Consider the following 72,089-nt stretch of genomic DNA (forward strand, 5'->3'; position numbering starts at 1 on the left):
TTATTAAAACCAGAGCTTGACTATCATTATTGTACATCTGCGACCTTCCTCTGATGCCTCATCTTCCTACACTTTCACCCATGCCTATTGTTTAAATTTTGTTCCACAAGATGTAGTATAAGCTTTTTGCTTTCACCAGATACAATACAAATAAACACAAAAGCAACAAAAAAACCCCAAATATCCAAGCCATGCATTTCATAAGTTTAACTTATCTGATGATTTTGAGTGTCACAAAACTATGAAATTATGCACTGCCAACATTTCATCCCTGAAACAGTTCTTCCTCCTTTACTCCTGACAATTGATACCTCCAGCCAAAAGCAGTTCCATGAGAGCCTACATCAAATATTTATGCCAACTTCCATATTATTCTGTTATTACTGCTAAAATTCTAGTATGTATAATTTTTTCTCTGCCATCCCTGTTAGGAATTTGATCTTCAGTCATCAAGTCATTACTGAATAATCCCAGCCCTCTCAGCATGTTTCTGGTTAAAACTACCCTGTTAGATCTCATTCCCTTAGAGAAGCTGAAGCACCTCCTTTTCTACTTCCTACCAAAGTTGCTTGACTAACAGCCACAGTTTGGAGCCAGATGGTGGAAAGAGAGTGGCCTTAGCCCGCTGTTTTCTCTTAACAGTTATGCTGTTCTCTTAGCAGCCACTTGTTCTCACTGGCCTCATTTTTTGGCATATGGTGGTATACTATCTTGCTTTTTGAATTCCTATGAAAGTGTCTTGAGTCTTTATATTTAAATATAAAACTTTTCTTTCTCCTATTAATGTTAACTCATCTTCAAGTGCACAACAGTCCACAAAATAAAAGCTGTTGTCTCTCAACCTCTTCTTTTTCCCACTCCAAAGTTGCCTGAATTTATAGAGCATGAAGTTTGGTCTTAATGTGTTCATGGCAAATGTCTCCTATGGCTCCTCTGGGTTTGAAAGTCTCTCTACAGCTGCTGTTGGGAACTGGAGAATCTGCGTTGCCTTGCACCCAGAGCTGCCACCATGTGTTCTCCTTCAGAGCCCAATAAGATATGAGGCTGGCAAAAATCATTCTTTGTATCATTTGGTGATACACAATAGATTGTGATACTTATGTGGAATTATTTGTTGGAACTGTAGTCCAGTCTTAGAAGAGGACTACAATATAAAGAGAACAAAGTTTAAAGTTCCAGCTAATTTTTACTTTTTTTTTCACTACATAAGAGAAGACATTTCAAGGCCTGAGTTTGCACTAGGGACTCTGTCCATAGTTTCCTTGCCTTTTTCCTGCCTTCAAGAGTGTGCATTTACTCATATCTAGTTTACATGTAAATCTCTAGGTGAAATTATTGCAGAAGGAAACAATGTACAAGTTGAAGGCTAAGTTGAAAAAGGAAAGGATGACTTTGGTAAGTGATCTATAGCAGAGAGACAAAAGTGAAATTTGAATTTAAACTTTGTTATGGATATTTCACAGAAGAGGTGATATATATGCTTAAGTGGTTGGTGATCAAATTCTATGCTCTGGTCTTAAGGTGATGGTGGCAAGAAGGCAGCTGACACCTGGGGAAAGAATGGTTTAGTGAATATGATCAAGGGAAAATAGACCTTGCTCAGACCAGCACTGACACAAGGCCTCCAAAAGACATCCTTTCAGTCCAGAGGAAATATCTTTGCTAAAGATATCAAGTCCTTCTTGTAAGAAGTTTACAAGTATTTAGGCAAAACTACTTGAATGCCACCCCTATTGTCAAGAGGTTTATATGTTTATAAAAACAGATGGCCTTAAATTTCTGCAGTTAACAGAAAACAAAATAATTACACAAAGAACATGGGAAAAGTATTATGAATTAAAAGGTATATAGTGAAAAAAAAAAGGTAGATAGTAGGGCTCTTATGCAGGGATTGCATAGACTGGAAATAGGTTGTAAGTTAGGTAATAAGTGACAAAAGCAGAGTTTCTCTAATCTCAGCAAGATGTTAGTGTGACTAATTTAATCTTTTCAGATTGACCTCGGTTGCCATAACCTAAATGGTTATGCTGTGATCCATTTTGGTCAGTTAAATGAGAAAGCCAAAGTCATCCCATCAACTGTGTCAAGATGGAGAAATATAATCAGATAAGGTTTATTATAAATATACTTGGAGAGAAATTTGAAAACAAGAAGATATTTTGGGCACAGAGGCTGTAACTTGAATAAATCAACAAAAGAAGGTACAGTGGATCATCTTTGGAGTATTTGTTCTACTCAGGGTGATTCTCATTTGACCTCAGATACCAAATGGGGGAACCCCAAATCATGTTTGTATTTTTTGAGCACTTGATCACATTAATTGGGCCAAGAGTTCGAGATTTGAATAAAACAAGAAAATTGGTGTTCATTTTCAAGAAAACTGAACTTAGTACTAAAAATATCTGTCCCTTTACATTGTTTCTTTAGTGATGTAAAAACGTGGTACCGTTGCATGACCATCTTCTGCTTGCCAGGTGGGCTGAATAGCAGAAAAAGTTCACCGATAAAGAGTGAGCCAGAATCATAGAAAGCAGTGGAGATGAGAGATTAGTACTAATCCAAGTGCCTGACACCTATGCATTTTGAGGTTTCATTCTTCTTCTGGTAACCGACCGCTTTCCTTCCTTTTTGTTTCCTGAAGAACAACTAAGTTTACTTCTTGTAACAAGAAGTCCTAACATAGATGAAGCAAATGAATTAGATGGTTAAAGGGGGTAGGCCAGGAATCAGTAGAAAAAAGTGCATAATATATTCCAAGCTATAGGTTCCATATTTATTTCTCATTTACTTGCGAAATGACTCTTTCTTAAAATGCCACAGCAGTGTGGTTCTACCTTTATAACTATATTGGATATATGCAAATATCGGATTGAGAAAATCAAAGCTCTCTCTCTCTATATATATAGATAGATATGGCAAAGACACATTTTACTTAGCATTTCACACTCTGTAGTGTGATACAATTAGACTTTGCAAACAACAGCAAATAAATGATTTGGCAAGGAATCCACATTCTCATGTGTTGGAGGATTAGCCTCAGAGTCAGCTCTGGCTCCCGTCCTCCTCCTCATCTACTGCTCCATTAGTATGATCACTGCATGGAGTTTCTGAAGACTAAAACCTTTTGATTGCTTTTCTTTGCAGCAGGTTACCTCTTGCTGTACTTTTAGTACTCTCTCTTGCTTGCACCAACAAACAGTGTGCAGAACATCAAATAGATGGTTTACAGGCACTCAGTGATAAACAAACTCCCTAATCAGGATGAAAAGTAAAAATTTCACAGAAGTTATAGGAAAAGCTTCAGCTATAGAATTTAACAGACTTGGATTCAATGTTTACCAGCGATGTGACACTGTGGGAGTTTATGTAACCTTTCCGATCCTCAGCTGTCTCATCTGTAAGTGGGGATAATAATGTTCACATGATAGGGCTGTTAGGATTATGAGTTGGCATGTGTTAAGTGTAGGACAGGGACTCTGTCACATCAGACACAAGTACAATGAATACTATTATTGCTCGTTAGAGGGAAATCCCTTAAACCCTGATTCTGAACTTAGTCACGTTATTGACGAGTCAAATCCACTTGTATTCCTTATGTATGCAGAAGCTTTCAAATGGTGAAAAGCAGAAGATGGTCATGCAAATTTCCAGCTACAGAGCTCCACTCAGGTAATAACTCAGCTAAAGAGACTTTTTTCTCTTGAATGAATTATGCTTCTGCTGTGCTAAATTTTCTCAAGGCAGTCAACCATAAAAATTATATTATATATTTCTCTTGTGTAACTTGTGTGAAAGTAGAGTTTGTCAAAACTGGCTGCTCAGCATTTAATGAGACCCTCCACTGCATTTGATCCAGAGGTCAAGCTGTATATAAAAGAGGGTAAACAGGAAGGTTGCAGAGGGAAGTTAAAAGTAACAAAATAAGGCGATAAATAATAAGGGGAGACTTTTTAAAAATTTTAAATGAAGAAATTAGTGGAGAAAGTCAACAAATTGTCACCACCTTATTTTATAAATGAAAGGTGAATTTGCTTTTGCGTGCCAAGACCTAAAATTAGGGAACTTCATTTTCATTGAAGACCTTAATACTCACTGGTGAAATATGAAGCAGATGTCTCCCTGACCTCTACCTAACTGAACAGGAATGTCAGAGGGAGGTGAGTCATCAATCTCCAGGTTGTCTTAGAGAAGGTCCTGAGGATTTTCAAGAAATGATTCCATTATATATAGACTGTGAAAGAAGATTATAAAAATTGGGAAAAAATACTACAGCATCCCTGCCTTTTGTAAATCTAGATTTAGAGCCTATGGGTTTCACTATTGAAAACATAATAAGGAAGTTACGCTCCTTGTCACTAATCTATTGCAATGTTAAATGGGATTATATCCTAACATTTATTAAAAGGTAATTCAAGATTCTGAGCTCATCTTATTTTCCAGCCACCTTGCTTTGGGGGCCAAATGCTTATCCACAGTCCCTCCAATGCTTGCTCTGAGATAGAGTTGTGGTGCATACCAGAATGTTTCTGAGTGGGTTGCTGCCTCCTGCAATCACTGTAACTCGTAAATACCAGTAGCACAGAACATGCTGCACTGCACTGGGGTGACCATCTGCTTGTCTATCTCACCTATTAAACAATGAGAAATTATGCTTCTCAGTGCTTGTTTTGTCCTGAGCACCCAGAACCATCTTCAGTCCTACTCTTTAGCACATTAACCAACCATCACCCACCTGGGTTGTTGCGACAGACTCCTGAAGTGTTGTCTCACCCTTATCTCACCCTCTTCACACCAAACAATCTTTATAATCAGCGATAAATGGTGTCACTTTTTTGCACACATTTCTCTAATGGTTACCTGTTGTTCAGAGAAAACAAAATCAAACCTTGCACTGAACATTCATATAAGTTTGTTAATAAGAATGATATTATATTCCAATTTTTGCATTTCTTTTAACTACATTCCAGTAATGTGAGGCCTATACCCCTCACTGTGAGTATCTTTCACAGTTTTGGAGCACATACTGGTTTGTTGAATAACTAATAGCACAACAATAAATCAATGACAATGAAAAATCCGTGGGATAGCTTGGGACTATAGTCCTGAAGCAGTGTTCTTCAGCATGGCCAGAGAAATCACCATGTCCACCTTACTTGTTAAAATCAAGTTCCTAATCCCCAGCTCATAATCAAGCCCCAAATAAAGGTCTCTGTGATGTACCATGATATTGCCAACTTTAACATACTCCATGGTGATATTCATGTTCCATATGGTCTGAGAACCACAGCCTCATGCCATAAGATAAATACTCAGTGTGAGAGGCAGGCTGCACGAGTGGAAGCCTATGATGTTGAACTTCAGTAGCACCTAAAGGCCCTACATGCAGTATTCTGAAGGCTAGTAAGAAACACTGAAACGCTCTATGAAAGCTTTGTCACAGTTATATATGATCTGTGTACTGAGTGGCATTGTAAAATTCATTTCTTACTGTGGGTTGTAGTAAAAAATACTTGAAATCCCTTGCTCTAGTGAAATAAAAAAGATAAAACAATATAATATTAATATCTGCATATAGATATTTATTCATAACAACTTGATTTTAATATCTATATGCAGATATTTATGCATGCTTCTGAAAAGGGTGAACACAGAAAAATTCAGATAGGTCAATATGCAGCTACATCTCTTTTGTACTAAGTCAAGACCTGGGGAGTCGTACATATTCTCTCAATGCTGAATCACATGAAGCTGTGGACCAAGGTCATGTCCCACATAAATTAGATCTCTCAGTGTGTACTATTTCCCATCTGCTAAATCTTCAGCTTCAACAAATCAGTATAGTGAAGGAAGGTGGAGTAGTAGGGTGACCAACCTCATTTTTCCCCTATTATAGCACTGAAACTCTTGTGTTCTGGAAACCTCCTTAGTTCTAAGTTCTTAGTTCTAAGGCAAACCAGGATGGTTGATCACCTTATGTGTTGTGCAGTACATTTTTACTTAAAATTACAAATCAGTTGCACCCAAAGTTGCTTTGCTCTAAATGAGAGATGCTAAAGCTTTGCCCAATCAACCCAACCTCATCATTTCTAGCTCTGTCTAAGGACTCTATGAGGCCTTGTGATTGCATCATAGCCTTCTTGCCTTGCTTACCTTATTCATTAGATTTCATTGAATATGATAATTTCTCTGATCTTTGATTTCCTCATCTGGAGTACGGAAATAATATTTTTTGTAGGTTGGTCATTATATCCAAATTTCTCCCACTTGAGGCCAATCTGATTTCCAGACTTCGTATACAACAGTATGCATCATAGACTGAAATTCCTTTCGTGCTTTTCTATGGAAAGAAATTACAAAGGACAATCACACCTGCTGAGTCACTTGCCTTGCATGGATAGATTTATACAATAGTATTTAAAGGCTGAAATTTAAGTAGCAAATGTAATAGAATTAAAATGTCAAAAACAATCCTAGTAGATGCCTGAATTTTAATGTGTGCATGCTGCGAAGTCACCAACAGAAAGATCAGCGATCTTTGTATCATACAATTATGGAAATTAAAGATTACTGGCCAAGCAAACTTTTGGGCAAATCATAGACTAGTAAAGTGCCCTATATCACTCATAAGGTTGAGCATTCGTGGTTTTGGTGATGATATGTGTTTGTTACTCCTCAGGGTTGGGCTCCCATGGGGCAAATTGTCATTTTACTTCTACTACTCCTTCAAAAATGCATCTATTTTTAGTTGGTATCACAAACTTACACTTTGAAATATCATTGGAAATAAAGATTTAGCAATAAGTTTAAATGCAAGAAAAATTCCAGGGACTTCCCTGGCGGTCCAGTGGTTAAGAATCCACCCCCAATGCAGGGGACACAAGTTCGATCCCTGGTTGGGGAACTAAGATTCCACATGCCGCGGGGCAACTAAGCCTGCCCGCCACAACTACTGAGCCCGTGCGCGCTACAGCCTGCGTGCCACAGCTAGAGAGAAGCCTGCACGCCGCAGTGAAGAGCCCGAGTGCTGCAACTGAAACCCGACGCAGCCAAATAAATAAATAAATATTAAAAGAAAGAGAGAAAAATTCCAAATTCTTAGTGATCACAAGTTAAAAAAAAAATCTTAACTGAAATGGTCTAATTCCAGAGTATACACCATTATCTTTCCATAAATAAATATCATTTTATTAACCTCAATGTTGTATATAAGTCCATATCAAGCTTATGTTCTCCCCAAATTCTTTTTACACACATGAAGATTTGCTTTAGATTAACGTGTTTTAAGACAACCTTCTCAGAAATCTATAATACAGAAGGGTGGTTTGTCTTGACTCTTCAAGGTGGAATGCGAGAATTGTGAGGAAAATATTCACTGTGGGATTAGAAACCATTTTAATCATCCTCTTCTCAGGAACATCTGGCTGAAGCTCAGACACTTTAGGCTTACTTTTAAAATGGGAATTGATTCCTGGAGAGAAACCAACTCCATCCACAATAAAATCCAGTGCTTTGTGGATGAATTCAATTAGTCTCCTTGAATACAAGGAGAAAAAGATAAACCCGTGGTTATGTATAAGGTCCTACAGTCTCATAGAATTTTGCCTACTGCAATCAAATGGTTTAATAGCCTTCCCAATTAAATAAACTGTCAGCTGCAGGAACATGCTAGAGCTTGTTTAAAACCGTTCCCAGTGATGTAATCTTGGATCAGATAAATGTTACTTACGGGTGTTCTAGTTGTGTGGCACTTGTAATTCATGCATGCCTATGTATCATCTTTCAACTCTATTCTCAGTGTTTAATCTGAAAATGACTTTCTGCAGCTCTCCAGTATTCCATCAGGATCTGGACAAAGAACCGTTAATCTGTGTCAATTTGCAGACAGTCACCTGTGTTACTTTGTTCCCTGCTTTCTCTCTCTAATAGTTGCTTAGACAGTGAGTCCTGCAGTAATGAGATTTTCCTAGACAACCTGTCTTGCTGGCAAGTCCCAAGGGGTTAGGGGTAGGGAGGAGAGTACAATATTTTGGGTCTTCAGTGTAGGTCACCCTGATGAATTTCAAAAAGTGATCTCACAAAAGCAAAACTTAATTAAGAATTAACGGCCATTCACTTTGTCTTTTTCTTTAAAAAAAAAAATTACATCTGGGCTTAGAAATGAGAGCAGCATGCCATTTCCTTGAAAAAGAATAAAGATCTGTACAGGGGTGAGTAAATTATCATGGTGGTAGGGTATACTAAAGGGAATATAATAGCGTTAGTGGAGAAAGCAAACATGTAGGCAGGGTGATAAATGAGTGGTTTTTACAGTGAATCACATTTGGCTTTTGACACTGACCAAAATTCATTCTTCAAATAGTTCAAGTTTTATTCATCAGTTACCTCTTCCTTTCCTTTTCATAGGCTTCCCTGAGCCCTCCTGTGCAACCTCCCGCACCACACACACCCACACACACACACACACACACACACACACACACACACACTTCCATACACAAGGGACACACAGGATGACTTGAGATCAAATAACAGCACATAGAATGAAGACTAAAAACCACAGAGCTGTCTTGACATTTTATTAGAAAAAATATTTTACGTATAATTTTAGAGCTTCTCTTTTGTTTTTTTTAACATCTTTATTGGAGAAAAATTGCTTTACAGTGGTGTGTTAGTTTCTGCTTTATAACAAAGTGAATCAGTTATACATATACATATGTCCCCATATCTCCTCCCTCTTGTGTCTCCCTCCCTCCCACCCTCCCTATCCCATCCCTCTAGGTGGTCACGAAGCACCAACCTGATCTTCCTGTGCTATGCAGCTGCTTCCCACTAGCTATCTATTTTACATTTGGTAGTGTATATATGTCCATGCCACTCTCTCACTTTGTCCCAGCTTACCCTTCCCCTCCCCGTTTCCTCAAGTCCATTCTCTAGTAGGTCTGTGTCTTTATTCCTGTCCTGCCCCTAGGTTCTTCAGAACCTTTAAAAAAATTTTTTTTAGATTCCATATATATGTGTTAAAATACAGTATTTGTTTTTCTCTTTCTGAATTACTTCAATCTGTATGACTGACTCTAGGTCCATCCACCTCAGTACAAATAACTCAATTTCGTTTCTTTTTATGGCTGAGTAATATTCCATTGTATATATGTGCCACATCTTCTTTATCCATTCATCTGTCGATGGATACTTAGGGTGCTTCCATGTCTTGGCTACTGTAAATAGAGCTGCAATGAACATTGTGGTACATGACTCTTTTTGAATTATGGTTTTCTCAGGGTATATGCCCAGTAGTGGGACTGCTGGGTCGTATGGTAGTTCTATTTTTAGTTTTTTAAGGAACCTCCATACTGTTCTCCACAGTGGCTGTATTAATTTACATTCCCACCAACAGTGCAAGAGGGTTCCCTTTTCTCCAAACCCTCTCCAGCATTTATTGTTTGTAGATTTTTTGATGATGGCCATTCTGACTGGTGTGAGATGATACATCATTGTAGTTTTGATTTGCATTTCTCTAATGATTAATGTTGAGCATTCCTTCATGTGTTTGTTGGCAATCTGTATATCTTCTTTGGAGAAATGTCTATTTAGGTCTTCTGCCCATTTTTGGATTGGGTTTTTTTTTTGATATTGAGCTGCATGAGCTGCTTGTAAATTTTGGAGATTAATCCTTGGTCAGTTGCTTCCTTTGCAAATATTTTCTCCCATTCTGAGGGTTGTCTTTTCGTCTTCTCTATGGTTTCCTTTGTGGTGCAAAAGCTTTGAAGTTTCATTAGGTCCCATTTGTTTATTTTTGTTTTTATTTCCATTTCTCTAAGAAGTGGACAAAAAGGATCTTGCTGTGATTTATGTCATAGAGTGTTCTGCCTATGTTTTCCTCTAAGAGTTTTATAGCGTCTGGCCTTACATTTAGGTCTTTAATCCATTTTGAGTTTATTTTTGTGTATGGTGTTAGGGAGTGTTCTAATTTCATTTTTTACATGTAGTTGTCCAGTTTTCCCAACACCACGTACTGAAGAGGCTGTCTTTTTTCCATTGTATATCCTTGCATCCTTTGTCATAGATTAGTTGACCAAAGGTGCGTGGGTTTATCTCTGGGCTTTCTATCTTCTTCCATTGATCTATGTTTCTGTTTTTGTGCCACTACCATATTGTCTTGATAACTGTAGCTTCGTAGTTTAGTCTGAAAACAGGGAACCTGATTCCTCCAGCTCCATTTCTCTTTCACAAGATTGCTTTGGCTATTCGGGGTCTTTTGTGTTTCCATACAAATTGTGAAATTTTTTGTTCTAGTTCTGTGAAAAATGCCATTGGTAGTTTGATAGGGATTGCATTGAATCTGTAGATTGCTTCGGGTAGTAGAGTCATTTTCATAGTGTTGGTTCTTCCAATCCAAGAACATGGTATATCTCTCTAACTATTTCTATCCTCTTTAATTTCTTTCATCAGTATCTTATAGTTTTCTGCATACAGGTCTTTTGTCTCCTTAGGTAGGTTTATTCCTAGGTATGTTATTCTTTTTGTTACAATGGTAAATGGGAGTGTTTCCTTAATTTCTCGTTCAGATTTTTCATCATTAGTGTATAGGAATGCAAGAGATTTCTGTGCATTAATTTTGTATCCTGCTACTTTACCAAATTCACTGATTAGCTCCAGTGGTTTTCTGGTAGCATCTTTAGGATTCTCTATGTATAGTATCATGCCATCTGCAAACAGTGACAGCTTTCTTTCTTTTCCAATTTGGATTCCTTTAATTTCTTTGGATTCCTTATTTATTTCTTCTCTGATTGCTGTGGCTAAAACTTCCAAAACTATGTTGAATAATAGTGGTGAGAGTGGACAACCTTGTCTTGTTCCTGATCTTAGTGGAAATGGTTTCAGTTTTTCACCACTGAGGACGATGTTGCCTGTGGGTTTGTCATATGTGGCCTTTATTATGTTGAGGAAAGTTCCCTCTATGCCTACTTTCTGGAGGGTTTTTATCATAAATGGGTGTTGAGTTTTGTCGAAAGATTTTTCTGCATCTATTGAGATGATCATAGGGTTTTTCTCCTTCAATTTGTTAATATGGTGTGTCACATTGATTGATTTGCATATATTGAAGAATCCTTGCATTCCTGGGATAAACCCCACTTGATCATGGCGTATGATCCTTTTAATGTGCTGCTGGATTCTGTTTGCTAGTATTTTGTTGAGGATTTTTGCATCTATTTTTGTCGGTGATATTGGTCTGTAGTTTTCTTTTTTGTAACATCTTTGTCTGGTTTTGGTATCAGGGTGATGGTGGCCTCATAGAATAAGCTGGGGAGTGTTCCTCCCTCTGCTATATTTTGGAAGATTTTGAGAAGGATTGGTGTTAACTCTTTTGTAAATGTCTGATAGAATTCACCTGTGAAGCCATCTGTTACTGGGCTTTTGATTGTTGGAAGATTTTTTTTTTAATTAATTAATTAATTAATTAATTTTTGGCTGTGTTGGGTCTTCGTTTCCGTGCAAGGGCTTTCTCTAGTTGCAGCAAGCAGGGGTCACTCTTCATCATGGTGTGTGGGCCTCTCACTGTCGCAGCCTCTCTTGTTGCAGTGCACAAGCTCCAGATGTGCAGGCTCAGTAGTTGTGGCTCATGGGCCTAGTTGCTCCGCGGCATGTGGGATCTTCCCAGACCAGGGCTCGAACCCGTGTCCTCTGCATTGGCAGGCAGATTCTCAACCACTGCGCCACCAGGGAAGCCCTGTTGGAAGATTTGTAATCACAGTCTCAATTTCAGTGCTTGTGATTGGTCTGTTTGTATTTTCTATTTCTTCCTGGTTCAGTCTCAGAAGGTTGTGCTTTTCTAAGAATTTGTCCATTTCTTCCAGGTTGTCCATTTTCTTGGCATATATTTGCTTGTAGTAATCTCTCATGATCCTTCGTATTTCTGCAGTGTCAGTTTTAACTTCTCCTTTTTCATTTCTGATTCTATTGATTTGAGTCTTCTCCCTTTTTTTCTTGATGAGTCTGGACAATGGTTTATCAATTTTGTTTATCTTCTCAAAGAACCAGCTTTTAGTTTTATTGATCTTTGCTATTGTTTCCTTGATTTCTTTTTTCATTTATTTCTGAACTGATCTTTATGATTTCTTTTCTTCTGCTAACTTGGGTTTTTTTTTTTTTGTTCTTCTTTCTCTAACTGCTTTAGGTGTAAGGTTAGGTTGTTTACTTCAGATGTTTCTTGTTTCTGGAGGTAGGGTTGTATTGCTCTAAACTTCCCTCTTAGAACTGCTTTTGCTGCATCCCATAGGTTTTGGGTCATCGTGTTTTCATTGTCCTTTGTTTCTAGGTATTTTTTGATTTCCTCTTTGATTTCTTCAGTGATCTCTTGGTTATTAAGTAGTGTATTGTTTAGCCTCCATGTGTTTGTATTTTTTACAGGTATTTTCCTGTACTTGATATCTAGTCTCATAGCATTGTGGTTAGAAAAGATACTTGATACGATTTCAATTTTCTTAAATTTACCAAGGCTTGATTTGTGACTCAAGATATGATCTATCCTGGAGAATGTTCCATGAGCACTTGAGCAGAAAGTGTATTGTGTTGCTTTTGGAGGGAATGTCCTATAAATATCAATTAAGTCCATCTTGTTTAATGTAAAGCTTCTGTTTCCTTATTTATTTTCATTTTGGATGATTTGTCTATGGGTGAAATTGGAGTGTTAAAGTTCCCTACTGTGATTGTGTTACTGTCGATTTCCCCTTTATGGCTGTTAGCATTTGGATTATGTATTGAGCTGCTCCTATTTTGGGTGCATAAATATTTACAATTGTTATATCTTCTTCTTGGATTGATCCCTTGATCATTATGTAGTGTCCTTCTTTTTCTCTTGTAATAGTCTTTGCTTTAAAGTCTATTTTGTCTGATATAAGAATGCTACTCCAGCTTTCTTTTGATTTCCATTTGCATGGAATATCTTTTTCCATCTCCTCACTTTCAGTCTGTATGTGTGCCTAGGTCTGAAGTGGGTCTCTTGTAGACAGGGTATATATGGGTCCTGTTTTCGCATCCTTTCAGCCAGTCTGTGTCTTTTGGTGGGAGCATTTAGTCCATTTACATTTAAGGTAATTATTGATATGTATGTTCCTATTACCATTTTCATAATTGTATTGGGTTTGTTACTGTATATCTTTCCCTTCTGTTGTGTTTCCTGCCTAGGGAAGTTCCTTTAGCATTTGTTGTAAAGCTGGTTTGGTGGTGCTGAATTCTCTTAGCTTTTGCTTGTCTATAAAGGTTTTAATTTCTTCATTGAATCTGAATGAGATCCTTGCTGGGTAGAGTAATCTTGGTTGCAGATTTTTCCCTTTCATCACTTTAAATATGTCCTGCCACTCCCTTCTGGCTTGCAGAGTTTCTGCTGAAAGTTCAACTATTAACCTTATGGGGATTCGCTTGTATGTTATCTGTTGGTTTTCCCTTGCTGCTTTTAATATTTTTTATGTGTATTTAATTTTTGATGGTTTGATTAATACGTTTCTAGGCACGTTTCTCCTTGGATTTATCCTGTATGGGACTCTCTGTGCTTCCTGGACTTGATTAACTATTTCCTTTCCTGTATTAGGGAAGTTTTCAACTATAATCTCTTCAAATATCTTCTCAGTCCCTTTCTTTTTCTATTCTTCTTCTGGGACCCCTAGAATTCGAATGTTGGTGCGTTTAATGTTGTCCCAGAGGTGTCTGAGACTGTCCTCAATTTTTTTCATTCTTTTTTCTTTATTCTGCTCTGCAGTAGTTATTTCCACTATTTTTTCTTCCAGGTCACTTATCCGTTTTTCTGCCTCAGTTATTCTGCTACTGATTCCTTCTAGAGAATTTTTAATTTCATTTATTGTGTTGTTCATCATTGTTTGTTTGCTCTTTAGTTCTTCTAGGTCCATGTTAAATGTTTCTTGTATCTTCTCCATTCTATTTCCAAGATTTTGGATCACTTTTACTATCATTATTCTGAATTCTTTTCAGGTAGACTGCTTATTTCCTCTTCATTTGTTTGGTCTGGTGGGTTTTTACCTTGGTCCTTCATCTGCTGTGAGTTTCTCTGTCTTCTCATTTTGCTTAACTTACTGTGTTTGGGGTCTCCTTTTCGTAGGCTGCAGGTTCGTAGTTCATTGTTTTTGGTGTCTGCCCCCAATGGCTAAGGTTGGTTCAGTGGGTTGTGTAGGCTTCCCGGTGGAGGGGACTAGTGCCTGTGTTCTGGTGGATGAGGCTGGATCTTGTCTTTCTGGTGGGCAGGTCCGTGTCTGGTGGTGTGTTTTGGGGTGTCTGTGGCCTTATTATGATTTTAGGCAGCCTCTCTGCTAATGGGTGGGATTGTGTTCTTGTCTTGCTAATTGTTTTCCATAGAGTGTCCAGCACTGTAGCTTGCTGGTCGTTGAGTGGAGCAGGGTTTTGGCGTTCAGATGGAGATCTCTGGGAGATTTTCACCGTTTGATATTACATCAAGCTGGGAGGTCTCTGGTGGAACAATATCCTGAACTCCATTCTCCCACCTCAGAAGCATAGGCCTGACGCCTGGCTGGAGCACCAAGACATTGTCATCCACATGGCTCAGAATAAAAGGGAGAAAAAAAGAAAGAAAGAAAGAAGAGAGTAACCAAACCAAAAAACAAATCCACCAATGATAACAAGTGCTAAAAAGTATACTAAAAAAAAAAAAAAAAGGGCAGACAGAACCCTAGGGCAAATGGTAAAAGCAAAGCTATACAGAGAAAATCACACACAGAAGCATACACATACACACTCACAAAAAGAGAAGGAAAAAACATATATATATCATTGCTCCCAAAGTCCACCTCCTCAATTTGGGATGATTCGTTGTCTATTCAGGTATTCCACAGATGCAGGCACATCAAGTTGTTTGTGGAGATTTAGTCCGCTGCTCCTGAGGCTGCTGGGAGAGACTTCCCTTTCTCTTCTTTGTTTGTTCAGCTCCCGGTGTTCAGCTTTGGATTTGGACCCACCTCTGCCTGTAGGTCGCCTGAGGGCGTCTGTTCCCCGCCCAGACAGAACGGGGTTAAAGGAGCAGCTGCTTCGGGGGCTCTGGCTCACTCAGGCCGCGGGGAGGGAGGGGTACGGAGGAGGCGGGGCGAGCCTGCGGCGGCAGAGGCCGACGTGATGTTGCAGCAGCCTGAGGCGCGCCGTGCGTTCTCCCGGGGAAGTTGTCCCTGGATCACGGGACCCTGGCAGTGGCGGGCTGCACAGGCTCCCGGGAGGGGAGGTGTGGAGAGTGAGCTGTGCTTGCACACAGGCTTCTTGGTGGCGGCAGCAGCAGCCTGAGCGTCTCATGCCCGTCTCTGGAGCTCGTTTAGGCGGCGCTCTGAATCCCCTCTCCTCGCGCACCAGGAAACAAAGAGGCAAGAAAAAGTCTCTTGCCTCTTCGGCAGCTGCAGACTTTTCCCGGACTCCCTCCCGGCTAGCTGTGGTGCACTAGCCCCTTCAGGCTGTGTTCATGCCGCCGACCCCAGTCCTCTCCCTGCGATACGACCTCCGAAGCCCGAGCCTCAGCTCCCAGCCCCGCCCGCCCCGGCGGGGGAGCAGACAAACCTCTCGGGCTGCTGAGTGCTGCTCGGCGCCGAGCCTCTGTGCGGGAGTCTCTCTGCTTTGCCCTCCGCACCCCTGTTGCTGCGCTCTCCTCCGTGGCTCCGAAGCTTCCCCCCTCCGCCACCCGCAGTCTCCGCCCGCGAAGGGCCTTCCTAGTGTGTGGAAACCTTTCCTCCTTCACAGCTCCTTCCCACTGGTGTAGGTCCCGTCCCTATTCTTTTGTCTCTGTTTTTTTTTTTTTTCTTTTGCCCTACCCAGGTACAAGTTGGGAGTTTCTTGCCTTTTGGGAGGTCTGAGGTCTTCCGCCAGCGTTCAGTAGGTATTCTGTAGGAGTTGTTCCACATGTAGATGTATTTCTGATGTATTTGTGGGGAGGAAGGTGATCTCCGCGTCTCACTCTTCCGCCATCTTGAAACTCCTCCTACAGCTTCTCTTTTAATTAATTCTCATAGTATTCAAGAGAACACTATATTGTCTTGAAGGTAAAAAAAAAATAAATAGAGAAAGAAAATGCAATCTACATTTTATTCTAAGTACCTTATTTTATGCACACATTTGTGTGTTCTGTTGTAATACTGGCTTCTCATTCATAGGACCTTCAAAGTTTCACCTTCAGAATCACTAGCCCAATACAAATTGGCACAGAAAGAAGTGATAGTTGCTCTGTGTGACTCAAGTGGAAAAATATACATTATTTCTTTCTAATCTGCTGAAGCACATTTGACCTGATTCCCATGTCGATTTTCATTTTGACAAGATAGATGGGAAGGGAAAGCACAATTGTATAGATTTGCACAGTCATTCCCATTTTCAAGGCATGAGTGAAGAAATCTTTCCTGGTTGATGACTTAAAGTGTCCTGTCACTCTGTTCTTAGGTATTAAAGTATTTGGAAATCAGGATGCTGTAATATGTCACAGCAATATCCGTTAACTCACTGGGCTGAGCAGTACTTTGAAGTGTTAAGGGCAAAGAATTCTAATTCAACTGCCACCGATTTGTTACATCCACCAATGAGTCAAGGCACACTAACACTGGGGGGTTAATTTTAAAAACTACCTTCAGGCTCAGGAGGAGATGAGCTCTTATCATAGGAGGGATGGATTTGTCCAGATCCCTTGCCACTCTCTTCACTAACTGCAGCCAATGCATGTGCTGACAAGCAAGCTGCTGTTAGAACTGAAAGAGAAATCTGGGACTGGGAAAGGTTTTTTTCTTTATGAAGTCACATTTCTTATGTCTTGATGTCTTATGTGATATGATTATTCAGTTATCAGGGAAACTCTGACAACCAAAAGAAGGGAGTGGAGTTTTTAAAACTATTTTTTACAAATCCTCACTTTATTCAGGCTAAGAAATATAAAATTACCTTTAAAAAGCCTACAGACTATGATCCAGTGTATTTTGAAATTGAAAAAAAAAAATCAAGAGTAATGTTTTACATTTGGGAAGAAACATCCCATTGTTTTTTTCTGAATTCAAAATCTACATTTCTTGGGTGATGGATACTGCACAATTAGTGGATTTTATTCTCCACAATGTCTAACTTCACTGTTGGATTTTTAACATTGTCATGTGTCATAGATTTGGGATCACAGGACTCCCTTAGATCTTTTATCTAATAACCACAGACTACAGCTATAAATCTTACTGGCCATCTTTCTATACACTATTGGTGAAAAAAGTGGAGGGAAAGAGGATGACTGGTTATGTGAAAATCTGTCATGACTTTAAAAGTCACTTCCAAATTATCACTCTCAAACTGGAATTGATCCAACACATTTTATTTACACTCTTATTATGTATAAGAAACTATAGCAAAACTTATGGAGGACTCAAACAATTGATAAGACACTATGCTTACCATCATAAAGTTGACAAAGTTGTAGGAAGCAACTTGATTAGACTTGATTCTATAGGCAACAGGTTGTCATTAAAGACTTGGTACCTGCAGGAATGATTTCATAAAGTAGGTAGACTTTGTTTGCCATGAAATGGGTGCCTTTGGAAGCATGTTAACTCTCATTAATGGCCCACTGGGGCGATATGTGACGTGCCAAACATTTTTAGGCTGTATAACAAGATTCCTGGATGATTAGACAAGTACTGAAGTTACACTCAAGTACTTTTGGAATAAGTTATTCATTGGAGTTTTTAAAAGTAATTTTAGCTCTTGTGCAATAATCACATGAAATATTTTTGGATCAGTTTTCATTTGGAAACCACCCACTTGGTTAATTGTAGGTAAGAGGGTGAAAAGCCTCAACAACTTATTGAAAATGTCAGCTATTTTGGTCTATATCCCTGTGGGTTAATATGAAAAATGTTTATCAAAATTTTTATTGGTACTTTTTCAGTCATGACTTTCATATTTATTGTTTTAGGAGCAACAGGTGTTATGTTATTGCATATACTCCAAGATTTATTTGTGAATATTCTCCATAGATTCACAGTATAAAATAATTAGAGGAAATAATAATAAGAAATCCTCTGGACTTGGTGTCAAAAAGATCACGTCCTGGTGGTAGGACTTATAGTTATCAGCCATGTGACTTGGACAAGTCTCAGATTCTTTGGGCTTTATTTTCTTCACCTGTCAACTAGAAATGATAATATATAATGCCCCTTCTCAAACTTAATATAAGTGTCAAATTAAATGCTGAATGTAGGAGTACTTTGTAAAATGCAAAAACATATGCAAATATCAGTCATTATATTATGATACTCTTTGACTATTTCAATATGCTATATTTCCCATGTTTGGGATCAAGAGAGGTGAATAATTCATATTTGTAAATTTCACTGTGCCAAACTCCTTTTAACTGTACTTCCCACCAGTTTGTCATTTATGTTATAAAAGAGGCAAGGAAAAACTATGAATTTTGCTCCGAACACTTTTTTCTCTGTACTGATTTCCAAATAAAGGTGTAAAATAACAAAAGGAGTAAAATCCTAGGAAAAGATGTGAAATTAAAGGATTGATTCATCCAAGAAATGAATCATGGAGGCTTCTTTCCATCAAACTGACTACAATATCTTTCTCTTTACCCTCAGGTTCAAAATACAGCATTCTTTCATAACTCACAAACATTCCCTAATGATGTTCTCAAATGAGAGAAAGGATTATAAATGAGGTAGTGAGTATGACCCATGAAGAGAATTGAAGAGCTCTTTAAAAAATCTACTTCTAAAGAAATGGATTCCAGAATCAGGCAGTTGTCCTTAATTCCCAGAAGTTCAAACCCAGTGATTAGCAAGGAAAGCCAGAGGTGAAAAATAGATTTGTAAAACCTCATGGTTTTGGTGAAATTTTTTCAACTGAATAAATGACTAAAATGGCTCAATGAAAATCACACACAAAAGGGTGAAATATAATGACTATCTGATCTGTTAAAAGGAAAAAGCTTTTAAACTAATCAATCTTTTCCACAACAATTTATGTCATAGCCTTTTAAGATGATCCCATCTTAAATGGGGCAGTGACAAAGAAATATATATCTAATATACTTACTCAATGGATAGATTTTCAGTACCCTAAGAAAATGCATTTGAGAGCTTTCATTTTTAAAGGAGACTACATATTAGATTCTTGTGGATGATCTGATGCTTAGTTTTATCCTTGTTATCGCTAAGGGTTAGAAAAGTAGGAAATTGAGCCCAAGACTTGTTTTGGTCAGGCTTGAAGGGCAATCATGTAGAAATCATTTAACCTCCATGTGCTTCATTGTTGGCATCTCTCAAAGGAGTAACACTAATGTATGTCACACTAATGCTTGCCATCCATCTACTTCATGGATACATTATAAGGGTTAACTAATACGGCTGATAAGCACTTTGCAAATTCAAAGCACAAAGTAGAAGTGCTAAGTAAGCTAAATAGAAAAGACAAGACCTACCTTATGGTCGACTGATTTGAATTTTCAATGATTATGGATCCCGTGAACACTTTCTTCCACTCTTTCAATAAAGTAAATCCATTTTGGTATTTTTTTTAAAACTCACTTTGAAGACATAAGGAATAAACACTGTGTGAATCATTTCTTACATGAAAAAATGTTTCATATTATTCAGGTTTCAAGGTATACTACAGTTGTGCATCACTTTTTTATACAGGAATTATCAGGTGTTTTTTTATTCCTCTGTTGTGATATTATCTTGTGGTAGAATATGTCATAATGACAGAAGAATAAAGTACTCTAATTGGTCAGAAAACCTGGATAGCAAAGGACAATTTTCCCTTGGCTTCTGAGGAAAAAATATCTCAAACATGGGAAAGAAAGATAAGCTCTAAGGAAGAGAGCAGTTTCTTCCATCCTGGTTTAATCAGTCCTAGTCATACCTACTTCAGCTGTCAGGGAGGAGACTAATTAGTGCCAGTGTGATGGGAGATTTTGTGATGCCAACTTTTGTCTTTTAAGAACTGGATTAAACTCAAAATCATTTCCCACACTTCGCAAAATGAAATGCTTTGACTATGTCTCAGCGAAGTGACAGATGAAATCATTTCCATCAGACTTTGACATTAACGTTACTAGATATGGACAGTGAAGTGCTAAGCAGGGTAATTATCTAAGGCAATACAGACCAATCACACTTTGCTGTGTGTATTGGTCTGCCTGGGCTACCATAACAAGATACTAAAAACGGGATGGTTTAAACAACAGGCATTTATTTTCTCCCATTTTGGAGGTTAGAAGTCCGTGATCAAGGTGAAGGCAAATTCAGTTCTTACTCATTTGTGGGCAGTTGCCTTCTTGCTGTGTCCTCACATGACCTTTCCTCTGAGCTCATGTAGAGAGAGAGAGAGACAGAGCTCTGGTGTCTCTTTTCTTACAAGGACAGTTCTATCTGACTAGCCCCCTCTCCCCCATGATCTCAGTTAGTCTCAGATACCTCCATGAAGTCCCTATCTCCAAATACACTCACATTGGGGTTTGGGGCTTCAAAATACAATTTTGGGGGAAAACAATTCAGTCCATAACACTACGACACGTTAGATAATTTGACGTTCAAATGTTCTTTACTTCATTGTTCTAGATACTTTCAGAACTATAATATTCCTGTATACTTTATAAGTGTGTAGACTAAGCATTAAACTAAATTACTCCTCTTGTGTTAATTTCCATATACAATGTTTGTTCTATATGAATAACAATTACACAGTCAGAAACAATATATTAAAGTTAGACTATCTCCAATCTATAAGCAATTGTTCAGAGGCAGTAAAAAGGCTCCTCCTTTATCCCTCTCAGGATCAGTCATAGAGCTAGCTGGAAAAACTTAGTAATATGATTTTAGGAAATTCACTTTTCTCACTCTGATAAGCAACGCATAGTACCTGGTTTTCTTGAAATTCAACCAGAAAGAACTTAATTTCAGTCCATAATCCTCAGACTAAAACAAAACCTTTTTTTAATGTAAAAAGTACCTCCCTAAAAACTCTGGTATTGAGTTAAATTATGTAAGATGTAATCATACTATCCATTCTCCAGCTTTCCAGACAAAGCAGCATCAAGGGCCTTTGAAGAGGAAATTAAGTTAAGGATCTTGAGATGGGGTCATTCTGTATTAGAGTGGTCCCCGAATCCACTGCCAAGTGACTTTATAAGAAGAGGAGGAGACAGAGAGGAAAAGGTCATGTGCAGATGTAGGCAGAGATTGTAGTGATGAAGCCACAAGCCAAGGAACGCATGGAACCACCAGAAACTGGAAGAAGCAGGGGAGAATTCATCCCTAGAGCCTTCAGAGGGAGTGCAGCTCTGCTAAAACCTTGATTTTGGATTCCTGGCTTCTAAACTATGAGACAATAAATTCCTGTTGTTTTAAGCCTCCAAGTGTGTGGCAATTTATTACAGCAGCCCTAGGAAAGTAATATAATCAGTAAACTAGATAAATGATTTGGTAATAAATACCATGGACATGAGCCATGGATGAAAGAGTCCAGAGGAGAAGTGCATCATTCCTGTACCCAGGAGCCAGGCTGGATCAGAGTCCTCATTGGCCAGTTAACTAACTGCACAGGTGTCAAGTGTGTGGGAACTCTGGCTTTTGCCAAACGGCCTCCATGAGGAATACCCAGGGGGGGCATGCCCTTGTTCCAGATTTTGAACTTTGCTTCGCTGCTCTCTATCACCAGAGTATGGATGTTTAGTAGAAGTGTAATCCCAAAGTGTCCTGTTTGCGATGACCACAGACTAAACCAGCTTCTCGCAGCTGCTTCAGTACTTACTACAGCAAAAACCAAGAACAGTCTAAGAGATAAAAGTTGAAAGGATATGTATAAGAAGACAATATGAGCTATGGATAGCTACCAAGAAACTGAAACTTACCAGGGGAAATACTGCACAAACCTGAAAAGTGTTGGCCCTTTGAGGTGTCACGACAGGACAGATGGACTGGAATTTGGCTATATGAGCTCAAGAGTGGCAGAGAGAAGAAGTATCTTTGAACAAATAAAAACATCACTTTAAGGTCAGTGGTAGGGGCATATCCTGGTCATCCAGACCATCAGCTCGCTTGTTCCTACCTACATTCTGTGGCTCTGCTTTAAGACAGTAGTTGGGAGGGATGGGGAATAATCTCAAAGGTAATCTGTTAAAGAGGTCTGAGTATTAGAGGACTTTTGCAAAAAATATGTGCCACATTCACATTTACTAACTCAAAAGAATATTTTTGCCCTTCTTTATGTCCTGGAGACACATTAAGGACTGACACACATGCAGTTGATTTCCTCATAAAACTGTCTCTACATCTAGACTCCTAAAAAGTTAACTTCTGTTTAAAACCTATAAAGTAAATCTATTTGTGACCCATGGTTTTTGACTTTGTTTGGTTCTATATAGCTGCTGTTCTGGAGCCTACCGCTCATTTTATGTCTCTTGTATGCCTTCAAAAGGCATAAAAAAGCCATAGGGCTTGTTTTTGTCCAGAAATTATTCTAAAGTCTATGAAATGTCCATGTTGCAGCTCAGCTGTACTCCCAGCACTGCCCTGAGGATGCAAGGAAAAGAGGCTTCTTTGTCCCCAAATTGATTTCACCCAACTCTTAATAACTTCCATCTGTCTATAATATTTTTATCTTTTTAGAGAAACCTTCAGGTTTGTCTCATTTCATCCTCACAAAGGCTCAAGTTACAAGAAATTGTTCTCTACACTGCCGGCTGGCTCTTGAATTTCTGGCTTTGACTTCCCTATGTGCCACTAAATATTGAACAGGGAAGTTAAACAGGGACTTCTTGAGACCATATTTCTGTCCCAGGCAATGGCAACTTGCATTCTCCTACAATTTATTCTTCTCCCATGTGAGAAAAGAAACAACTTTTGCTCATCAAGAGAGTCCTAACTTGGACTTAATATGTCAGATAATCAATCTGATTAAGAAACACAAGTAAATATATAATATGACATTGGGAATGATTCTGCTGTGAGGAACACAGCTTGCCAATTTTCCTATTACTCTCTCTTTTCTAAGGAAAGTGGTGTCTGGGATCTTGACTTGCCATTAGGGTGAATAAAGAGAGGCATCATGTATCACATTTTCAGGAAGCAGGTTGCGGTTACACCTTGCAACATGCTTGGATGTCCTGGATATCAGAAGACCAACCAGAAGGTCAGAAACTGAAAACTGTTTTGCTGAATAGTTTGAGTGAATGTCTTAAGGTTATAAAGGTAAAATACTGTTAATATTTTTTTATACAGTTCAACCTTTAGAAGTGAAAATATAATGGAAATGAAAGTAGAGACAGCAGTGAAAGTCTGATTTAGCCTTTGCATTGGTATGTTTTAAGGACTCTTCTGAAAATCTTAAAACTGATATTTTATAATGTTTCAAATGAAATAAAAGATTTTCAAAGTTTTCTTTTTTTCTTAAAATTACAGATGTATGTAAAGATAAAACTTAGTATTTCCCAAGAAGTTGTTTTGTCAAGATAACTGAAATATTATTGATTTATATTGGTATAGAAAACTGCAAGAGTCAGAGTAGATGGTACATATTCAAGACCCAGATACAAAATAGATCAAAGATTTAATAGTTAAAAAAATAAACGGCATAGAAATAACCTTATAAACAGAATATAGAAGACAATATTGTTTTCAAAGTCTTATGATACAAATGCTATGAAATCTATCTAATCAAATAGATATGCTTTCTCTACACTGGACACTTACTAGGTAAACTCTCCAAAACGTAATTCCATTTAGGATTAAGAAATAGGCCAGAAATGGGAAAACATCTCTCTTCCAATTCTTGGTGACAGCATAAATAATGACTTTGGAATGAAATTTAGCAATAAACATCAAGAGTTCAAAAAACGTTCATGCCTTGACACCCAGGAATTATCCTTCACAAGAAGCTAATCACAAAATAATCCAAAATATAATTAGGAACTGAAAGCCTTCTGAATATCCAACATTAGGGAACCACTTAGCACTTTATAGTACATATCATATAATTATATAATATAATTATATATAATGGAATATTAAAAAGTATGAAAAACATGCTTTGAAACTTCTAACATGACCAATGCTTATAACATAATATTTACAAAAATATTAGAAAGTGAAATTGCATGAAACGTATGATTTTAGATACAATATTTTCACAATTTATATTTGTGATAATGGAATTATGAATGACTTTTGGAAACGATTGTTTTTACTTTTATTATTAAAGCTTTCCAATAACTTAATTTGTAAAATACTTTAAAATTGTCTGGAAAAATGAATTTTCATGTAAAGAAATCCTTTGAGAGTTAAGCTTACTGAATAGTGAGAGTAAAGAAAACTCATTTTAACATACATTAAGTAGACTTTTGAAATATTGCTTTAAATCCTATAGAGAATTGAACTCACCAAGGGGATTCTCTCACAGAGTGAAGCAATGGTTCATAGTGGCCTTTTATTTCATATCTCATGTCTTTCAGAAATGGCAAATATGTCAAAATTTGTGACTATGCCCCGCCCCCCAAAGAATCATTACGTCTGAAGAATAATCTTGCTGTGAATATTCAGGAACCTAGTGCTCACCACAATGCAGGAAAGAACTGCGTTGACTGTTTTCCATTTGCAGTACTTTCTCAAAAACTGTCCTTAGGCTTTTGAACATGAAGCTTTCAAAATACAGGAAAAACTATCTGATCTGATATTTCAAATGGGTTATTTTACATTATTAAATGACTCATAGATAAACAAAAGACTCACTAAATTGAGCTAGTTAATATTTCCCTTATTAGCTAAGTCAGAAAGTTTCCGGGAAGGAAAATAACTATGTGACTGGAAGAAGGTGAGAATCCAGGAGTTAGAGGACCGAGGCTGAGCTCCTTAGCTGTGATGGTGGAGGGACACCACAACATTTTGATCTAGATTGTCATGTCTTTCCTTGCTAAAGTGCTATCATGGGATACATGTGGCTCACTGTAATGGAGAACAGATTGAATCAGAGCTCTCGCTGGAAATAGTTTCCATATCCAAACAAGGAAATTGAGAAGAAATTACAAAGAAAACCAGCAAGAGTTGGTAAAGAACCTAGAGTTAGTAACAATGGGGAACGATTACAAGCTCTAAACTTGAAGCCAAGAAGAAGGAGTAATTACTTGGGAATCAGAGAATATAGCTATCAGAGAAGGTCACATGACAGGAGATAGAAGCTGTCACCTGCTGTGATCTGTCCAGGAGGATGGGTAATCTAACCTCACTCTTCCCTGCCTCTCATTGACCAAATCCAAGTCCAAAAGAAAGGTAATTTGTTGATACAATCCACAAAGTTTAGCCTCAAGGGCACAGAATAAGATGGAGAAGGGGTGGAGAGTCAATCTGAAAAATGAAAATTATTCAGCACACGTATTTTTAGTGATGATATTCTTTTAATTTAATCCTTACCCTCTTTCCTCAGTATAAGTTATAGCTATCGATACGAATAAAAATCAAGTATTTTACCTGGGAAAGAAGGAATAATGAGAACTTAGGAAGAGAGGGTAAAAAGTGATGTTGCTGATATTCTATCTATTTCAAGAGTCCTGTGGGCAGGTTTGATCTCTATGGTTGGAAGTAAAAGAGCCAGAATCCAGTGGAATCATTGTTTACAGAGATTTGGTGAGATTTTAGACACAAGCAGAATACCTTCAAGGACCAGGTGACAAAGTGTGGCTAAAACTTGTGGACCAGGGCCTTCTCAACATCTCTTCTTGGAACCCAGACAGTATATTGGAGGGTTTCATACTCCACATGGATGCTGGGCTTTTCGTGGCAAGCAGAGTCAACAGTGAGACTTCACCAGTAGTTTAGACAAGGGGAAGACAAGGCATGGAATGAAGAAAAGGGCAAACAATACTTGATGACTGACTTTGGCAAGAGATACCACTATAAAAGAGCAGCAGCCAAACTGAATATGTCAGAATAGCAGGAGTAGAACTGACTCAACTGGACTTTTGCAACATGATTGGTTTCTGGAAAAGGTAATTCATTTAAAATAATACTTTAAAAGCACTGATATATGATGGGATATTTGCACAAAATTAATAATTTTAAAAAGTAATTTTAAAAAGTACATAAATGGAAAAACAATGACAAAGATAAAGGAACTTTATTAATGGTGTGCTAATTAGTGAATATGGATCTCAAGCTATAAACAATTCAAGTTTTGAATGCCAAATATATATTGATAGCCAAATCATTATATCTTTCATGTGAATGAGGAAAAATCATCTTATAGGAGGGAAATGGAATCTAGGTTCCATTTTGTAGTTTCATGTATAAGAGCATGTTTGGGAGCATAATTCAGTTTATTGCTTTGTGGGTGTATGTTTTCAAATGTATATATATTGGGGACTAGGAACTAATAGTTTCCTAGAGTTAAAGAATTTAAAAGACAAAACAAATGAGCTAATATGCTATTATAAAAGCAAGTTTATATTTATCATGATGGAAAGTACTTTGAAATAATTTTTAAAAATATTGCTATATATGGATCCTGTAGCCACTTGTGTTATGAATCAAGGAACTATGTTCTTACCATTGAGGCAGTTTTTATACATAGTATACATAGAGACATTCACAAAATATTACTTATCATTTTTTGTCTTCATTGATCTCGTTTCTCTTTTCCAAGTCTTCAAAAATATTATATACACTGCCAAAGATTCGTTTGGGTGCCTGTGTGGGAGGGGGTGGGTAAGTGGTACGTTTTACTCTCATTCAGGTCTGCTGCATTCTTTTTGGCTTATGCAGAGGATGTGTAGTAGCAATACAAAATTATCTTTAAGAACAAATTTTCCTCCATGACATTTAGAAAAAGAGATGAAAAATTTCCGATATTTTAGTAAATTTTGGGATCCTCATAATGTCAAGAACCACTGTACTCAGAAAATGGAAAGCAAAATGCTATCAAGGCATCTTGGATCCTCTGTAAATGTAACCATCTTTGTCAGTCCCTCTATTTCTCTTCCCTTCTGTTCAAATCTTTAGAGAAACTGAAGGATTGGGGAGTCTGTAAAGTAGTTCTTCAATACCTAAAAAGTGATAAAATTTATTTACTAAAATCTAACTTTTCTTTTTCTCAAAGTAGCTGAGTCCCTAAAAGTTTGAGAACAAAATAATTGACTGGATACTTCAATATGTTATAAGGTGTTTGACAACTTATAGAGGATCTGAAAAAAAAGTTTATCAAATTTTGGCCTAATAGTCACCTCAAGGGTACATATAAAGGGTGGTGATTATAAAAGAAAGTCTAAAAAGAATATTTCTTAGGATAAAACTGTTTGAGTGCTGTGGAATTTTTCCCTCTCCCCTCCCCGCCCCCCAAATGAAGTGGAAGAAACTACAATGGGATGACTCAGAAAGCTTGGTATATATCGATACCTCCTGGTGTTTGCAGGACACAGAGTCTTGGTTTCTACTGTGTTCAGAGAAGCTTAAAAGCTTAAATGTACAATGCAATGCATAGACTGTGGCTAACTGTAGAGATAACAGTGGAGTGTGTGCCTGTGCATGAGAGAGAGAGAGGGGGGGAGACAGAGAGAGAGAGAAGGAGGAAGAGAGAAGTGAGATTGACCTATACTTGTGTTATGGGCTGAATTGTTTCCCTTTCAAAATTCATATGTTGCAATTCTAACCCCCAACTCTTTGGAATGTGACTATATTTAGAGATAAGGTCTTTAAAGAGATAATTAAGCATAAATGAGGTTATTAGGATGGGCCTTAATTAAATATGACTGATGTCCTTATAAGAAGAGGAGAGTGGAGCGGGGAAGAGGATATTAGGACAAAGAGAGGGAAGACTATGTAAGGGCACAGAGAGGTGGCCATTTACAAGTGAAGGAGAGAGGTCTCAAAAGAAACATAGACAACACCTTGATCTTGGGCTTTCAGCCTTTGTAACTGTGAGGAAATAAATTTCTGTCTTTTAAGTTACCCAGATTTTGGTATCTTGTTATGGCAACCCTAGCAAACTAAAACAACTGGAAATTGGCTAAATTTCTACTTTACATATGAGAAAATAATATGTGGCTGTATTTCATGAAGCAATATAAGCCTCATTAAAGAGAACAGACTTGGTTCCACTTTAAATCCTTTCGATGAACCATACCCGAAGGGGCTGAAGGATGAAATTAATTCTACTTGTAACAGTTCAATTCAGTGGGGGTGTTCTCAGCAGAGGAATCCTGGAGAAGCAGAAACTATTCCCATGAGAAAAAGAGTCAGCTTAGGAAATCCACCAAACTTAGAGAAAGCAAATGCAAAATGACAGTAGTATATCACTTAGAACATTTCTTGCCCCTACTTTGCCTCCTTTTTCTAACATATCCTCAAACACTGAAGAAGTCAGAGCCATGGTCAGCAAGTCGGTGGACAGGAGGGGAGAAAGGGATCACTTCTTCCCCAATCTACTGTCTGACTCAGAGGGATGACAGGAGAGAGCCTTACCTTTGTAGTTGGAAAATTAGATTGTTTAGATTGGATATTTTACCTACTGAACCACTTGTGAAATGAAAGATGAACAAAAATCTATTATTTTATAGAAGTGACTTGAAAAGTGATGGAACCAGAGTGAGATCTTATCCAGTGGCGAATAAATTAGGGGGAAAATAAAATGTTTTTTTACTTACCCTGGGTGAAGTCCCATGTATGCAATGTTAAGGTTATGCTGAGTATCTACCTTTATGAAAGTTTATTCCAAACATGACGCACTGCTCTTAATAAGTTCTTGAGAAATTCTTAAGAATTGAACTGACAGAAGATATTAGTCCCTTTAAAATATACATGCCATTTAGTTCTCTTAGAAGCTCTGCAAAATCTCTATTTTGTAATTGTATACAATCAAGATAACCCCTCAATTTCTTACAACTTGTAAATAAAAGAGCTTGAAATTTGAACCACAGTATGTCTGCTACTAAAGTCCAGATGCATTCAACTATGCCTGACTTTATTCCCCTCTACCACTTAATCATTTCTCAATAAGCAGTTTTAAAAAGAAAAGTGATTTAAAATTACTCCCTAGTTAAGAATATTGATCAAACAAAACATTAACAATTATTAATAAGTTGTCTATTTTAATTAATTCAGAAATCAGTGTGCCACCTAGTATAGTTTGTTTAAAGAAGAAAATACAACCATTATCATCAAAGGACTCACAATTTAAGATGACAGAAATTTTACAATGTGAAACATTTAAAGAACAGCTCAGATAACCTGTAAAACACTTCTTTGAGGAATATTCACATGCACTAAGACAAGAAAACGTTTAAACTGGTTAGGAAGGCATGGAAGATTTATCAAAGCACCTGATAAAATATAGAATTGATATTAGAATGTCTAGATATTTGAATATATTGGAAAATATTTTTAAAAAGGAGAATTAAAAGATATATTGGACATTATAAATATTTCAATCAAGCATTTGTATTTGAAAGTTGAATATAGGTTTTGTGCTTTTCAAAAGGTCATTTGCTGTTGAATTAATACATCATTTAGGGGATAGAAAAGTATTTAATTTTGTCTTTGACCTCTTTTTGCCATATCTTCTTTAGTTTTCAAAACTATAAAATAAGGCCATGTACATGTCAAATATTACCATACATATAAATATTTACATTCTAATAATATTGAAGCTGAGAAATCACTATATATGTTGTTGTATAGCAATATAACAAATGTGTATTTATATCCTTCAAAACTGTATTTCCTAAATTGTGTTTTGAGAAATCAGTACATATACTGATAGAGGTTAGCAGGTTTTATGTACTAAAAATTCACTAAAAGATTTCAGAGTCAATAATTCAGGAAAAACTGAATTAAACAAAGTTAAACAAGTGCACTTCTCACATAAATTTAGAGTACTTTACATACAAGTGTGGACTGTGAACGTCCCTGGGAATGTGTCCTATGCAGCTTTTCAAAACATCATCTGAGTATGGATAATATTTTTGTAAGAACTTTTGATATCATAAGGAGTTTAAATGTACCTTGGATCAACAGTTTTGAAAAAAAAAAAATTAACTGAAGTAAAGGGTCAGTGTAAGAAACATTCTAAACTTAAGTATATTGATCAAAGTGGTAGTCTTGCATTCCATATAAATCATAAAGTAGTTTATCAAACTACATAAAATGTCACTATAATGACATAACTTCCACTGAGGACACAAGCCTAATTATTTGAAGATCCTTGGGCTAAGATGGCTAACAGTATCATAATGCCCAAGACAAAACAAACTGGAGTTATGAAATTTCATAATACTATTCACAGTTAGTAATACTTAGAATAGAATTTAATGTAACATATAGAATAAATTAATCATTCTAATAACCACAATATATCATTCTTTGCAGGCTATGACTACAGTGAAAATGAGGTACCTGAGGTGAAAAGTTTAAGGAGGTGTCAAAAACTCAATAATCAGAGGAATCATATTTTAATGAAATATTTTTAAAAGTTAATTTGAAAGTCTATAATGAAGAAAACATCAAAATTATAAATAGAAATAGAACTAGCATTACTGAATTTTCCTTTTGCCTTAGGCTCCAGTATGACTGATAATGGTATTGGTTCTTTGCCATAGTTTCCTCCATAGTTTAGGTAAGAATGACCTAAAATAAATTGTTTTAGTTACCGTTTTAAACATAAAACCAGTTTCATGGAAAATAGCATAAAATTGTGTTGGATTCCTCATTGGTGATCTTATTTATTTTTATTATAATATATGGGAAGAATGCAAAACAACAATAAAACTCTGAAAGTTTTGGGGAAAAATTGACAAATCAACCATGTCCACTGATTTTTCAAAGTTTCCTTCAGTTTCAAAGACTTCTTTCCCAAAGTTATTTGTATGTTTTCAAACCAATATGCATTAGGGAAATATATTTATATTGGGGGGATAAAAATCTAGTTATTATCTAGAATCCATCTTTTGTGGCACAAATTATTACAACCGCTTAAGCGGTTTTGACAGAACATTTAGGCTGTTTGGTAGGTAACTAGAGTACATGGAAAATTCCTTTAGCAACATTTGGTAGGTCCCTGGTGGCTTTAAGGAAAAAAAAAAAATCTAGAACTTATCAAGGCAGTCATATGCAATTTGCCTACTAGAAAAATCTGTTTTGTGCAGATTGTGTATTTATTTGAGCAGTATAACAGATGTAGAGTATATTTTGCCTTGCACTATTTTTCTCTATGTTTAATTGTAACTTACAGCCAGAAAGAAGATGTAAAATACAATCAAGAAGGGGAGAGAAACACATTCAGAAAAGCAATTTTGATCATAAGCATGTGGTATCTATAGAAACTGTTATGTTGGAAGAGGGTTTGCCATTTCAGTGATCAAGTTAATGAAGGTATCATTTGATCTCTATTTTAACACAGCAATTTCAGTACATATCACACTCTATGCAGCTTAGCTGCTATACTGCTAATTTAGCTTTTCAGAATATTGGAATCAGAAATTCTTTTATTTCATAGGGAACGAAAGGAAGTCTTAATATTTGAGATCAACTCTTTTTTTTTTTAAATTTGGAAACAAGCTACAGTGCTGTGGAGAGAAATTTGGATGAACAGAATCCTCAGTGAGAGGTGTGTGGTCGACCTCTCCCGGGAAAGGCAAGCCTCATCCATAAGCCTACCAGACCTGGCTATAACCTGGGGCAATATAAAGGTGTTAAGTTATTTAGAGGAAAGGTTCTTCAGTTCCTGAAAGCCGAGCACCATATGGAATATTACAGGATTTCGTAAACAATCATAAAAAACTAGGAGGGAAAAAAGAAAGAAAAAAGCTACATGGTTCGACTCCAAGTTGTTTTCTAACTGTTATTCATAAACTTCCGTATACCATGAGAACAATTTTCTGGGACTATGGATTAACTAACCCTTTCTTCAATTTGTATGCAAAATTTCCAGAATCTATTATGCATGATCGTCACTGTTATTGAGAGAAGAAGGATTTCCTATGCCACAGCTCTGTGTTTTCTAGGTAGGGGTACTTGAGGGCCTGAGCCCTGACCTACTACCCATCTTCCCATCCCACCCTGACTATAATAGGGCTAGGTAAAAAGATGATGCTTATTGCATTATTTTATCCTCCCCTTTGGTTTTCCTCAGACCAAACACAAAGAATGATTTTTCTAGAATGCTAAGTGTGTTTCTGCCTTCAAATTAAACTCCATTATATCAATCACCTTTATCATTTTCTAGAAAACATTTCGGGGTGAGCTGTAGCTCGACCTGCCATTTCAATATAATTGTGCTATCGATCTAATAAATTACCTATGGTTACCACTGACCAAAAAAGGAAAAGGATATCTTTTCAAGAATACTGAAGGAATACAGTCGGCTTTCTGTAGCCTTGGCTTCTGCATACTTGGATTCAACCAACAACAGATGAAGAAAAATATTCAAAAAAATAAATTCCAGAAGTTCCCAAAAGCAAAACTTGAATTTGCCACACCAAGTATTTACACAGCATTTACATTGTATTAGATATTATAAGTAATCTAGAGAAGATGTAAAATATATGGGAAAATATGCAATAGGTTATATGCAAATACTACACCATTTTATGCAAGGGACTTGAGCATCTTAGAATTTTGGCATCAGTGGGGTGTTGAAACTAATCCCCCACAGATACTGAGGGACCAACGTACTGAGAAGTATATTTTCCCACCCCTGTCTTCACTTCAAAGGGCCACTATAATCTTTTAGAGAGATTTGCATTGTTATATATATTTTTCCTCTAGTTGGCACCTCCCCAAAAGAAGGCATATTCAGCAAGTCATCAAGCTAGAGCATTTACATGAGCATACTGCATGATCTAAATTCAGTAACCCAGGCTACATGTGAATGAGAAACAGAAAAACAAAATAATATGTTTCAAGTTTAAAAGATCCATTGGGCAATATGTCCCAAGTCAGATTTTCAATCCTCCTGGTGCTCTTTCTGTTCCTGCTGTGATTATTTGGTTTTTCCTCTCCCCTTCTCTGTAATATTCAGCTGCTATCTCTTGATTTCCTCTGTTACATCTTCATATGATGGCAAATCTAATGTTCTAGTTGTACAAGATAAAACAGAGCTCCTCACTCCTCAGCAAACTCTATGAACTTTTTATTTAACTCCAAGTTGTCTTTAGGAAATTTTATGTACGATAGCTACCACAAACAAAGGGTACACATTGTCTGGAGGTCTGATTTATTGTTCTGACTATATAATATATCCCTACTGTGCAAAGAAAAAAACTGTTCTCCACTCTTTTCAAAAGAAAATTTCTGGGCACTCTAAATGGCAGACACTGAAATATTTCTAGTCATTATGGACTGAAATTGTAACAATAACAAGAAGAAATAATGAGGACTGAAAATTTAATATATAGAGAAGTATACTTATTGATCTAACCATTTACTGTGCCAGGCACTGCGTTAGGTTATGAAATATAAATTTAATTAAGTCACCCGCAAGGAACTCAGAGTTTTAGGGGAAAGACACATACAAAAAGCATGTATTGGTTAGGGTCCTGCTGGAAATAAATGCCACAATCAAAAAAGCAAATGATGAAAGTTTAATGAAGGGACTACTTAAATGGGAACAAGCAGAAGAGAGAATAGGCGAGTGCAGCCAATAAAGAGGAAGCAGCTAACATCGTGTACTGGATGGACTGAATAGAGAGTCAACTTGGAGGGACAAAACGAAAATACCCACGACATCAGAAAATTATATGGTAAGTAAAATAAGAGAAGTCCTAAGGAATCTTGGAGTCACACAGGATTGGTGGGTGGGGACTGAGGAGGGGATAGAAACAGATGGGAACAATATCATTGTAGGATGGTCCTTACTATCATCCATAATACTTTGTAATAACTTTGCTTTTGTTCAGGAATGAGGTGGTAATACTGCTCAAGACTGTAAGTTGTTTTATGTTAAAACAATAGAACAAATAGTATTTGTACTTTTTAGAATATACAGGGTAGTTATTTATAGGTTAGATTTTTTTCCTTTGTAATAAACATACCCAAAAGAGTAGCTGGAATAGCTTCTCACACAGCTTCCACCTACCAGAGTCCCTGTTGTTTGCTTCTCTGAGCAACCCTCTTGCCACCCTGAGGGGAATACTTCTTTGGACAATGTTAAGTGATAGCATGGGGAGTGATTTTAGTTTTAGTTAAATAACTAGTAGTTCACCTCTTTCGTTCTGTGATTCTAAAGGGATTACTTAACCTGTTATGGACTGAATGTTTGTGTCCTCCTCAAATTTATAGGTTGAAGTCCTAACTCCAAACGTGACTGTATTTGGAGATGCAGGCTTTAAGGAAGTATGAAAGTTCAAGGAGGTCATAAGGGTAGGGCCCTCATTTGGTAGCATTAGCGTATTTTTAAGAAGAGGCACTAGGGAGCTTTACCTTTCTCTCCCTCTCCCTCCACCCCCTTCCCTTTCTCTCTTCACCATGTGAGCACACAGTGAGACAACAGCACCTGCAAACTGAAAAGAGAACTCTTACCAGGAATCAAATCAGCCGATACTTTGATCTTGGACTTTCCAGCCTCCAGAACTGTGAGAAAATAAATTTATGGAGTTTAAGTCACCTAGTCAGTGGCATTTTGTTATGCCAGCCTGAGCTGACTAATATAGAACCAAAAAACTCCTTTAATATATTGTCTTACATTCTCAATTATCTTACTAAAAAGGAAAAGATAAGGAAAAAAAAATGAACCAAAACATAAACCCTTAACTAGAATTTGGATTAAAGTCAAATGTGCTCTGATTAGGGGAAGTTTCCTGGAGCCGGTGATGCCCTGAATTTCAAAGAATGAAAAAGAGTTTAGTTAAGCCAAGATAAAAAGGAAAATCATTTCATGACGAAGGGTCACATGAAGAAGACACAGAGGTGAAAACAGTGTAATGGCTCATAGAAAACAAGAAGTTGATGAAGGAAATGGTTTGAAACAAAGAAGGATGGGAGATGAGGTCATTTGGGGACAGATCAAGTGGTTAAAGATTCTCTGAAAAATTGTCATATACATAACTAAGGAAAATCCTCCTTTGAAATATCTGGACCTGTGGGGGTGTTTGCTCTTTGCTTGTGCTCTGATCACAGTTGTTTATTTGGAACCAAGACGGCTCATTATGAAATACTATCATATAGTTTCTGTTATTAAAGGGTTATCCTAGGTTGACCTTTGTCACAATTTTTCTGTTCATTTTATAAAACAGAAAAGCCTTGGCACACAAGAAGGTAAGGTTCAGATTTTTCCTGTGTAGTTATTTCAGGAGACATCAAAAACTCTCTGCAGATTAAAACATGGTATATAGAGAGGGGATATATAGGGAGGAGGTATACAGCAGTAGAAAATAAAGCTTAAATTAATTTAGTCTTAGGCTGGAAAGTTAGCCAAAACTCTGATCTTGGTTTTTATTTTTAAAAAACAGTCCATGACGATAATTTCCAATGACTGAATTATTTTAACAAATGAAAACAATCCAAAATGTTGTGTTAGGTAGTGAATAAACAAAAGTGCCACATACAAAGATGTTTATCTAGAGGTGTGGTTCCTCCTTCAAGAAATTTGCGTGCTTACCTTCCTGGTTAGAAAAAAATTAAATATTTAGTAACATTTTATTTATACTAATAAACACATATTTTCACATTTAAAGATCTCTAGATTCAAGAGTATTCTTAAAATTGATGATGGCTGACCAGGAAACAGTCACAGTGTAGTTGTTATTGCCTCAGCAAGCCTGAAATTAATCATAGCTGTTCATATTGTCCTCACATCAATTGGATTATGTGCATTATTTGTACTGAATGTGTTGTGCTTAATTGCTCCTTAAAAATATGACACTGCGATTCAGCATGGAAACAAAAATGTGTGTGAGCAGAATAGTATGGCAACACAGCAGGTTAATATATGACTAAAAAAGAACTCCATGGCAAGATAGAAGAAAAGTTCATTAGCAATAGTTGTAGAAAACAAGTTTCGAGTGATTTTTTAAAAAAGCATTGTATTACATGTGAATTAGCTATATTTCTTCTTTCTCGATATTACTTAAAATAATGGTGTGTCTTACAGTTGATGATGTCTTAGATGCACTGAAGTACAAGACAGAGATTTATTTTTTTCCTAAACTGCGTTAATACAAAAAATACTGCCAGCTTTTCAATGTCTGGCGCCACGTTTGTAAATTTAAAAATGGATCTTACCCTATGCAGTTGGTCTTAAGAAATAACAGAAAAATATCCAAACCTATTTTTACATTGTAATGCAATTCTGGAGCTGCTAAAATAAACATGAATTTAGCAATGATTTTAAAATCAGAGGACTAGTTAAATGGTCTGGTTATGCCATAGAGATGAGCAATGCTTAGAGAAAATAAAATAGTGAAAATTAAGAAACAGTACAAAGAATGAAATTACACTTTAATACATGAATCAACTGATCCTTTTCTTGGTAGACTGATCACCTATACTTGCATTGATTTATGATCATATCTCAGCAATGTGGAATCATAGGATCTAGCCTGAGTAGGTAAATGCCACACGGTTTTTCACTATCTCTACTTTCTCTCATTACAAATCTTAGTTAAAACAGGTATATACACTACCAAATGTAAAATAGATAGCTAGTGGGAAGCAGCCGCATAGCACAGGGAGATCAGCTCGGTGCTTTGTGACCAACTAGAGGGGTGGGATAGGGAAGGTGGGAGAGAGACGCAAGAGGGAGGAGATATGGGGTATATGTATATGTATAGCTGATTCACTTTGTTATAAAGCAGAAACTAACACACCATTGTGAAGCAATTATACTCCAATAAAGATGTTAAAAAAATAAACAACAGGTAGAAGAGAGAGTCTGTTACCAATATAACAAAGTGAATACTGGGTCTTCCCACAAATATCACCTATAAAGTCTGGATCTATCCTTACGCAAATAAGAGTTATATACTCTGAGCAAAATATATTAAACAAGTACCTAAGGGCTCTGGATTTTTTTTAAAATAAAGGTAGTCAAATATTGAAAGTAAGTCAAAATTTGGAGTAACAAAAATTTTGAAGTGAATTCCCCAGTTTTATTTTTGTTTCCCTGAGGGTGGCCATAGTTATGGCTGTGATGGCAGTGTAGGAGGGGCACAGTTCTGGAAAAAGAGTCTAAAACTATCTTGCTTGAGAAATCAAGGAAAGGAAGTCAGGGCAATAACAGCTCGCTGGCGATTGAGAGGAAAACCCTAAAAAGGAGAGACTCAAAAAAGAGGAAAAAGTCCACGTATAGACTCAGTCCAGATTTGTAGCTGACCCCAAATCTGCATGGGGAAAACTGAAAGCAGCTTTCAGCTAAGGCTGAAAACACTGAACTGAGATCTGAACTGCCATGTGTCACCACTGTATGTCATTTTAAAGTTTGAGTCTAAGCAATTTAATTGCCCAATAAAACAAAAACACACATACTTTGAGGGGCAATATTGAGAATTCATGGTCTATATAACATAATATATAAAATGTTCAGGATAAAATTGACATCCTTAACATATGGGAAGCAAGATCATATTACTCAGTTTTAAGAATAGGCAATAAAGTGGCACCAGTCTTGAGATGACCTAGATATGGAATTATCAGAGGATGGTATAAATATGTTTAGAGGTCAGGTAAAGTAAAATATGCTCATTAAAAAATAGATAGGAATATTAGAAGAGAAGCAGAAAATATAAAAAACAACTCAATGCAATATCTAAAGTAAATTTTGGAACTGAAAAATACAGAATTTAAAATAAGAAATCCACTAGTTTTACTTATTAGTGAAAGGTATATAATACAAGAAAAAATAAAATTGAAGGCAGATATATATAAATCAGCCACTTGGAAGAAGAGATAAAAGACTGCAAGATGTACAAAGCTTCAAAGACCTGAAGGTTAATATAAAAAGTTCTCCTCTCTTGAAAGGAGAAGAGAGAGAGACTAGAGATGACAAGACATTTTGAAGAAACAGAGGCAGGAAACTATCCATATGTGATGAAACACATAAATTCAGACTTAAGAAACTTATTAAAACCCAAATAAGATAAACTTGAAAAAATTCACACCTAGGTACATAAAGTCAAATGCTGAAAACTAAGATGAAGAGAAAAATTTTGCGAAACATAAAAATGCCCAGAGAAAAAATTACATATTAAATATAGGGAAAATACAATCGAAACTGTTCCAGACTTCTAAACAAAAAACACGAAGAATAGAAGACAATAGAAAGCCTTTTAAAGGACTGAAAGGAAAACAAAACAAACAAACAAAAAAAAAACAAAGGTCAACAAAGAATTCTATGTTCAGTGAAAATATCCCCCAAGAATAAAGGCTTGGAGGCATTTTTCATATAAAGGAAAAACTAAGGGAATTTGCCACCACCAGACCCATACAGAAATACAGGCTAAAATAAATTCTTTAGGTTGAAGGAAAATGATAGCAGAGGACACATTCAAGAGTGAATGAAGAGCATTAGAAATGGTAAACATGTGGGTAAGTAAAGCTATATTTGCTCCTAGTTTATTTAAACACATATATTTGAATAAAAAATTTTAACCTATCGTTTGGAATTGATCATGTATGAAGGTATACTACGTATGCAAACAGCAAGATAAAGAGAGGCAAGGGAGTGTTAAATGGGCCTAGGTTGAAATGATTCTACATTTAAGTGATAAACCATTATCCTAAGTAGGCTGTGAAAAAAATGAAGATGGGTATTGTTATTTTTATAATAATCAATACAAAAATGTCAAGAGGAATAGCTAAGCTGCCAAAAAAATTAAAAAGGAATAATTCAGAAGAAGATGAAGGAGGAAACAGAAGAAGAAAAATCAAAGAAACCAAACAGAAAAAAAATAATAAATTTCTAGACTTAAATTGAACAAACAATAATTATGTTAAATGATAATGAGCTAAACACTCCAGTTGTAAGTCAGAGATTATGAGAAAGGAATAAATACACAACCTATCTGTTGTCTACAAAAAACACACTTTAAATATAGTTAAACAGATACATTCAAAGTGCAAATAGTAAGCATAAGAAGGCAGGAATGAACTATAATAATATAAGATAAAATATACTTGAAGGTAAAAAGTATTACCAAAGATAAAGAGGGACATTTCAGAATCACAAAGGGGGTCAATTCATAAGGAAGATATAACAATAATAAATGTTTATATTTCCTATAAAATAGCCTCAGAATCCATTAATCAAATTTGACAAAATTAAAGGGAGAAATGAACTACTAAATCACAGGAGATTTTGATGCCCGTCTCTCAGCAATTGATAGAACAATTAGTCAAAAAATATATTAAAAAAGATGTAAAGCATTTGAACACCATTCTTAATAAACACTTGACCTAATTGATATTTATAAAATATCATATGCAAAACTATAGATACACATTTCTTTGCAAGTACACAAATATGCTCACCAAGGTAGATCACGTGCTCTTCTATACAGTAAGTTTCAATTAATTTTTTTTTTTCAATTAATTTTAAATGACTGAAATCATACAAAGTATGTTGTCAGATCACATGGCATTATATTAGGAATAAATAACAATAAGATATTTAGGAAACCATGAAATATTTGGAAATTAAACCATATAATTCTAAATATTGGTCATATATCACACACAAAAGTAGAAAATATTTCAAAATCTATGATAATTTTATTACACAATACAGGTGACCCTCAAACAACTCAGGGGGTTAGGGGTGCCAACCCTCCATGTAGTCGAAATTCTGCATAGAATTTATAGCCAGTCCTTCCTATACTCAGTTCCTCCCTATCCATGGTTCCCCATCTGCAGATTCAACCAACCTCTGCTCATGTAGTACAGTAGTATTTACAATTGAAAAAAGTTTGTAAGTAGAACTGCACAGTTCAAACCTGTGTTGTTCAAGGGTTAACTGTACATCAGAGTTTGTAGGATACAGACAAAATAGTGCTTAAAAGGAGTATTTTAGCTTTAAGTTTGTTTTTTTTTAAGAAAAAATGTCTAAACACAACCACCTAATATTTTACCTCAAGAATCTAGAAAAAGAAGAGCAAAGTAAGTTGTAAGTCAGTCCAAGGCAAGTAGAAGGAAAGAAATAATAAAAATAAGAGTAGAAACAAGTCAGTTAGAAGACAAACAATAAATAAAATTAACTGGTTAAAAGCTGGTTCTTGGAAAACAGTCAATATATTAGATAAACAACTAGCTGGACCAATCAATGAAAATCAGAGGACACAAATCACCAAACAATATCAGGAATGAAAGAAGGATTGTCACTAAAGGTCCTATAGACCACTAAAGATCCTAAAGGGTCATAAAATAATATTATGAACAACTTTACACCAACAAAGTAGCAATTCATATGACATGGACAATTCCTTGAAAGACACAGGCTCGAGCTAACAGGAATCACTAAAGTAGTAATAAATACCCTGAATAGCTACCTCTGTGTCTACTAGTGAAATTTAGTTAAAAGCTAAAAACCTTCCCACAAAACAAACAGAAACAAACAAACAAAAAACCCCTCTAAACTCAGATGATTTCACTGGCAAATTCTATAAAATACTTAAGGAAGAAATAATACTATACAAACAAAAAAGTGTTTCATACAAACTCTTCCAGAGAATAGAAAGGCAGAGGAATATTTTCCAATGAGTTTTATAAGAACAACATTACCAAAAGCAAAGAACGTACAAGTAAATAAATCTGTAGATCACCAATACCCTTTATAAACATAGACACAAGTACCCATAATAAAGTATTAGCAAATTAAATACAGAAGTATATATGTATATTTAAAAAAAGATAATGACCAAGTGGGATCTATCCCAGGAATGCAAATATTAGGCCAATTTGAAAATCAATCTCTAATTTATCATAATAATAGAATAAAAGATAAAAGTCTTCTAATCAATTTAATAGATGCAGTAAAAACCTTTTTTAAAAATGCATTAAAATATCTCTCAGATAAGTAGTAATTAATATAACTTACTACTCTGATAAAAAAGAATGTTTAAAAAATACACAGGCACAGAAACACAGTCATAGAGTTACTATAGTGACACCATTTTGAACTCAAATACTAATGATAGAGATAGAACACTGGAAATACACTCACCTTGTCTCATAGCTTTTCTTTGTGTACTATGTTATGTTAGTCTACTCAGAAGCTAACAATTCAACTAACAAATATTTATACCTCTGTGTATTCTTGACTTAAAATACCCACACTCTACTTCCTTTTCCTCACCTGTAAAAAGATACTAGTAATAAAAATAAATTTAAAAAATTAAAAAAACAATACTTATCTCATGGAGTTTTTGTAGGATGAAATGAGTTAATTTATGTGAGAGGCTTAGAATAGTACCTGACACATAGTGTTTTGTGTGTTATCTATTATTAAAAATATAATATCTTATGAAACTGCTAATTATTTTTATATCACAGAATATGGATAAGAATCCCATATATTATGTTTTAGTAAGATTGTTGACATTTTACTGTCTCCAAACCGTTGTTATTTTGTGGGGATCCCTGTTTACCTCTTATTCATTTGAGAAAATGAATAAGTGATCCCTGTTTACCTCATATTCATTTGAGAAAACCAGAATATTTCCCCCTTCTGAGCTATGCTTACTATTTTCTGTTTCCTCACAAGAGTTTTCATAACACATATTGTAATGCTCCAGTTCATTAAGTCTATTGCTTGGAAACTAACTGCATCCTAGCAGCAGGTGCATACCTCACCATTGATTATTTCCCTCCCTCTACTTCTCTGTGATTTAGTCCAGTCATGCTTGTCTTTAACTAAGATTTTAAAAAATTATTTAAAAAGATTTCTCCTCTCTAGACACACCCTGACAATCAGAGATGCACATTTACTCCCTCTAGCTGACAGAATGCAGTACATGCTTGAAACATGCAACCTTTTTTTTTCTTTTCAAATTAGAAGTACATTATTTTACTTATAAAAGTAATTCAAGCAACTAATAGAAAAAAATTTAAACTAGAAAACATAATCCCCTCCACTTCTTACCCTCACCTCCACAATAAGTGCCCATTTAAAATTGGAGAAATATGACTAAATTTCTATCTCAGAGTTTATATTTATTTCACTAACACCCACCATGAATGAGTGTGCCAGATTCTACACATACTTGATTATATTTGTCAGGGTTCAAACAGGAAAACCGAAAACTCTAAATTCGAAACAGGAAATTTGTGACAGATAATGGAAGAATTCAGAAACCAAATGGTAATCTTGAGATTAGTAACAGAAAAAGTCACTGCTATCACTCCCCAGATGGGACTGATAGCATACCAATTGTGGAGTGGCGGGAGGAATACATTCGGAATGCTGGCCTTGGTGGGAGGAATGTTTCTTTAATGTCACCGACATTGTTTAGAATTGCTAGCACATGGTTATATAAAAAACAGACTTTTAGTTGGTTTCAACCCGGCTTTTAAATTTTCTTCACACAATGTACCCCCTGATTTTCTGCAACCAGTTGTACTGTTGCTGCCGTGTTGCCCATTGGGTATGACATGGTGGAGACATGATGGGTGGAAGAGATGTTACCAGAATTAGGAAGCTGGAATTATCACCTGGAATTATGTAGAGACAAGGAGGCAGTGTCACTCAGTGAAGTTACTACCGTAAGGAGAGACAGGGGGAAGAAATAACCTGAGTCTCCTACCCATTCATTCCTTTGACAAATTCATCTGGAAGGCAACTGACATGGGTATCTTGGAGTCAGTACGCTTACAATGAAGAATGAAGAGAAGAAAGAAAAGGAATGGATTTAAGAGCAAACAGGCAAATAACTAGCACACTTCAGATACGAGATATTACCCAGCCACTCCAGCACGGAAGTAAATATTGTTTTCCTTTGATTTGTAGCTCGTTCAAACAATCTAAAATGTTCATTGGTCATTTGTTGTAAATGTTCATTGGTCATTTGTTGTTTTTCTTTTTTTCTGGAGTGTCTGCTTATATTATTTCTGAATTTTGTGGGGAAATGTTTGTGGAATCTTTTGAACTTTTTTGGTAGAGTTTCCTTATCTACTTTATCCACTTCTTAATAACTCTTTGTCATATATATGTAACAATTTCCCCCATTTTACCTTTAAACTCTGTCATTTCCATTCAGAAGTTTTAACTTTTATCTTGTCATGTATGTCAGTCTTTGCTATTATGTCATTCTTTGAAAGGTCTTCTGCACCCCAATAGTATAAAAACTGTCTTCTTATATTCTTTTTGGACTTTAATGGCTTCATTGTTCCTGCTTAATTCCTTAGTCCTTCTGAAATGGATTTGGGGACAGTGTCAGTTAAAGTTTAAAATCAATGTTTTCTTCAAGTCAGTGTCTAATTTTCCCAACAGTATTTATTAATTTATCCTTTCTTCACTTATTTGAAATGATACCATTGACATACTTAAATTATATTTTAAATGTTAAAGGTTAATAAACTTAACCTGCTAATTTCCTTCATTTTATAAAGGTAGTAGCATTAATCTTTGGAGAATTAAAAATAATTCCAAATAAGCCAACATGTCTTCAATATACTGATAATAATGTTAATTTTAGTTTCATATTTCCATTCTTGATAAATTGGCTAGCATTTTTGTCATTAGCTCTGGATTGCTTTGTTTTCTTTCTTTATCTTTTCATTCTCACTTTCCTTTCTAGCAGAATCTGGAATAAAAGTGGTAAATTTCCATTCTTTGAGGCATCTTGTTTATATCTGGCAACTAGTATCTATTTTCTACAAAACGATTCTCATAATCTAGCTGTACATAAAATTCCTCAAAAATATATGAGCTCTGCAGGTGCAAGAGCTAACAGAAGAGCTGCCAGACATGATATCTGTTCAGACAAACTAACTCACTTGTAAATAACTTCAATTGTTAGATTTTTGTAATGGAGTTTGGTCTAAAGTAATTGGACCATAATTAGTCTGGGAGTGCAGAGATTTAGAATCTAGTCTTACATTTATCACTAACTATATAGTTAATATTTGGCAAATAATTAAACTGGGTTCAAATTCCCTCATGTTAAAATTAGGAAACTGAACTCTGATCTTTAGGACAACTGTAGCTTTGAGATACTATGATTATGAGAGCCTGTGCCTTCTATTCAAATAATTATATATTTCCAAGGTTGTAGTGTTTTAATTTTATGACATATATTAGTTCATAGCTACTACAAGAAAAAATTTTTGATAAGAGCATAACATCTACACACAGCCTTGTTTCTGAGGAAATGCAACTGATTTTACGGCCATCTGTTTTATGATGTAGATTTAGGAAATGCAATTTTGCAAAAAGTACAGCTTGCATACAATAGCAAAGCACCACTATGTTTGAAAACTAATACCTTTAAGTGTTTTTTTGTTTTGTTTTTGCCCTACACACTGTGTGGGGTTGCACTGTATTTTCTACCAGGTTGATACACGTGTTATTCACATCTGCTTATACATTCCAGCCATAAGTGCCTGCTATTGTCAATGACTCTCTCTGAAGGTAATAAAAAAATATAAAATGCATCCATCAAATAATCACCTAAGTATGCTATTAAAACTAAACGAGGGGCTTCTCTCGTGGTGCAATGGTTAAAAATCCCCTGCCAATGCCGGGGACACGGGTTCAAGTCCTGGTCTGGGAAGATCCCACATGCTACGGAGCAACTAAGCCCGTGTGCCACAACTACTGAGCCTGCGCTCTAGAGCCCACGAGCCACGACTACTGAGCCCACACACCACAACTACTGAAGCCCATGCTCCTAGAGCCTGTGCTCCACAACAAGAGAAGCCACCGCAATGAGAAACCCGTGCACCGTAACAAAGAGTAGTCCCCACTCGCTGCAACTAAAATAAGCCCACACGCGGCAACGAAGACCCAACACAGCCAAAAATAAAAAAAATAAAAAAACTATATGAGGTCATCTCTCACTTAGGAAGACACAAGGCTGTACATTTGTTCTATGCACTGAGGCAACTTGGCAAAATAACATTTCACTGCATGGCCACTATTATCAGAAGAACTTTTAAGTGGGTAAAATATTTTTAAAGACTTACTATAAGAAAGGATGACCTATTTGGTTTGTTTCCTGACTTTTACAGGAAGTTTGTAATACTACATTTGGCTAACTGAAGATGAAATGAAGTTGACAAACTGAATATAACAAAAGCAAACAAAATGTCAGTAGTCCTTTAAGAGATATATGCTACCACAGCAAAGCAAGAAGTGAGCCTTTCTAACCAGATTCCAAGCATATTCTGTCATATTACTGTAGGTATGAATCTTTATATCTCATGAGAAGGGCATGCAATTTGAAATATTTTTCTCTGAATAGATTATAGGTTAATTACTACAAAAAAGAGGGAAAATTGAATCTTAGGCAATTTTAATTTTTGTATGTTTTAATTGTTTGTATGTTTTAATTGTTTAATTGTTTAATTAATTTAATTAGCAATTTGATTGTTTAATTAATTGTATGTTTAATTTTTGTATGTTTTAATTGTTGTATGTAAATCTTTTCATCTACTAAAGGAAGTTAGACTAAAGCTTTCACTCCCTTGAAATCAATTCCTTGGTTAATTTTAATACACGTTTTACAAAAGGTTTTCACTTGTATTTATTTTGATCCTCACAACAGTTAGATAGGTGCAGTATTATAAACCAATAAAATAAATGAAGAAATTCAAGACAGTATAGGAGACATGCCAAAACACAACTTGTTAGAGACAGCACTGAGGTGCTTCCATGTGGGAAGAGGAGGAATGTGAGTTTATTACAAATCCTCATTAAAAATGTCTCCTAAAACTTCTACAGATGTTGTCATGCTGCAATTTGTATGGAGTTAAGCACCATCATTCCATAACTAAAAAACCATGTTTTCTTCAAGCTACATTCTTTTATTCAATTGCCAAACCCTTACTGATCACCTGCTATTTACAAGGTCATACTATAAATCCTGTAGTAATAAAGATGAACAAAATATAATCAATCTGCCAAGAAGCTAAAATAAAAATCTGAATTTATATTATTTCTACATATGTTATTTGATTTTACCTTTCCAACAACACATTGTGCTTATCGGAAAAATGGGAAAACAAAGACTCAGAGAAGATAAATTACCTATTCTCTTTTACCTGTTAAATGCAGAATCAAAAATCACAACTTGAACCTCTATCTTTCTTGTAATTAAATGCACTTTCTACTATGTAATTCAGCTTGCTAGACTATTGATGTTACAGATATTTATAGAATATGTCAGTTATATGGTTTTACATATATATATATATATATATATATTTTTTTTTTTGCCATAATTGGCTCTTGTTCCCTAAAAAAAGGAACCAAGATTAAGTATTCATTACATAAAAGATTAAGAAAATTAATTCAACTAAATAAAATTTAAAATATTTTATTTTATTTGGCTTTGGTTTATCAAATTGTAATTAAGAAATCAAATTTCACAAATATTGTTAATAGTTAATAAATACTATTAAATTTTATTGAATATTAATTATGTCTAAGAACTGTGGTATTTGTTGGGGCAGAATGCGAGGGGATTATCAGAAATAATAAAAACTAGTACTTTAACTTATAACAGCATTCAACTGAGTATTGTTTGCATGATTCAACAAATCTTAACTTTGACTAGTTATACTATTATGGCATCAGTGGAAGTAAAATTTCTTAGGAGGACATTTTGGTATGCAAAAATTATTATCATAGAACATTACCTATTAGAAATTATTTTTAAAATGGAAGTGACCTTGTCTTTAACCACAGGTATAACTTTCACTGACTGTACCTTTCTCTGATGTTTGAATTTAAATGGATACTAGAGCAAATAATATATTGTCTGACCATCTTGATTCCTCTTTTCTTTTAAAGTTTTCATGTAAAATGCAATTTGGACATTGTGCAAAAAAGAAATTCCAGTACCTTCACCTTAACTAAAAACTCTTATTATAACAGCAGTAAAATAAATCCAGTGTTGTTGGCATGATCTTTCTAATGATACATATCTCTCCATGTGGAAGCTACAGTATCCATAGTAAAATATAGTGGTTAGATATGTCAGTAAATTATGTGTCATCTATTGGAATACTCTAGTTATTGCCAGAATTCATCATGATATTCAGACAAAAAATTTAATTAAACACTTTTAGAAACCAAGCAGAAATCAAATATTATTTATTAATATTATGTGAGGTACTGTGGGGAATATAAAGAACTATAAAGCCAGGTCTCATCCTTCAAGAAACCTACAGTCAATCTTCCGGGTAATGCAAAAATATCTGAATAATAGTCTTCAAAAGTGGCTGCTACTTCATTGCTGTAAGCCAGTGTCATTCCTTACATCAGGAGGTGGACTTTATTTCTCTTCCCCTTGAACCTTGCCTGGTTTGAATAAAGAAAAAGCAGCAGAACTGATATTCTGGAACTATGGAGCCCAAGCCTTAAGAGGATTGGTGGTTCAGCCAATCCTTGGAGTCCAGCCCCACTGCTGGAGGAAAATCCAAGTTAGATTACTGAATGATTAGAGGCTATGCTAGGGCCTGGGGATGAGCCAGACCATCCTCACATTTCTCATCTTCTATTTTCTCTGCTTCAGCTGAGCTTAAATCCCTTCCAAGAGGTGAAATGTTAACCTGCAACTTTTCTAACACTATACAGAAATAAAAACACTGGAAATTGACTTAAAAAACACTCTTTTCCACTAATATTTTATGATAATAATTTCTGGTTCCTGAGAATGTCTACATTCTATATAAAAGTATCTTTTTAAAATGGGTATATCTTTTTCTCTTTCTAAATAAAATTTCTCTTTAGCTTTGTTATCTAGAAAGCTCCAAGTATCAGAGGCAAACATGCAGAGGTCCAAGTCTCTGACATCAATTGTCCAATCTAATAAAAACTCAAAATTTTAACGTGTATCCTATTTTTAAACACAACAAAAAATTTGTCTTGAGGAAAGCCAATATATAATCCATCTCAACATCATTTAAGAATACAGCTTGTAGTAAAACAATTTAAATATGCAAGAACTCAGGGAGCACTGCACTCACACACTGTGCTTAAGTCTTCTACTAGAAAAAGCATAGCATACAACATCCAAGATGACGGGGGAAAATTCAGCCCAATGTGTATAGAAGCATAATAAGATGATATCAAAGGTGGCAGAAGAGGCTGTTAATCTTATATGCCTTGGACAAGAAGAAATAATATAACCAAATAAATGGGTTCAAAGAACAGGAAAAAAAAATAAGCATTTTTAAAATATTCACAACAGGTTAACATGAAAGGATATCATTTAAAGCTATTCAATCAAATGATAGATACCAAATGGTACTAATGTCACTATAAAATGTATTACAATGCTAACTACCTAAACAGAAATACAAACCTTTGAAAATACCAAAATAATTTTTTTAAACCAAAATGTAAGGAAAACCATACAGGAAATAAAACATAATAAACAGTAAAAGTACAAAAGATAAAAAGACAGAATTATGGATAAAAATACCAACTAAATAGAAAATATAAATGTGCTTAATTCACATATTAAAAACTTATGAATGCTAAATTAGAGAGTGAAAATTTGATGAGGTATAAGATATATATAGTCACAATACATCTCACAAACTTTGTCAATTAATAATAGGGGAAAATACTTTGCTTTGCAGAGCAACCTGGAAGAAACAAATTTAAACAAATGAATAAAGTTAACATTACCAATAATCAGCCAAAACATCATGTGCCTTCTTACAAGAGCAAGAGAAAGAGAAAGAAAAATGTCACATTTGTGGTATTTTGGCTAAAAATGTAGGTATATAACCATGAGGAAGCATTGAACAAACCTAACTGAGGAACAGCATACAAAACATTGGCTGATACTCTTCAAATACGTCCACATTAAGAAAAACAAAGAAAAGTACACGAAATGTTCCAGGTTAAAGAAACTAAGGAAGCATAAAGAAACTAAGGAAACATACAATATATGATTTTTGGACCAGAAATTTTTTTTAAATTTCTTTTTTCTCTTCATTACTTTTCCTGTTTCTCATTTTTTCCCCTATTACTATCCTCCTCCTCCTTCTCTTTCTTTTCCTTTTTCATCTTTCTCTTTACATTTTTCTTCTTCATCTTCTTTTATTACGAAGACATTTTTAAGGTAAATGGCATAACTGGAATAAGATATATATATTGTCTATTAGCATTATTTCAGTGTTATAGTTCCTGATTTTGATAATAGTACTAGAATATCGTTATCCTTAGTCAATATACACTGGAAGGATAGTCTTTTAAACAAATTGTTTTAGGGAAATTGTGTATTCAAGTGAAAAAGAATAAATCTTGACCTTGACTTCTTACATTACACAAAAATTAACTCAAAATAAATCACAGATTGAAATTTAAAATATAAAAATTTAAAACTTTTAGAAAACAGGTGAAAATCTTTATGACTTATATAGTAAGCAGAGAGTTCTTAGACATGACTAAAAAGGCATGATCCATAAAGGAAAAAAGTAACAATAGATTGTACATTACCAGCATTTAAAGCTTTTGCTCTGCAAAGGACTCTATTAAGAGAATGAAAAGACAAGCCACAGGCTGTGAGAAAATAACTGCAAATCTCATATTTTCAAGACAAAAGACTTATATCCAGAATATACAAAGAACTCCCTAAATTCAATAGTAAGAAAGACACTACACCTAGAGGACATGTGGGTGGCAAATACAGACATGAAAAAAATGTTTAACATCATTAACCATTAAGGAAATGCAAGCAAAATTTTAGACAGAATATAACTACACATCTATTTGAATGGCTAAAATTAAAACAAATCCCTGACTATACAACGTACTACTGAGTATATGGAGCAACTATACAGATCTCATATATTGCTGGGGGGTGTAAAATGTTACAGCCACTCTGGGTAACAGTGTGAAAGTTTCATAAAGTTTCATACTTGCTGATGATCCAGCAAACATAGTGCTGGATGTTTATCCTAGAAAAATAAAAACTTATTTTCACAAAAGATCTATACATGAATGTGCCTCGTGGCTTTATTTGTATTAGCCCCAAACAACCCAAATGTCCTTCAACAGATTAATGATTAAACATTAATATATTAATATCATGAACGCTATTCAACAATAAAAAACAATGACTATCGAGATATGCAAACACTTGAATATATCACAAGGGAACATACTGAGTGAAAAAAATAAAAGTCAATCTCAAAGGATTACATTTCACATGATTCCACTTACATTGGGTTGGCCAAAAACGATCGTTCAGGTTTTTCCATAAGATGTTATGGAAAAATCCGAACGAACGTTTTTGGCCAACCCAATAGAATAACATTATATTAATGAGAACAACTGCTGCAGGGGATAAAATTAAAGGGAAGATGTAACTATCAAGGGGTAACAGAGGAAGTTTCTATGTGATGATGGAACAATTCTGTGCGCCAAATGTGATGATTTGACATTTATATATGCAATAATTTGGTCAAATTTATACACGCAATTATTTTTTATAAAACATACAACTCCCTCTAAAAACAGAGTGCATGTGTAAGCTGGTGAAGTACAAATACTACCTGTATGTGAGTTACTAATAATTTATTGATGTCAATTCCTTGGTTTTGACAGTGTACCATGGTTATGTAAGATACTATCATTGTGGAAAGGAGTGAAGTACATACAGAAACTCTCTGTATTCTTTTTACAACTTTATGTGAGTCTTAAAACATTTGAAAGTGAAAGATTATGTTAAAAAAGGAAGTACACGGGGGGAAATGTCTCTATTGGTACTTGTGCTGCAAAGGCTTTTGATAAAAAAAATAAACATCCATTTTTGATTAAAAAATAATAATATAGTAAGATTGTACACACCCACAGCCCTCAGCCCCAAATTTTACTAAATTAAGGAACACTTTACTAAATAAAGGCTATCATTCATAGTCATTATAAAAATGTCCCACTAGTTCCATGGTAATTTAATATTTTATTGAATACATTATCCAATGCAACCAGAAAAGAGAAAACAATTAGAGGCATAATAATTGAATGAAAATTATTTTCACGGGCAGGTGATTTGACAGTTTACCTAGATAATCTGGGGAAATCAATGACAAAACTAACACAATGGTAAAATAGTGTTAAAGGATCCAAGTACTTAAAGGATCTAAAATTAACATGTAAAAGTCAGTAGCTTTCATATGTACAAATAATGGTCAGTTAGAAGATGCAATGGAAAAGAGAACTCCATTATAAAAAAAATAAAGATAAAATACTTGTGAATAAACTTAATAAGGTATTTGAGAATCCTACAACAGGAAATCTTTGAAAACACTAAAAAAAGAAATCCCACAAAAGTACATTTAAATAATATCTCATGTTCTTAGATATGATGACAGAACATTGTAAAAATTCTATTATCCCCAAGTTAATATAAAAATCCAATAAACTAATTACTTCTGGAGATATGAATTATATTAAAATATATATGGAACAAACATTCAACAAAACCTAGGAAGGCTCTAAATAGGATATCAGTGAGAGGAAACTAGGCCTATAAGATAATAAAACATACTTCAAAGCCTCAAGAGTCAAAGTAGGATGTAACTGACACATGAATAGGTGGATTAGTGGAAAATACTTTAAGAAAGTTCAAAAATAGATTCCAATATATAATAAAATTTTAGTAATATGAAGAAGGTCACAGCTTACATTAATGAGGGAGAAAACACTAAGAAAAGGTGTTGAGACAACTGGACAGAAATTTGGGAAAATATAAGCAGGCACCCATAATCCAAATCACTCAACCACAAAGTTCCAAAGGGATCAGAGATCTAGATGTAAAATTTTAAAAACGTATACCACAAAGCACGGAAAAACCTTTCTAACTGTGACTTAAAATCCAGTTGTACTAAAAGAAAAAACACATTTATTTGGTTACAATACACAATGACAACCAAAAGACCAAAACCAAAAGGCAAATGACAAAATCAAAAGACAAATGACAAGTTAGAAGAAAATATTTGTATTATATATAAAAGATAAAAGACTAATCTCCTTAAGTTATAAAGAACTCGAACATTGCAGAAGAAAAGACCAAACATCTGAAAAAAAAAAAGAAAAAAAAAGACATGTACAAATATTTGGGGAAAAAAGTGTTCAAATGGCTCTTAAACATATATAAAATACTCAATTTTATTCATAGTGAGATAAATAAAAATCAAAACTATGCTAAATATTATTTCTTGCCTATCAGATATAAAAAAAATAAGAATGCTCTATTGCAAAGTCTTTGAGAAAATCTTATATTTTATTCTTTGCTGATGGAATTCAAAATGGAATTCCTTTTGTAGAAGGAAGTAGGACATACTCAACAAAGCCATGTATTCATATACAAATATATTGTAAATGTAAAATATATTTGACAAATAACAATATACGTTACAACCAATGTAATGTGTATGTACACACATACACACACACATAAGTGTATATATACTTTCTGTCTCTGTCCATTGAGAGGAACTAGAATCAGAACACACCAAGAAGAATAAGCACATTTAGATCTAGACTGAAGGGCCCTCTAGGTAAATTCATAAAGAAAAATAAAAATGTATGGATGCATAATAATATTTCAAAGAAAGAAGGAAAGTGATGAGGGAAAGAGGGAGAAAGGAATGAAGGAAGGAAAAAAAGACTGACATAACTAGGAGAAATCATTTGAAGACCTTAATATAATAACTGATTCAGGCAAAGACCATCAATGGATGCAAATCATTGGATAAAGGTAGTTTGTGGAACAGGTTATCTGCAAGATTTCAAAATATCAGCATGTGTATTATTTATTACGAGAGGAAACAGCTACTTTTGAAATGGAGACATGATATATACCACTTTAATCAAATAATCATATTTAGCTTCACTAATAATGAAACACACCAATATTATTTGCCTTTTGATGTGATAAAATAAGAAGTATGCATCATCACCTATGTAGTACCTTGCCAAAAATGTGTACCTTGCACTAATCATTGGGAAGCAACCACAACACCCAGACTGTATGACATACTAAACACAATTGACCTAAACTCTCAAAAATGTTGAAAAAATGAAAGGCAAAACTAATTGGGGGACTGGTATAGATCAAAGGAAACAAAATAATCATAAAATATAATTCTTGTTTGGTTTTTGCGGAGAGGTGCTGAAGGTGGGAAGGGAGTCGTGGCTTGGAATCATTGAAGCAATTACCAAAATGTGAATATAAGCTCTATATTAGTAACGTAATTTTATTATGAGTGTTCAAGTTTTTGGATGTGATAATATTGAGATTCTGCAGAAGACTGCCCTTTTTCTTAGGGGATATTTTCTGTAATATTCAATGGACATAGTATCTTCAATAACTTCAACTTAATTTCAATGGTTCAAACTGACAGAAAATGAGAAATATTAAGAAATTAATATTAACATTTGTTAGATTTAAGTAAACAACATATGGGTGTCTAATGCAATATTCTTTGAAAGTTTTTCTATAAGTTTGAAAATTTCCTAAATTAAAATTTGGGAAAATTCAAATATAAATAGGTACTGAAACCTTTCAAAATTTTGGGTTGTTTTGATTTTGATATTCACTGGATTTAAGTCAAAGTTATTTCAAATGATAATTGTCATCAAGAAAAATCTAAAATTGGAGATATTATGTAATAAAGAATTGTAAGATTCTCTTGATTCAGTTTCAATAGTCTGCAATAGTTTTTTCAAAGTAAACATATATTTTATGAAAATGACATTAGTATTCAGATTGGAATTTTTTAAACTGTAAATTATTAATGTACTTATAAAATGTTATATTTTAATTATATATTGAATTAATTAATATAATTAATAATTTATTAATTTAGAAAGCATTTTTCATCTGGAATTTTCTGAGTTTTTCTATGCAAAGTTTTGTAAATGTGTGGTTTTCTTAGGAAATAAGAGCCTATTAGTCAAAACACCTAGGGAGTCAACACTGAAATTATAAAGGCAAGTTTTATATACTTTTCAAAGCAAACTGCATTTTATGCAGAATATACTCTACATGATTGAAGGATTTTCAATATTTTCCAAAATCAAGATCTTTTGTTTTTGTTATATTATGGTACTCTCTATGAAGATTACTTGCTTGTCAATAATTGAGCAAGTCAAAATTTATTTCATCGTAACTCCAAAGTATGAAATTTATTGATTGTTTAACTACTTGTAGAAATATCTAAAGTGCTCAGTCAATATCAGTTTGTGTTTTATAACTGTAACATTTTTCTGTAGAGTTAAGTATTTCAGTGTTCCCTGGATATAATATAAATGGGTTTCCATTTCCTATTATTCAAGATTGCCTAGTGTGACAATTTTTAAAATATTGAGGATTTATTTTTTTTTTAATTATGGACTTACGGAACACACACACGCGCGTGCACACACTGCATAGTACTGTCGTATTATCCTACTTTAAATAAGTGAGAATTGTTCCGGACATGTTTTGTTCTCACATGACCTCCTAATCATTGTGTATATTACCTTATGTAGCAAAAGATGTAATAATGTTAAGGTTCTTGAGAGAAGGACATTATCGTGGACTATTTGGGTGGCCCCCAACTACAATCACATGCATCCTTATACCAGACGAGTAGAGAGAATTTTGAGACACACATACAGAAAAAATGATATGTGAAGATGGAGGTAGAGATTGGAGCAAAGCAACCACAAGCCAAGGAATGTCAACAACAGCTGGAAGAGGCAAAAAAATGTAATCTCTTCTAGATCCCCTGAGGTGAGCACAAATCTATCAACACCTTGATTCAAACTTCTGACCTCTGGAACTGTGCAAGAATAAATTTCTGTTGTTTTAAGCCATCCAGTTTTTAGTAACTTATTATAGCATCCCTGGGAAACTCATATTAATGGGTAACCTAACCAGGATAGCTGAAACAAAATGATACAAAATGTATCAATGAACATGATGATAAACCAGCAGAAACTATCCAACCTGGAGAACACAGAGAAAGATAATTGAAGAAAAATATTTACAGGTTATTTGGAAATTATCAAGCATTCTAACATATGTGTAATTTTGGATCCCAGAAAGAGAAAAACAGATAAAGGACAAGACTTTTTGAAGAAATAATGTCTGAAAACTCCCCAGATTTGGTTTTAAAAAATTACAGATTTGGGCTTCCCTGGTGGAGCAGTGGTTAAAGAATCTGCCTGCCAATGCAGGGGACAGGGGTTCGAGCCCTGGTCCAGGAAGATCCCACATGCCGCGGAGCAGCTAAGTCTGTGTGCCACAACTACTGAGCCTGTGCTCTAGAGCCCGCGAGCCACAACTACTGAGCCTGTGTGCCACAACTACTGCAGCCCGTGCACCTAGATGTCATGCTCCGCAACAAAAGAAACCACCGCAGTGAGAAGTCCGTGCACCGCAACGAAGAGTAGCCCCTGCTTGCTGCAACTAGAGAAAAGCCCACGCACAGCCATGAAGACCCAATGCAGCCAAAAAAAAAAAAAAATTTTGTTTAAAAAAAATACAGATTCAAAAAGCTTAATAAACTCCAAAAGGGTAAATATAAAAAGAAAAACTCCTAGACATTTAAACTATTAAGAGTAAAATCAAAATGAAAAATCTTAAAAGCAGAGAGAAAAATATGATATATTGTATACAGGGAATAATGATTTTTTGACTTTTAACAAAAACAATGAAAGCCAAAAGGCATTGGAATTACATAAAATTCTATCAATTAATAATTCTATATTTAATAAAGTTATCCTTAAAAATTGAAACTGAAAGACATTTCGCTATAAACAAACTTTATCTCAAAATGGATCACAGACCTAAATGTCAAAGTTAAACTAAAAAACTTCTAGAGGAAACTGGAGAAAATATATGAACTGTGTATTATACAAAGACTTTTTAGATAGAACACAAACAACTTGAACCGTAGGAAAAAAATATTCAAATCTGACACTGTTAATTTACAATTTTTGTTCTTCGAAAGAAACATTTAAGAAAATGAATAGACAAATCACAGATTGGGTGAAATTAATTGCATACCACAGTTAAACAAAGATTTGTATCCAGAATATATTAAGCACTTACACAACTGAAAAAGGAGAAAATAAACTATCCAATTAAAAGATGGGCAAAAGAGTTAAAGACAATTCACAAAAAAGGTTATGAATGTAGCAAATAAGTTTATGAAAAGATGTTCAGCAATATTGGTCATGAGGAAAATGCAAATTAAAACCACAGTAAGATACCACTACAAACTCACTATCTAGAATTAGAAATAGACAATACCCAAATATTGTCAAGAATGTGGAGGAACTGGAGCCCTCATACATTGCTGGTAGGAATATATGTATATAAATTATACAGTCACTTTGGAAAACAGTTTGGCAACTTTTAAAAATAATGAACTTATCCTTATCATATAATATAGAAACGTAATTACTAGGAAATAAGAAACATACATCCAGAGAAAGATTTTTATGTGGAAATTTATAGCAGCATTATTCCTAACAGCCAAAACCTAAAAACAACCAAAATGTCAAGCAACATGTGATGGATAAATACAATGTTGTATGTCCATACTCGTGGTAACAACTGAACAACTGTATAATTGTTCCTTAAACTCATCAAACTATAAATTTATGACATAAGTTTTATAACAGGTAACCCAAAAATAAATTTAACTTGATCAACTGTCATAAATATACTCTTCAACTATTCTAAGGTTTTGTAACTAGTAAACTTTCTCACATGGCAATAATCAATCAACATAATTTAATGAGTACCACAAATATATATGTAAAGAAGTCTTCCTTCTGAACATAAAAGAAAATGTATGATGTTATCCCCTACATTCAAGGCACATAAATATTGTTTTTCCTCTTGGTTTTATTTTAACCCTCTCAAGGAGGAAGGAACTGCTTTTCGTGTGCAACTTTTATATGACAGGTACTGGTTTAGATTCTTTACATGTATTATTAAGTTAACATTGACTTTTAAAAAACGTGCATGTTATAATAAACATTATATGTTTGGTTTCAGAATATCGATGAACCTGTTGATGGTCAGATAGAAAGCAGAAAAACTGGAATTTGAATCAGGGCTTCAAAGTATGTGGTTTTCCTTCATTTTGGCTTTTTTTCCCCTTACATATGAGACTAAAGATACCCTTGTTCACAAAACGTAACTACTAGGACCCAAAATTAAGACCATCTGTATTGATAATGGCTTAACTGTTTGCTTCAGGAAATTACTGTAAGCCAATTTATCTGGACAAATAGTTTACTTCTAGGCAAAACTCTCTCCTATCAGGACAATATATTGCTCATCTGGTCAAACAACTCACTTTTCAAATACCGATTTACTTATTAGGTCTCACTTTGAATCTCTTGATGCTGTGTGTTCAAATACTAAACAGTTATATCACAGATGTTTCCCATCTTATTTACTCATTCTAGCCCAGACCCCCAAAATCCTATAAATATTACCAACTGACTGCCCCATTCTAAAACACTTCCAATACTCTTTCAATGTCATGTTTTCTCTTGCTGCAGTAGGCAGTCCTTAGAGGACAAACTTTGGCTTAGGTCTTCTATTTAAATTATATGAGAATTTTCCTCTTGTTTTTGTTTGTTTGTTTGGTCTCTGAGAGTGTGACTTAGTGATAGATCCTATCACCAAAATTTCCATCCGCTGGATTTGCTGGATCTTAAATTTCAGACAGCTAACCAATAGCATGGGAGCCTAAGCCATGAGGTGTGCCAGCAACATATATATATAATCAACCATTGCCATTCTTTCAGGATTTCTTCTCGTTTTAAGTGTATGTCTCCTCCAAGTCAGAGGCTAGCTTTTTAAAAAACATGTATTTCACATCTTAACTCTAATTTTTATATTTCTAAGTGGCAAAATTTTATCAAAGATAATTTTAAATTACAGTAGGATTTAGGGAACTTTCAATATAAATAAAATTGTTCATTTGAGAAATATCTTAAAATAAAAAAGGGAACAAAATTCCAAATGCCTAGTGATCTCCATTTTTTGATTGGTTTGAGGAAGCTTCTAAATAATTTTTTATAACAACACTGCATCCTGAACGTCTCCCTTAAACAAAACAAGTAAAATCTGTGAAAATGTAAAACATTCTTTCAGACCTTCCACATTGTAGCCTGAACATGACAACTTTTATCCTACTCTTGCTCTTCCCTTATTATATATATGTCCCTCCATATACTCTTCTATTTTTTAATAAATTTATTTATTTATTTTTGGCTGCGCTGGGTCTTCATTGCTGCGCACGGGCTTTCTCTAGTTGCGGCAAGTGGGGGCTACTCTTCGTTGCGGTGCGCGGGCCTCTCATTGCCGTGGCTTCTTTGTTGCGGAGCACAGGCTCTAGGTGCGCGGGCTTCAGTAGTTGTGGCGCACGGGCTTAGTTGCTCCACAGCATATGGGATCTTCCTGGATCAGGGCTCGAACCTGTGTCCCCTGCATTGGCAGGCAGATTCTTAACCACTGTGCCACCAGGGAAGTCCCCATGTACTCTTCCTATACTCCTCTTTCTAACCCACTTCCTTTTAGTTCTGGGGGACCAGAAACTCACAAAGATAAACTGTCTCTTAAAGTTAATGCCAGTTCAGAACAGAGCAAGCCCATTACGATTGATTTTAAGCCTTGATCTCAGTCTGAGCTGAAAACCATTGTTAAAGACTTTTAAAGCCTAGATAAGATAGAAGGAAATTTACAGATCAATGTAGAATAGATCTGGAAACATATAATCAAGGGTTCCCTGATCTGTATCAAATTGGTTCATGTGTTATTAGGAACCTCATATGTGAAAATTTATACAGGAAGGAAATAATGAAGGTGACCTAAGAAACCCAGATTTGTTTGATTCTTTATTTTGTACATGAACATCTCATTGTTCCAGCGCTGTTTATTGAAAAGACTAGCCATTTTCTTTGACCTATGTTTAAAAAAAATCAGTTGATTATATTTATGGGAGTCTGTTTCTGGTTTCTGTTGCCTTGATCCATGTGTCTATATCTCACCAATACAACACCGTCTTGATTACTGTAGATACATACCAGAAAACATATTTTTAATCCTAACTTTCCCACAGATTAAAACCCTGTAAATTTAACTTACTGAAGTTTTCCCACACAATGTTTGCATATTTAATTTTTCCCTGACTGGTTTCCTTATGTGGAAATTAGTTATTAAGTTTAGCTTGCGTTCCCAGAACGTACTGAATGAAACTGAACTAAGAGGAACCATCCTTCACTTCAGAAGATGAGTAGGAACATATTGAAAACATTTGCAAGCAATCATAGGACCATATGGTAGGGGGAAGGGAAGAGGAGAAAAGGAGTCATTGTGGGGCATTGTGAGAAAAGGAGGTAGGTGTAATTTAGCATGTGCAATATGGACAAGAAGAGGAATAGCACTGAGGTAAAATATTTTACTCTCCTGGCATCTTTGCTCTTCCAAGGTTAACCTATTGACGTCTGACCAAGCAAGTTCATAGTGTGGATGAACATAAGACACATAGGACGCAACAAATTCTTAGAGTAACATTTCCAACCAGAGTTTTCTTATGTAAAAAAAGATTCATGAAATATAAAAGCTAAGATTTTAAATGGTGCTTTTCCCACAAACATAGCAGCCAGTTTGCAGAGCTAAAGTCCTTCTGTTCCACTGATAAATGTCCCTTTACAGAGATATGGCTACCAGATGGTCATTCTATCTCCATCACCCACTTTCCCAAAAGAAATAATACTAGCTGCTGATTTTTCCCTCTAACCTGAATATATTTAGCTTTCTTTTGCAGTACTTCACACTGAGAGTCTAATTCTGAGTCAACCTGGAACAGCCTCATTGCATTCATTTTGCCTGAGTCTTTCTCATTTTCTTTTTTATTAACCTTAAGGCAATTTGGAAATACTTTTGCAATCATTTCACTTTTATGATAAACGGTTTTGTAATAGTTTTCAAAGAAACAATTACAAACGTCCTTCCCCCCACCCCTCTTTTTTCTTTTAGCCCTATTCTCTTAAATCAGCATAGCTTGAGTTTGAGCACAGACTCCATTTCTGCTGAGTTAATATCTTCAATTTGGACCAGTTTAATCCCTGGACAGTCCTTTTTCTTACTTATTGTGTAATTATTTAAAAAGACACTAGTTTTTATGATTCTAGGAATTTTCAAATTGTCCTAATTTTGAAATCAATGTATGTCTGATAGCCACTGGCTATGGACCCTACTTAAGTGCTGAATCTTAAGTGTGCTGTATGTGTATGTATTTGCTAAGTTGCTTGCACCCTGCTAAGCAGAGTACACGTCTAATCCTACTGATTTTAAAACTCTGTGCAGACATCACAAAATGCCCAAATAAAATAAATCGTGGTACTATAAAACTCTAGTAGTCTACAGTTTGTAGCTTTTGCAGAGTGTCCCATTATCACTAGGATTTTAAAAGTCATGAAAGATACAGCCCACCTGAAGTACGTAATTGGATCAGGAGATCTTTGTTTGTTTAGATGTTCTCTCTCTTCCGGAGTTTTTTTCCCTTTATATTTCTTTCTTCTTTCCTTCTTTCATTCCTTCTTTCCTTCTCCCTCCCTCCTTTCTTCTTCCCACGTATCTTTCTCTACAAAAAAGAAAATACAAAAAGCACATTTGTAGTTCTAAATGACATGTTACCAGCTCTTCCCTTAGAATTACATTGGATGTCACTGTTTCTTCTGTTCTGATGGCCTGTTCACAAATTCAAAACTGTATAAATTGAGCCAGAGATCAACTTAAAGAGTAAATTCAATACCTAGGACAAATGTATGAACACCCACATATACATACACATAGAGAAACGTTAAATTGGACATTCCAACATTGTTCCTAAGAGAGTTGTAAACAAAATGAAGATATCTACAATCTTGGATATACCTCCTTTAATGATAAAGTTAACTTAGTAAATCTTTCAGAAATATCCATTGTCTGTCAAATTTTGGTTCCACAAATGGAAACTACAGTTGATCTGCTACATTGCCTACCAGAAAAGGATGTTCCATAGCATTGGACTTAGAAGCACTAAAAAATTCTTCCTGGTTTATCATTTCAGTGGTTACGTCATTTTTCTACAATGAAGATATACTTGTATTTCATAACATTGATACATTTTCTTGGACTTTTGTAGCTGTGTTTATCAACAGGTCATGTCTTTGAGGAATCAGTTACCATAAATACCTACTATAAAGGCATGTATAAAACAATAGAGGATTCCTGCTCCAATCAGGGATGACAATTCCACAAATACTTCTGTATGAATGTTAGAACTATGCCTTTACAGTTTGTTTTGACCTCAAGCCAATTTAGGCAATTTCTAAAGAATAAGAATACACATTATACTATTGCATAATGTAATTCAGTGCTAAAGTCTTATGCTTCACCTATCATTTGCCCTCAAGCCCCAGTGAAAATTGTAGTGCCTATGCCCTGAACTCTCTGATCTTGAATTTTCAAAAGAAATTTAAGTGACTCAAATAGAGGTTAAAGAATTTATTCAGCTCTTGTGAAACAGAGCATCTGAAGATGTAGTAGCTTCCTAATTGAAGCAGTCAGAGTTTTGACAGCATAGGGAGAGCTGAGTAGCTGCCTTTATGGTTTTGATTTAGGCCGCGATTTTTGACTTTAGGCAAAACTCATGGTTGCAGGTCATGTCTTTTGCTTGGGTTTACAATAACCATCAGAACAGTTTTTCCCAGAATTATTTTTGCAAGCCTTGTGGTTTATAAGCAAGTCACAGTTCCTAAGGCAAGATAGAGAGATAGCAGAAAGGAAAACAAAGTGAGTATATGGGGGCCGGGTGGGAGAGGGACAAAAGCCAGAAGGCAAGAAGGAAAATGGCGATGCTCTATCTCTTTTGTTTAATTCTTTTACATCTTATATTTTGGCCCTCTGCTGCAAGTGTGGATGGGCAAAGTCTTCCGTGACATACCTCCCCATTTTGATCAAATCATACATTTAAATGTCTGGGATAGTTTACTGATGTGGACCTTTAAACGGATAAGGGGGAAGTGGCCAAAAAAGACACCTCTTAAGTTAAGTATTTCAAAATGTTCCCACAAGTAGTCAGTTGAATTATCTCATTAGAAAAAAATAATTATATGGGGGAATTACTTTGCTATGTAAATTTCACTTGTGTTAGAACCCCCGCCCCAGGACACACACACAAATTTCAAATTTATAAGCAAACTGTTACCTTTTATAAAAAATGCATTGAAGTTAAGAAAGAGAGGAACACTCAGAGGCAGGTGGGGAACTTTTTTTTCTTTCTCCAAGATGAAGGCAATTAAAGGAAGCTTCCAAGAATTGGTTTGTGACATGCCAGGATGGAGAGTCCTCATGATCCTTAGCTAAGGAAGGGAAACTTCATGAGCCTCAGATAGAGGAGATGAGACCTCATAAACTCAGCAGGGGAGGGTACAGTGAGTAATATACTTACAAGTTAACCCCACTTCAGATAGTATATTTTAAAAGGAGTATTAATGATATATAATTTAAATTGATCATTGTATTTATTCTGCTAAATATTAATGATTTATCATATTTTGATATTTTGTCTTTAAATAATGGTAGGTAGCACTCTGTTTTTATGGAAGGGATGATAGGTCATCTTATTTATAGCACTTACTACCATTTGATGTATATATGTTTATGTATATGTGTGTATATATATATATATATATATATATGTAATTTTTGTTTGCTGTTGATTCCTCTGAACTAAAATGTGAGGTACAGTATTCAGAGGTTTTTTTTTTGTTTATTTCTTTTACTGCTATGTTCCTAGGACACATTATAGGCATTCAATAAATACTTTTTAAAATTAATGAATAGCAATCATAATATCTTGATCATACTACATGTATCACATCCAAGATTTATTTCAATAAAAGCAAACCATACACAGCACTTTCTTGTGTATGAAAAGATGTGTAGATGTCTTGGATAGGGCTCCAAGTTATTCTTTCAGGATGGATCATTTCAGGAGAAAAATATACTGATTGTGTTGGGACCTCAAAATGTCTCAGAGTGTTCCATGTATTCTCAAAGTACATCAGAAATCTGTTGCACAATCAGACCCTTGCATCAGGTACTGGGAATACAAAGATTCTAAGTTAGTATCTATTTCAAACAATCGTCCTAAAATTGCCCCAAAGGGATTAAAATAATCTGTGAAAAAAGAACTATAGGTGAGTTGTTATCATATTTCATCACCTTCAAGCCAACATATTGAAAAATAGACATGGATACAACAAATGACCTAAAGCAGATCTTTGTAAGAAAACAGCTATCAAAATTCCTCTGTTCACACTCAGAGAGAAAGAACTCTCTGGTATCTCCTTCTCTTCTTATAAGCACATCAGTCTTATGGGATTAAGGCCTTACCCTTATGACTTAACTTTTCTTACCACCGTATAGGCCCTGTCTCCAAATCCAGTTGCAGTGAGGATTAGGGCTTCAACATAGGAATTTTGAGAGAACACAATTTAGTCCACAGCATACTCCGTGGTGAAAAGAAAAGAGTTAAGTGTTTATCTACTTCTGCTCTAAAAAGCTCCTGATATGCATATAGGAGATTGGCCAATCTTGTCTGTGACATTTGGGTAACCTAACGTTTCTGCCGTGAGTGGTTTTTCCAGCACAAGACCCAGTAGGGTTACCTTACAACAACCCCACCACATGCACAGCGGGGAACACACTCATGCTTAACACACCCCAAACTGTCAGACTTTTAAGGAAAATCTGTTTTTAGTTTATGAATCATATGAATGTGTTATCTATTCAAAAAGTAAAAACAAACAAGCAAACAAAAAACCCTCCATAGAAGGGTTCAAGCAAGAGCAAGCTCTCTGTCCTATTAGTTATTATTAAGAAAAGGGCTACTAACGATAATCAGGATAATTAGGATGTCAGGCTATGCTATAGAAACAGATTCTAAATCTCAGTGGCTTAACATAGCAAAGCTGTGTTTCTCTCTCAAGATCTTATATGGGTTAGGTAACAATATAGATTAAATGTCCATCTGGTAACTCAAGAATTCAGATGTTTTCTATATTTTGATGCTGCCATTATAGGGCATTACAGAGTTCCTGGGGCAAGGGAACAGAGAACGTGGAAGACTCATTATTCTCAAGTAGTTGAGACCGGAAGTGATACACTTTACTATCTTCTCACAGGCCATTGTCTACAGGCAACTAATTCATAGCCCCACTTTAACTGTAATGGAAGCTAGAATAAATATGGAAGCATACAGAACATTTTGGGCACTCTATAATCTATGCTGAACTGGGTTCCTTATAACTGCAAATACCACACTGTATTTAATAAAAGGAGTCATCTCCAGTAAATCATTAATGTAATAAGATTGTGGATTTTCCTCAATCATTTTAATCAAGACGCTTCCCCCAAAATAAAAGTCACAAAATACATTTGGAAGACTGTTTTTTCCACTTAATCTTTATTCATCCATACCACAAAGTTATTATTTCCTAATAGTGATAGAGTTGAACCAAGGTGAATTCCAGACATTGTAATTGAGGTCTAGCAACCCATCCTTATAAAGTCAGTCTAAATACCCTCATTAACTCAATAGTAATAAGACTTAAAAGGATCCCTCCCAGGGTAACAGGCATATCAATGTGGAGAGTGCCTTGCGATAAAAAAAACTCCCGTTAGGATGTCAGCAAAGGAAGGAGAGTTTTTTTGTTGTTGTTTTGGATTGATTTTCTTTTTGTTTGCTTTTTGTATTTACAATTTATTAGAACTTTTGTAAAAATATTTTAAAGAATGGGATATTTTAATTAGGTGATTCAATTTTAGTTTTTGTCCAATTTCCTTTAAGAAACAGTTATATACTGCAGTGGTATACACACATTTAGTCCAAATTAGTTTTTGCCTCCATAAAGAAAAATTATAACTAAATTACTACTCTCAAAACTTCCTTCATTATTACTCTTTAAAGGATTGGTTCCCAAACATTAAAGAGCTTCAGAATCATTTGACATCTTGGTCAAATACAGATTGCTGGGATCTACCCTAGAGTTTCTGATTCAGTTGGCCTGGGATGGCATCTGAGAATTTGCAATGGCAGCAAGTTACCAGGTAATGCTGATACTGCTGGTCTGGGGATCACACTTGGAGAACAACTGTTCTAAATTATATGATATTATAATTATATGATATCAGCTAATTATTTAAAGATTCCTATAGATCAAATGGTTCCTGTACATGGCATGTCTTTTCGAGAAAGGGCCATTTGTAATTTATTCTTTTAATCTCAGCACCTAACAGACACACTGGAAACATGATAGATACTGAAGAAGTTTTTAATGAATAAATAAAGTATCTATTTATATCCTCATATCATCATATTTTAAATATATATGGTTAACATTAAAATTTATTTCAGTTATTCAAAACAATAGATGAGAAAGTAAGGTTCCCACTGCGCTATGGTTTGTTCATCACACTAGACTCAGCTAGTCCCCAACTTTATTCCTTTTCATGAACTGAAGGTGAATTATCTGCATCCTCATCAGGATAATCTATCAACTATAAGCTATTAGGATCAACACTTCCATGAGGGAAAGGATGGAAGCAGTACTGGAAAAAGGAAGGAGTTTGTGGCAATGCAATGTCAACACAGGTCTTGGCCAAAACCACAGGGAGCCCTGAAGTTTGGAAAGTACTTCAGAGGTTTACCGTATTGCATAGAGGGAGTTGAGTACCATATTAAGCAGTCATTAGATTTAAGCTGCCCCTGAGAAGGGAGAGTGCCTTGGGCAAGGCAGATGTCTCTAATTAAGGGCAATTTCCAGAGAGCTCAGAATAAACACTTCTGTATGTGTGTATATATATATATTTTTTTTCAGCAATATATATTATTCTTATTTAATGTCAAAATAATTATTATTTAATAATAAAATTTTAACATATGTAATTAGTAATTAATGTTCAGATATATAATTATATTTTAAGTTGAGATATATAACTATACTTTAACTTAAAGGAAGGAAAATGCCTTCTATTACTTACAACTGTGTTTACAAGAAGTATTTTTGTTGATTGACTACTTAAATATTGAAAATTAAAAGCTTGATATATTCCTTTTCAGTGACACAATGGCCATTAAAAGAGTAACACTGCTTTTTTTTACACCTATTAAAGCTCTCATGCCCATGGTGAAAATGTGAAACATTCTCACACTCGTCATACTGTCTGCCAAATCAGTGACGGTTTTATTTGCTATCTAGAGTTACTATTGGCTGGGGATGAATGATGGTGTTAAACAGGAAGTGCCCCGTAGACACTGAGAGAATACAGTATTTTGGGTGCCTACATTAAGTGGTCAATATGATGGCTTCATACCAAAAGTGGACTCAAACTTCTCTAGCTTAGTCACAATAGACAGAAGAACATGAATAATGGATCATCTTAGGGAATAAGAGTTATAGAATTAAGAAGCCCCCCTATCAATTCTTAATATAATAGCAAAGAGAAAGCGGGATGTTGAACATTACAACCTGACTACTTTAGAGACAAGAAGGGTTAGATGGACTGTACTTCAGTGTGTCTATTAGTGTAATGAGAAGTATCAAAACAAATGTCTCCATATGGAGGTAGGTGTAAATGTATTCCCTATACTAACACTTAACTCATTTACTTATCACTCAGACTCTTTATTCACTTACCAGCATATGGTTATTGGATGTGTGCTACTTACTGAAAATATTGTGGAAAAAATTTTTATACATAGGTGAGCAGAGACATCTCTGGATATAAAAACACTAGAGTGTTTTTTAAAATGTTTTCACATATGCCTATTTGTTTTGTTGTTTCTAATCGAAAAGAAATAAATCAAACATTAAAAATCTTCCCTGGTTCAAGTTCTCATCTTATACATGGACTACTGTAACATTCTTTTAACTAACATCTGTCTTCCACTTTAATGTAAGTCCTATGTTGACTCTGGAGCACACGTTGTATCTTATGATTATCCATGTTCAAAATGTTCAGTAGATCTTCATTGCCAATGTGATATTAAAATGTTTTGTTTCAAAGTACTTTACGTTCTCATGACTCCTCATGTTCCCAACCCTTAATTCCACTTAACCTCCAATTGTGGTCATTGCAATGTCAAACCATGTCATTCTTTTGCTCTCTTACAGCTCTTTTGCTGTTGTTGTTTCTAATAATTTCTCTGCCAAAATTGTTTCCTCTACCTTTTTCCCCTCCAAGTGAATGGTTACTTATGCTTTCTAAACCTATCTATCTCAAATGTTATCTTCTCACTGTGATATTCCCTTACATCCTTAGGCTTATTCAGTCAAGTCCCACCACTCTGTTGCCATGGCATGCTGTACGCATCACTCTTATAACACATATGTTTGTTTTGCCCAGTGTATCATAAGTTCCTCAAGATCTGGACCATGATTTACCTATCTTTGGATCCTTAGGCCTACAGTTATTGCCACCATGTGCACATTATATATGTCTACTGAATTAAGGTCACGTAAAATACTGAAAGTTTGTGATTTAACACATTTTGATTAATTAAGCTCATATATAGCAATTACAATATTCCTGAGAACTAAAATTGTACATTTATTCTTATTATTCTTGATTAAAAACTTTGATTACATATGTGTTTCTCTGGGAAGGAGCTTATTTCTAAGTAGCAGGCAGTAATAGAAAACTACAGAGGAAGGTAAAATTGAAATAAAGGAAGGGTAGAGCTTGGGGTTCAATAACAATTCAACAAATATTCGTTGAGCACCGGTTAGGTTCAAGGCATTGTGCTAATTTCTAGTAGAACTTAGTCCCTGCCTTTAATGCGCTTATAAGAGATCTGATAGAGAGTGAAATTAGTCTCAAATATAAAAAAGTATATTTTAGGGCTTCCCTGGTGGCACAGTGGTTAAGAATCCACCTGCCAATGCAGGGGACATGGGTTTGAGCCCTGGTCCGGGAAGATCCTACATGCCACGGAGCAACTAAGCCCGTGCGCCACAAGTACTGAGCCTGCGCTCTAGAACCCACGAGCCACAACTACTGAGCTGGCGTGCTACAACTACTGAAGCCTGCGCGCCTAGACCCTGTGCTCTGTAACAAGAGAAGGCACCGCAGTGAGAAGCCCCTGCACCGCAATGAAGAGTAGCCTCCACTCGCTGCAACTAGAGAAAGCCCACACACAGCAACGAAGACCCAACACAGCCAAAAATAAATAAATTAAAAAAAAAGAAAAAGTGTATTTTAAAAGGCCTGATATTGGCAGGCAATGCAAAAAAAAAAAAAAAAATGACGCAGAAACCATGAAGAAAATAAACAATCATTTAAATATTTTATAATATTTACCTTCATTTATGAAATATTTTAAAATATTAAGTGAATGGGTAGTTGTGACAATTTTAATTTTAAATATAATGATCAAATAAGGCTTTGTATATGCATATATCAGGAAGATAGCATAGGTTAAAGTTAAAAAAGATTAATTTGTATCAACCTCAGGCATCTCAAATAAAAATATGAAATACCCTCAACTGTATATCTAAAAATATGACAGATCATTATTGTATTCAGCATTAATTATTATGTTTTTCAGCAAAACAAAGAAGCAGCAGACAGGCAATTCTAGACATAAGTACATTCCCTTTTTTTTCATTCTTTTTGAAGCGAGAGTTTAATTATGAAGAGATAACTATAAGTGTTATGACCTGAATTCAAATTAACATTTGATTGAATTTCACAAGACAGCATGGAGCTATAACTGGAATGAACAGTTTGATGAAATTAAAATTACTTAGTAATAGATATTAAGCTAAGTAACTATTAAATTGTTTATTTCTTAGGGTGTAATAGCAGGTGCCAGAGGAACAGTATAAATTTTCCACAAACACAACCCTGGTAGACTTTCAGAGACTCGGGACTGCGTGGCTGAACAATTCTTGATCACAATTTATATTAGCTGTACCTCTTCAGACATGTGATGATGTTTTATACACCTCTGCAAATCACTAATGGTACTGAAAACACAAGTAGTTAATGTTCCTGATCTACATTTTTAAAGGCCAAAGGGATGAAAGTTATACTGAAATCAGTTATGTGCTACAGAAAAACAAAAACAAAAGTATAACCTTTATCATTTGCAAATGTGAAAGAAACAAATACATGGGAAACAACTGGAAGAGAATCATTCTGGGCCAGAGGGAGGAATCCCTAATCAGCAGGTCATAACAGACATCCTTAGCAGAAGGTAAGCTTGAGCAGGAGAAAAGAGGCTGGGCTGGGGATTCAATGGTAATTCACACTGTTAGGTTCAAGACACTGTGCCAGTTGCTACAAGAGTGCAGTCCCTTCTTCAGTGGGTTTGTGAGAGAGTAGATAGCTAGAAGTAGGCTGCTGAAGTGTAACAGAGAACATGGTGAATGCCCTAACAAAATTACAATCTGTAATTTACTTTAAGACATAACTCACTCTATGAGCAAAGGGAAGAGATGAGCAAAACCTGTAAGGAGGGAGGTACCTTTGAGATAGTCCTGGCAGCACTGGTTCAGACATCAGTAGTGATGAACGGGATAAAGGCCAGGAACCACCAGTCTTTTGGCTAGAACAAGTACTTTGGTTGATGAGTGTGGAAGTAGCCCTGAGAACTTATTCTGGACAGCTAAGTTTTGATCTTCACTCCACCAACTATCTATTGAATTATGGGTGAGTCACTTAGCCCTTCCAGACCTAGTTTTCTCAGTGATGCATACAAGAAATCGACCTGGATAATCATTAAGATCATGCCTGCTCTAAAATGCTCTGATCTAAGAACACATTGGTTGGTTCCTGTTTTGAATGGCTTAGAATGCTAAGTTAATAAATTTCTTTTTAATTTGTAGGCAACTGAAATTTGCCAAAAGTTTTCTGAGCAAGGTAGTAGTATGATTAAGAATATATATTTGGACTGTTTATCTAATGAAGACACATAGGATTAATTCTTGTGGGAGGATCACTTAGAATCTCTAATGTTCCTAGGTAAGAGGTAATGAGGAGCTAGCAGAGGAAATATATTATAGAAGCTGAATCCATAAGACCTGTCCTCACTATTAATCAATGCCAATAGGAGAGAAAAAAGAAATGAAAACAAAAACCAAAACAAACAAACAAAAAAACATAGTTTCCAGCCTTGGTATCTAAGAGCATTTTTACCAGACCAAGCTAAGAAAATTTTATGTGTAAGGATCAATGCAAGACTTTGGAATGAAGCTGTTCAACTGACAGCTGGAAATGAAGGTTTAGATCTTTTGCTCTCAAGATATGGACTAAAAGAGGGCTTGCAAACTCAAATGCTTACAGGGACTACTGAAGTAACAGGCTATGTTCAAAACAATAAAGCCATGGGGAGTGTAGCACCATGAAAGAATGTGTCTTTCTGAGGGAGGTAGCTGCTGCTCAGCTTCAACAGATTGGTGCCCTTGCAATTGTAGACCCTGCTTTTCTAACATAAGCCAGAAATATACATGGCTTTCCTTTTTAAATTATTGATAAGGAAACTACTCAGTAAAATTAAGTAACTGTGGGGAATAAACAAAACATGACTCTAAGCCACATTGGTATACAGACTGCTAGATAAGTTTGGGACCACTATATTAACCTTTTCAGAATTAGCAGAAAGATAACAGTGAAGAAAATTGTGGGAAAGGGTAGACATTTTCAAAAGAACAACTCTAAGGAGAGAAGTCTAAGAAGAAATCCTCAAATAATTTTTATACTTAAAAAGTCAAGTAAAAGAAAATAGTGGTCCCTATATACAGTGAGGTTGCCAGATATGAGAAAAATATGAGGATATACTCAAAGAGAATGGAAGGTAAAGAAACAAGGATAGACACAGTGTCCACCAATAGGAGGAATTTAAAGAATACACTATAGAAGAGACACTAGTAGACTAAGAAGATAGGATGAAAGTGGAAGGGCATAAATTACCTGCATTTTTCTTTACATAATCTCTATATTTTTTCATTTTATGTTTTCAAAAATCTGCTTCATAGCTCAACATACTTATTGGATTAAATAGTATGTTCAATATATCCACTTTTTCATACAAACACCTGGAGATGTTTTTCTGTGGTAACTGGCAACTGTGACGTTACCATCCATTACAAGAAGACAATATGGGAAAAAAGACATGGAAGATTTAACTGTTCATTTGTATTATCAGGTAGACAAGTCCACAATCGTGGTTGTATTAAAACATGTATATGAGAAAGTGGAAAATGAGTTTGATTTAATGTTTAGAAGATATTTTAAAGTGTTCCTACAACCATGCTTTCTTCATTGACTCTGAGAATTCATTAGAAGAGCCAGTAGCTGTATCTTGCTGGACACTTCTCAGTCTCTGCTGGTAAGAAATCACGAGCCTTAATTGTTGAGAAGCTTTATGTTTTCCTTGAAAAGAAACGGTTCCTTGAACAGATGGTTGACTGCAAGATTTTGCCACATTTCTCAAATATTCTTTGTAAACCACCAGCAGCCGCATTTAATTTTGTCTATGAGGAAGGAGCAGTGAGTGGATGATGAATCAGGCATCATTAACAGTAATTTAAGAAAAATCAAATGCAACAATGTCTTGAATAGCAATAATAAGATATTAGAAAAGCTTCTTTTGAAAAGATTTTCCAAACGTGCAAAGGATTGTCAAGGAAGTATTAGAACATGACAGTGAAGAACATTAAGGTGGGTGACAAAAATTGATATATATATGTGAGTGTGTGTGGGAGGGGGTAATTTGTATTTGGAACACACTAGGCACTCAATAATTACTTGCTGTTGTATAATGTTTCTACCCTTGCTGGTCGCAGAAATTCAGATCCTGAATTTCTTCTGAGAGTCATCTATAGATCCCAAGAGACCT

This window comes from Balaenoptera ricei, chromosome 7, assembly GCF_028023285.1.
Source record: "Balaenoptera ricei isolate mBalRic1 chromosome 7, mBalRic1.hap2, whole genome shotgun sequence".
Taxonomy (NCBI): Eukaryota; Metazoa; Chordata; class Mammalia; order Artiodactyla; family Balaenopteridae; genus Balaenoptera; species Balaenoptera ricei.